The 72089-nt window shown below is 45.9% G+C and overlaps 1 protein-coding gene across 1 annotated transcript; it reads right to left on the reverse strand.

Moving 5' to 3' along the window:
* Positions 1–3223: 3223 nt before the first annotated feature.
* On the reverse strand, positions 3224–31653 carry ACSL1 (acyl-CoA synthetase long chain family member 1). Its single transcript, XM_066316882.1, has 20 exons — positions 31459–31653; positions 24681–24795; positions 24248–24312; positions 22997–23098; positions 19327–19426; positions 18985–19163; positions 16230–16262; positions 16009–16060; positions 15160–15233; positions 14348–14425; positions 11966–12100; positions 10282–10416; positions 9465–9560; positions 8396–8468; positions 7617–7705; positions 5728–5844; positions 5278–5421; positions 4678–4779; positions 4502–4573; positions 3224–4307 (listed from the first exon to the last, which is right to left on the reverse strand). Exons 1-20 carry the CDS (start codon positions 31651–31653, stop codon positions 4167–4169), a joined length of 2097 nt encoding a protein of 698 aa, XP_066172979.1. The 3' UTR covers positions 3224–4166.
* Positions 31654–72089: the final 40436 nt, after the last annotated feature.

Here is a 72089-nt window from a genome sequence, read left to right on the forward strand (position 1 = left end):
CCGCTCCCTCAGGTCCCTCAGATCCCTCAGGGGGCCCACCGCCGCTCCGCTCCCTCAGATCCCTCAGGGCGCCCACCGCCGCTCCGCTCCCTCAGGTCCCTCAGGGCGCCCACCGCCGCTCCGCTCCCTCAGATCCCTCAGGGCGCCCACCGCCGCTCCGCTCCCTCAGATCCCTCAGGGCGCTCACCGCCGCTCGGCCCCCTCAGATCCCTCAGGGCGCCCACCGCCGCTCCGCTCCCTCAGGGTTTTCCCGCCTCCCGCAGCGCGCGGCGGGCGGGGCGCAGGCGCAGGCGCGGCCGGAAGCGGAAGCGGCCTCACGCCGCCACAGCCCCGCCCCGGCCCGGCCGTTCCCGGGCTCGGTGACGCGCCTCATCGCCGCTCCCCTCAGAGTCCCCTCCGGGAACGTCCCGGTTCTTTCTCCCCTCCCCTTCCTGACCTGACATCTGGAAAAGCAAGCCAAAGAGAGCGCGGCTGCAAGGACAAAGGGAAAGCTACGGTCAGAAACAGTTAAGGAATTAATTTAAACAGCACAAAACCAGCACTTGTTTTTAAGAGCGTGCTGAACAAAAGAAAAGAGTAGGCTTTAGCCGGAAAACTTTAAATTCCATCTCTGGCAATTAAATCGTTAAGAGAAGATTTATCGGTTTGTCAAGTCCCGTCAGTTGAAGGGGTCCTTTTGATGCCACGCCCACCCCTCCGCTTTTGGCCACACCCTTCAGCCTTTAGCCACGCCCACCCCTCCGCCTTTGACCACGCCCACTCCTTAGGCTCCGGTCACGCCCCCTCGTCCTTTGGCCACGCCCCCTCCGGCTCCGGCCAGACGAACAATTAGAGACAGTGAAAAAATCACTTTAGGCATAAGATAAGAGGCGGTAAGTTCTTCTCTTTTGCTGGCTATAGCCCCCAGCCCCCTGAGGCACAAATAAAGACGGCACAAAGTCGTTTCTGTAGCGACAGATGGCTTTTCCAGAAAGGTTTCTTCAATAGAATGGTGTTAAGAATATAAACCTTAGAGCCAGTTCTCACCCATCTCAGCTATCTCCAGTGGGAGACACGTCCCTGCCTTTCCAAACAACATACACACAGAGTTCGGGCTGTTATTCAATAAGTGAAAAATTTGGTGTAGGTTTCCTTCAGTATGGAGAAAAACATATAAAGGAACATACAGAATTACTTAAGAGTTAAAACTCTACATAGAGCTTTAAATGTGGGTGGTGGTGCCTCCTCTAGACTGGTCTGGGGTACCTCTGCCCCTGAAACGTCCCAAACCATGCCTCTGATTTAAGGCAAAGGCATGGTGTGAGGGCAGGAATAAGGAAACCCTCTACAACCCAGGGAGAGTTTTACAAAACTCCACCTTTCATTTCCTTCACTGAGGTGATGGTAAGAACACAAGTGTCAGGAAAAAGACCAAAAAAACTTAAAGGTTTTCTTGTTTAGTAATGTACCGAAAGAGCAAGTTACATACAACATGCATCCTTCTTACAAATATTGGCCAACACCTTCAACATAGAAAAGTCACTTCCCAAAAGTAAAAATGTGAACAACTTTCTGTAGCAGTGGAGTTGTACAGCTTGTCAGTTAGAATATCACACCCGGGCTTGTTGCAGCATTTTTCCTTGATAAACAAACACAGCACAGCATTGAAATGCAGAAATATTTATTTTGGTTTCCTTCATTGGTTTTGAAAATTGTTTTGGTTTTATAAAACATAGAAATAGCCAACACTAAGCAAACATTTGAATTTCAATGTAACAAACTACTGCCCTAACAGTTGACTTGGATTTGTGTACCTGAATTGCATACACATATGAAATTATGCTACAGAGTAGTGCATTACAATCACACACAAATCTTAGTGCAAACCTTGTTGTGCTTGTATTTTACATATATCCATGTTTTCAAAAAACAGCAATGGATGTTAATGCAAAACCAACTCTGTTAAGGATAACAAAAGACTTAATGCTGTAATAAGGCTTATTTCTGCTGATTTTTCAAACGAAAGATAATAACTAGTTATTATTTTGCAATTTCTCTGGGAATTAGATTTTTATCCCTGAACAAATACCTATCCTGGGCCAACACACAGTTCTGTTGGCATGTATAAATAATTCCAATTGCTTCAAAGCATCAGGCAAAACCATTCTCCCTGACCTATTTTGCCATTCAGTGAAGAGTACTCAGTGGCTCATACATAAAGCACAGAAAAGAGAGGTTATGGCAGAAGCTCTTCCACATACAGAGGGCCTGGCACATTTTAGAGAATGCATCTGAGACACAAATTCATCGCAGGGAAACCAGTGTCTGGTCCAGGTGCAATGTTCACCCTGACTGCTAGCACAGCCCAGCCCCTGGTGTGGATTATTTGGGGTTTAGGGCTCTAGTGTTCTCACCAGTGATGGGATGTGCTCCTCTGCAGGGCTGGCAGCACCCCACAATCATGGTAACACAGCAGAGGGTACAGTGGCCAGCCCCTGGTGTGGATTATTTGGGGTTTAGTGTTCTCACCAGGGATGGGATGTGCCCATCTGCAGGGCTGGCAGCACCCCAGAACCATGGTAACACAGCAGAGGGTACACTGGCCAGCCCCTGGTGTGGATTATTTGGGGTTTAGGGCTCTGGTGTTCTCACCAGGGATGGGATGTGCCCCTCTGCAGGGCTGGCAGCACCCCAGAACCATGGTAACACAGCAGAGGGTACACTGGCCAGCCCCTGGTGTGGATTATTTGGGGTTTAGGGCTCTAGTGTTCTCACCAGTGATGGGATGTGCTCCTCTGCAGGGCTGGCAGCACCCCAGAACCATGGTAACACAGCAGAGGGTACACTGGCCAGCCCCTGGTGTGGATTATTTGGGGTTTAGGGCTCTGGTGTTCTCACCAGGGATGGGATGTGCTCCTCTGCAGGGCTGGCAGCACCCCACAATCATGGTAACACAGCAGAGGGTACACTGGCCAGCCCCTGGTGTGGATTATTTGGGGTTTAGGGGTCTAGTGTTGTGGCCAGGGATGGGATGTGCCCCTCTGCAGGGCTGGCAGCACCCCAGAACCATGGTAACACAGCAGAGGGTACACTGGCCAGCCCCTGGTTTGGATTATTTGGGGTTTAGGGCTCTAGTGTTCTCACCAGGGATGGGATGTGCCCCTCTGCAGGGCTGGCAGCACCCCAGAACCATGGTAACACTGCAGAGGGTACACAGCCCAGCCCCTGGTTTGGATTGTTTGGGGTTTAGTGTTCTCACCAGGGTTGGGATGTGCCCCTCTGCAGGGCTGGCACACAGCACAGAACCATGGTAACACAGCAGAGGGTACACTGGCCAGCCCCTGGTGTGGATTATTTGGGGTTTAGGGCTCTGGTGTTCTCACCAGGGATGGGATGTGCCCATCTGCAGGGCTGGCAGCACCCCAGAACCATGGTCACACAGCAGAGGGTACACTGGCCAGCCCCTGGTGTGGATTATTTGGGGTTTAGGGGTCTGGTGTTCTCACCAGGGATGGGATGTGCTCCTCTGCAGGGCTGGCACACAGCACAGAACCAGAACCACCCTGGACACACTCCCTCTGAGAACTTCCACCATCAGTCTCCTCGTGGGGAGTGCTGACTGCACCTGATCCCAGAGCTGGCTGCAGGTTAGGAAGGAGACAGCTCAGATGCCTTTCCCAGTTAATACTGGGACTAACTAAACATGTGATTCCAGCTATGCAAAATGGAAGGGGGTGGGGTTTTTGGTGGTGGGGTTCTTTGAACAGATTCAGTAATTTCTCTCAGGATGCAAGATACTTAGGAGGCATTTTCAAAGCTGCCAAATCCCTTGTGGAGCTGACAACTGCAAAACACACTGCAGACAGCAAACATGCTGGCAATAAAACCTTAGCTCCTTGGTGAAGGTGAGTCCCATTTTTGACCAAGGAAATATTAAATAACTTACATATAGTTACCATTTATAGTTAAGGCTCTTTTTGGAAATTGTAGGTCACCATAAAAACAGTATGCAACACGACTTGACAGTAAGGCAGTGTTCCATTTCTTCAATGTTCCTATGGCAAGTACCCATCTTTGTACAAGTTAATGATTGCACAGGTTCCTTCCCTATTTTTGCTGTAGTCAAAATACAGATATGAAGGCCAACAGTAGACAGACGTGTGCCACTCTCCTCATTCCATCTGCAGTTACATTTTGGCATTGGCATAGAGTTCATCTATCTGTGACTGGAAGTATTTTCGCAGTTCTGGTCTCTTGGCCTTCAGTGTTGGTGTCAAGAGGCCGTTTTCAATAGAAAACATTTCAGTGTGCAGCACAATGTCTTTCACCTGCAAAATAAAAAGTTACTAGCCAAGCTGTACTCCTTGAAAGAGACAATTAAAAGACTATTAAAAACTTGCCTCAACACCATTCATTTGAGAAGTTGTGCAGACACAAATTAAAAGCAGTTTCTGGAGAATCAGATCATACTGGTGTTGAGCAGTTTAAATTATTAGGTATTTGGTTCTCATAAGCATCATACCTGTTCAAATGACTTCAAACCAGATTCTTTCCCAACTCTCACCATGTCCTCCAGAATGTATTTTTTCACATCCTGTGGACACAGAAGTACATTGTATAGCTTCATGCTTGCAGAAGCAGCAACTGGAAAAAGCTGACACAGAAAGCTGACTGTTTGTTCAGTGAGTTATGCCTCACCTTGTTTCTGCAGAGCTCTTGATAGGAGCCCTCAAATCCCTTCTTCTTGGCCCAGTTGTGCAGAGTATCAGGATCAGGGACCACAACACCTACTAAGAAGGCCTAAAAAACAAAAAAAAAGCTTGACAAGATTTCCTAAGCCAACACTTTAGTTCCTACACATTTCTTTGGGAAGCATTTGTGATCCTGCTGTGAAGTCACTACCTTTCTGCTACCTGAACACAGGAAGTGCAGGGCAGAAGCTGAACTTTAAGACCCACATTTCTCTTTGCACTGGAAAACTGCCAAGATATGCAGGTTCTTTCTTGGGGTTTGTCCGTTTTGGTTTTTGTTGGTGTTTTGGGTTTTCCCCACTGCACACTGTCAGAAATTTAGATACAGTCATTAACATGCAAATTAGTTAACTCCACTACCTGAAACTGAAGCCAGCAACATGCTATGGAGCTGCTGGAACCCAACCAGAACCAAAATGCACAATGATAGAAGTTTACAATAAAGATTTAAATTTCAGCCTCGAAGTCTGGGGCAGGGGAAGGAACAAAAGACTTTTCTGCAGTCTCCTTTTGCATTCATTTTTAGAATTACCTGCAGAACGCTTACCTGCAAGCTCTCTCCATGGACAAACACCTGTGCAACAGCTTCACATCTCAGGTACACATTCTCTATTTTCTCTGGTGCTATGTACTCCCCCTGGGCCAGTTTAAAGATGTGCTTTTTCCGGTCAATGATCTTCAGTGTACCGTTCTGGTGACAGAAATAACTCACTCTGAGGAGGCACTTCAGCTGAAAAACCAATCTACACCCCTTAGACATCCACACTGGCACAGCAGGACTGTGCTGGAGCAGAGAACTCTGGCTCTATTAATTGGTCCAATTAAACTGGGGAGGACTGCCCCTGTCACTGCTTTTCTAGGCCCAGGCACACAGATTCAGCTACAACAGTGACTGTCCACACATTCTTGTCTTTCACCTAACTAATTCTGTTCAATACCAAATGTTATTAACATTTATTAAATTTCTGCCCCACTGCAGCCCTGTAAGATGACTTACTGGCAGCCATTTCCCAATATCTCCTGTGTGAAGCCAGCCATCCTTGTCCAGAGCCTCTGCTGTCTTCTCTGGATCCTTCAAATAGCCACGGAACACATTCACCCCTTTGATACACACCTGGAAAGAGCCACTTGTTAATGTTTGCTACAGTGAAGGAAAGTCAGCAATCACCACTGTCAACAAATGCTTTCTCCAATGGTTCTTAACACCATTGAAAAGGCAAGAGGAAGTTTGTGTTTGTACAGGAACTGCTCCTCATGGTTCCTGGAGTCCTGATGTTTCCCATTGGTATGAAATACAGTAAGGAGCAATTGGAAGGATCTATTCTCCTGCAGCCTGGCAGCAGTGTTCCTACCCACTGCTTGAATAATTGGAACCTATCAGAAGAAATCTGGTTTTGTTTATGTGAAAAGGTTCTGCTAGATCCAGAAAATCTCTCTCTTAGCCTGGCAAAATGTTCATTTCAGCTTTGGTGAACAGCAGGGGCATTGTGCTAAGACTAGTGGAGAAAAAAGGTGTGCATCAAGCCAATGGCACATTTGTTACCCAAAAATTAGGCTAGAAGGGATTACCAATGTGGTTCAGCAATGGACTCTTGAAAACCTTTCAGTGCCCACCCAGCAGGCTGGAGAAGCACAACAGTGAACAGGAGGGAGATCAGAGACCTGTGAGAGTTCTGATGACCTTGTGGAGACACTTGGGATCAAACCACAGGCATATTTTACAAATATTTTATGTATTTCACACTGAGCACTCATCTGCATATGCTCATATATAATTCTAGTCACCAATTTATTCTTCTTGACTGGCAAAAGTGAAAAAGCAAGGCTGACAGAGCAAAGAATATTGCAAGTTTATTTAGAATAGTACTACTGAGGAAGTTAGGCCTGAAAGACTAAGTGGCACCTGATATATTAAGGGGTTACCACTTTTACTCAAGGTGAAAGTAACTCCTAATGCAGCAAATTTTCACATTAAGTGCAAGCAAAACACTTTCAGGATTTTTTTAACTATTTAACTATTTCTCACTGTAAGAATTTATACTCAGTTCCTCCAGCAGATCAAGCTTTAGGAACATACTAAAAGTGAGGCAAAAATTTCTGATGAGGACTAAACATGGAAGAATTTTGACACTGTTCTTCACTTGCAAGCATTTTCCCACCACCAAGACCAACTAAATCCCTGAGTATTTCTTGGAGTTAAAGCCAATGATTTGTCTCTAGTCTCATACAAATCACAACCAAAAAAAAAATAATAAATCTTTTGTAGCCACAAATTAGTTACTTGCTTAAGCTACTTTTAATTTCTCACTTCCCCAGCTGCTCCCATAGCTTCTTGAAAGCACATGAAAGATGCCACAGGTAATCTGCTCTTGAGGCTTGGGGAAAACAAATTACTACATGAACATCTGCTCAGAGTATGTACAAAGTGAAATCTGTACATACTTCACTTCGAAAAAATATTTTAGGACAGCATATAGCATCACATCTAAAGCTGAGTCATCAAAATACAATTTGTAAAACATGTGGTCAATTTGTGCAAACTGCACACAAAGTTCAGAAAGATGTCCAGACAGGCATCACAAACCATCAGCAACCCTCATGGCACTTGGTCATTCCCGTGGGAGTAGGGGATGTCTTCTACTACCTGTGGCTCCTTTTTATCTGAGTGGAAATGATCTGGCTCCACCTTTCTGTGGGAGCTCTTCCTTCTGCCCTCCCAGACACCATTTCCTGATCTGTTCTGTGAATCATTAACTGGAATTGCTTGGATTTTAGGTAACAGGCCATGTTTAGCACTTTCACTAAACTCAGTTATTTCAGGAACAAAAAAAAAATCTTTTCCAGAATTTCCCAAGAGGCTCACAGTGACTTTCTGAAATAACTTACCTCACCCTCTCCTTTGGAAGCCAAGTAATTCATTTCTTGTACATCAACAAGCTTGATGACATTGCATGGCATTGGTGCTCCAACATGACCTGTTAGATAGAGTAACACTTCAATAGCCTGATGCTTTTTGCCTTTTTCTGAAAAAAAATCAGATGCTTACACACTGAGGAAAGATGGAAAACTGACTTCTGGTAGCTTAAGTTTGCCAGGACTGAAACATTAAATTATCAGATATTCATTCATTAAATTCTCATTCCCTAAGAATGTTTTAAGCTGAACCATGCACTCAGGTTTGCCCTTTCTTATAATCAGGATCCTCCCTTTATATTTAAGTAGCAGAAGTCCGACTATAATTTCCATCAGCAGTGTTATTTCAGTAAGGGAGCCAGAGATGTAACAGCTGAGGTAGGTGCAGACTCTCTGATTCCAACACCAAAAACTGTCATTGGCATTTCCAGCAGAATACCAGAATTCCTTTATACACAGAATTCATGTTTGACAGGAACTCAAGGGTTAAGGCTATGACCTCCCTTCTACTAAAGGTATTTCTACTTACAAAAACAAATCCTATTAGAAGTTTGAATTACTGAACACTCATAGCTCTTTAGAGGTAGAAACATCACAAGATCCCTTTAAAACTTTTTTCCTTTCACTGGTTTTCTTCAAGTCTTATCCTTCATGATCAGTGTTACTGAAGATTAAATAAAGTGATCAGGGACCTCTAAAAAATTCCAGCAATCCTCCAGCTCTCTACCTGTCTGTTAAATTGAACATCTCACCTGCTGTCCAGTCACCAGGTAACGACAGGGAGCATCCAGCAGTGCATTCAGTCTGTCCATAGCCTTCATAGAACTACAAGGTAAAATCAAAACACAATCTGGGATCACTACTTTTCAACACAAAGTTTCTTCATTAAAACACAATTAATATTTTCTTTTCTTCAAATTGTTTAAATTTGAGTGTTCCAAACCCCTCAGCACCTTCTAAAAATCCCTGAAATAGTTTTATCCCAAACCACAATTTTAAGTGCTAATATTCCACCTTCAGTTCCAGTATTTACTCCAAAGTTTCACACGGCGTGTGACACCTGTTTAGATTAAAACAGAAAACAGCAAAGGGAGCAAGAAAGAAATGAAGAACCACAGCACTAGCAGTGACTTCATTCACATAATTTAAAAACAGGTTTGTCTGAGACAGCCAGAAATGGGGTCCCTATGCCCCACCACAGCTCTGTGATTGCTGTAACAAGACAGGCTTCCCTTTGCTGTGCAAAATGCATTGTCACACCAGCACACCACTGAAAAACTTCAAGAAATTACAGAAACATCGTATTTTAGAGTATTTTTGTCTTCTATCCTTGGAATTTATTTAATTTCAACACATTTGTTCTATTCTATGCCACTGTTCAAACTTTTCCTCCAAAAGCATTTACTCTGAAGAGGCTCTGAAGATAAATGCAATGTGTGCAATTTGACCCCAGGCTCATCTTCAGAACAGCAACACTGCAATATTACCACATCGATTATCAGATTTTCTACAGTAGTTACAAATACTTCTGTAAGCAAGACAAACTCCAGAAACCTAAAGTAGGTAATTTATTGCTTACTGCAGCCCACAAATAAAACCTCTCCTCTAAAACAGTCAGCTGGTTACTTCAGCCTAAAGACTTTGGGATGAATCTGGAGATTTCAGGTGACTGAGAGAACTCAGGAGAAGAGCATGCACTTGTACAGTCTCCAAGAATACCAGGAGTTATCCATATCATCAGAGTGATGCCAGGAAAGCTCTAACAAAGCTAGAGACAGGTGTTAAAGCATGGAGGCTTTGGGCTAAGGCCAGGTAACTCACCTGACAGCCAAGGGCTGTTCTCAGGAAGGTCAGGACACTGGCAGACACTGGTGCTGCTCCTGTAACCATCAGTTTTACTCTTCCTCCCAAACTTGCCTACAACAGACACAAGACACTGCGGACACCAACAGCGTTTCAGAAACACTTCCAGAGTCATCTTCTATGACACCTTTAGCTGGTGTTCACCCACAGTGCCACCCAAAAACGGGAGAGCAGGAGTTCAGTCTGCTGCTGCAGGCTGTCCTTCTTGCAGTGTTTTCAGTCTCACTAGTGGCTGGCAGATGTGGAACCCCAAACATCTGTACATGGATCTGCACATGGTGTCACTGCAATGCAGTCTCTGCACAAAGGAGCTAAAGCCATGGCCTTACAGTGATGATGGCTTTATTTTTAACTGCCTTCTATCAGTTCCTTTTACACCCTGAACGCTATAAAAAGCAGCCACGTGGGCACGTTGTGGGGCCAAGGTTAAGGCACAGCAAGTGAGTGTCAGATATAACACTAGAATGACTTACTAGTGACCAGCAGGGAGAAGACACTGGGGGCTCTCAAATGTTTGTGCTCAGAGTGGTCAGGGACAAGCACCAGAGTGTTTCAGAGTGACTTCCTAAATACAGTCAGCTGATACTACACAAACTAGGTGAATTGAAAAAAATGAGGTTGGAAATTAAAAGATAAGCTCTGATTTTTACTCTGATTAGCCAGGTAGTCTTAACTCAGTGACAAAGCCATACCAGATTATAACCATTTGTATGGAATTTGACAATTGCAAAGTTCAGCTTTGTTCAAAGCTCAGCTCAGAGGCTCTCAAGCATACCTGTATCTTACGGAAGATGACTTTATCCCAGAAACTGTTATTTCTGACTATGCCACTTCGGAGTTCTGCTTCTTTCCTCTTGGAAGCAAAATCCAGCAGCCACCTCTTTAATGAAGTATCTGCCTGCCCAAAAATCTGTTAAGAAAAATGAACTATGGTTAGGATCCTCATAGACTACCATCCCCTTTTTTCACATATGCATGCATAGAGACTCTTAAAACAACTTTTACTGATGGGCATCTTAATTCCAGTAAGAAATACTTGTGCATTTTTATTTTGACCTCAGTTCAAGAGTTGAAATCAACACTTAACTAATTCCTGATATCCATCAAACTGTGTGATGATGTTTCAATGCATAATCTCTTCATTAAGATGTATGAATGAAAATGGATGGTTGTCTATTCTAGTACCATCAAAATTCAAATCGAGCACAATCCTCAGCATTTTCTGAAAAGAGCCTTATCATAATGTGACACAGGGTGCTGTGAGGAGCTGCAGGTCACTTCAGAACCACCAAAGGGAGCTCTGTCTTGCATGCACAAATTGGCACTTTAGATCCCTTTCCAAAGGCTCCTTCCAGTTGTCAGGAAGCCAAGAGCACTCAACAGCAGCCCACGGATTGGTACATTCCCGTGGAAAGAGGAAGACTCAGCACCATGACTGGAAGCATGCAGACTGCAGCATGATGTCCCCTGCCACACCAAGTCCCCAACCTGCTCCTTCAAAGCTTGGTTACTGCAAGGGGGGTGAGGCTGAGACAGCAGGAGCCTCAGGGCACCAACCAAACAAGCCAGAGAAAATCGTGACAATAAACTCCCAAGCTTTCACTTTGCTTCTCAAATTCAAGTAGAGAATATGTGAGCAGAATCAGGAGCTGCATTTTAAGTGCTAAAAGCTGGTCTCAGGCTTTCCTCCCCTCCAGATGGATTCCAGTTGCACTATTTGTTCCTGAACCAAAGAGAACTTTGTGTTACTTGGTGTTCTTTTAGCCTCCTGATCAGAGCAATGTCCTGGCTAAGACAGCACAGACAGCTCTGCCATTTCTTTGGCAGTCACAAGATTTATTTTATCCTTTAGCTCCCTTGGCTGTATCCTAAAAGGAGCCAGTCACTCATATGCAAAAGGCCAATTAAAATCTGAAGTTGAAGACAATCTAGTTTCAAATTCCCGTGTGAGGTGACCCTGAGCAGGCCAGCAGCACACACAGGACAGCGGGAGGCACACTGTCCCCAGCACTGCCAGTGCTTTCCAGCTGTCCCAGCCAGGGCACACTGCCTGCCAGGGAGGAAATCTGTGTGTCCAGGCAAACACCTGACCTTGCTGTGCAAATTCCACTCCATGAGTCAGATGCTAAAAGCGTGGCATGCAGATGCCAAGCCCCATTTTTGTGTTGTAGACCAGACTTAAATAACTTGCTCAGAGCAAAACACAAAGTCATTAATCAAGGTAGAGAGAACCAAGTCCCCTGGTCAGACTTTTCTATATCACTGTTTGCTGCCTGAAAGTGTTTTAACACAACCAGTACTGTTCCCTGCACACAAAACCTGTGGTTTTATGCACAAAGAGATGCACACATTTGTTAGCATGCCAATTTAATATCCCAGGGCACAGTAGTCACTCCTACTCTGGCAGCACAAACTTCATGGAGTCCCTTAAAAGGCTGCACCCATGTCTGCAGACTTACCTTGTCAAACATTCTGTTCAGCAGCCTCGGAACTACAGGAAACACAGTTGGCTGCAGTGTTTTTAGGTCATCCATGAGGAGCCTGATATCCCCTTGAAAGAATCCTATCCGGGCTCCGTGGCACAGAACCACACACTGTCAGAAAAACAAACACTCTGAAAACACAGCCAGTACAATATTCCCCAGCTCTGTGTGTATGACAGTCCTGTGCAGTGCAGATGGACCTTAAACCTCTCACTTCTGGACCAGTTCTGCAGCATTCCCACACTCTGCAATGGTAACAAAGACCAAGCAGCAAGACACATCTGGTGTACACAAACCACACATTCAAGCTTAGCACAAAAGCCTCTATCCAAAAAGCGCAGTTGGTCAACTAAGGCAATGCCAGTGACTCAAGAGGTTGCAGAAGACTGAAAACTTCTCCATTTGAAATATTTTGCAAGCTTATTTAAAAATATTAGACCTGTTTGTCCCCTGTTTTATACCTAGAAAATCCATGTTTATAGTCAGCACAGGCTATTTCTTAGGCTGGTGAGGATTTCTGCCTTATGCTACTTCATTTCCACTCCTTGCACTCTGGTTCTTCTCATTTCACAGGACTGATGTGAGCAGAGGACTTCTGAAGTGACCAAGATGCTCTTTAGAAGATTCTAGCAGAGCAGAGCTTATTTCTGCATCCCTTCAGACCTAAACAAAAGCAGGCACACCTAATCCTGTTGTGCTCTGTATTTTCTATCCAGAAGCCTAGAAGCTTCACCACCTACCTTATACCCCTACCTTTGTTTTCCTGGGTTTTTTTTTTTTTTTACTTTTTAACATTTCTCCTCTCCTTGTGTTTATACCCACCTGCTTTTATTTCTTCTGCTCTCTCTGTAACACCTATTCCTTCATTCCCTGCTCTCCATACTCTTATTTGCTCATGAGACTTGCTGAAGTGTCACTTCCCCCTGCACCTGTATTTTGCCACCATCTGCTAAAAGCAGGAGATTGATGAGTCCATGTGGACTGAGCAGAACCTGCCTTTACTAGATGGGAACAGATTTGTCAATTCATTGACCCTCCAACTTCCATGTGATGCCAAAACCAAGGAAACAAGTTCAAAACAGAACTGTAAAGCCTGGCTCTCACAGAGCCTGTGTTCATGTCAGCCCCACAAAAGGAATCTTTTCTCCTTTCTACCAGTCGTGTCTTGGTTCATTTCCTCATGCAGCTACACCACCTATTTCATACAGGCCTCAACCAATGGAGATACTGCAAACCAAACATTCATTTTCTCTTTTAAAATGCAAGTTCCTATCCTGTTTCTACTGCATAATTAAGAGCAGAGGTGTCAGCTACAGAGCTTTAATCTGGTGCAAGACCAGGGAGTCAGACACTGGAGTACAACTGCCATCAAGGTGACCAGGAAGAAAAAATGCCCAGAGGCACCTGCACACCTCAGGTGTGTACTACTCTGAATCTTTGTAATATACACACAAAGGAATGTACACATTTTTGTATGTGTATACACCCAGACTTTCAGCAGAGAACTCAGGATTCCTAACAGAAGTCATACAACAATTTCTGGCTTCACATGCCTTTTCATGCTTGGATGGATGCTCCCTCTAAAAACCTTCAACATATGTATTTGTCATCTCACCTGAGCAGGAGGTGTAAAATCAGCTTCATTAAGTGCAGTAATTAATTCATTAACTCCTTACACACCATAGAGGCACAAGGGAATTGCATCATTCAATAATGCACAGCACCCAAAACGGGCCCAGAGGACTCCAGGACTGAGACACTGTCCCAGCACTGAGACAACCACAGCCCTTCAGTCTCAAAAATCAGGCCTCAGATTTTGCTGTGTGGTAAAATAAGTCATCCAAGAGAACTTGAAAGTTTCTCACTGAAATGGCTTTAAAAGCCAATTCCATTCCCTGGCAAAAAATTCCACTCAAACAAAATCCCTTCCTCTGTGCTGCAGAAACTTCTTGGAAGCAATGGTAAGTTTAACTTAAAATTAGTTTTGTGTAAACAAACTGGATGATTCCTTATAAAATAAATTTTTGAAGTCTGCAGACTAAAGAATGGCATGGATTTTTCAATAATGCACTAATTATATTGAAGGGAATTTCTAGGCAGTGCTAAGGGATTGCCTGATGTTCCAGTAAACCAGTTTCTCATTAACCCTAGCTCTAAGGTTAATATCTGTATTTTGGCAGGAAAACCAATGGTCTAGTGCCCACTCTGTACTGTTTATGGGACACTGCTTTCCTGAGCCTTATTTCAAGCTTTCACACACATTTACCAGAGTCACAAAGGGAGAGCACATTCCACCTGGATACATTCTGTAAGAAAAGTAAAGTTCTCAGTGATTTTGTACAACAAACAGATGCTTACCTCAACAATTCTCTCAAACATATGAGCCAGGGGCAGGAATGATATCAGCACATCATCAGTGGAAGGTACAAATGATTTCTGGAAGTGTTAGCAAAAGTTTAATTCTCATTGAGTTTCCATTTTGCCTAAGTTAAACACAGTAAAATCTAGCATCTAAACTCTAGAGCACAGCTCCTGCTTTAGTTTTGTTTGTCATGAAGCTGCATTTTCTCTCTTTCATTAAAAAGATTACAACATTGACTTTCTAGCATGAATAAAGGCACACAGCAGAAACAATCTTTTAGGGTTGGGCAGAGTGACCAGATTATTACAATTTATCATTCACAGGATTCTGAAGAGACAAATCCTGACAGAAACCTCAGAGAGTTCCATTACACAGATTGGGAAGGCAGGGGGGCAATGGAGGTTAAAATACTATTGGTTTGGAAAAAATACAATTTCGTCTTAGATTAGGAAGTTTGTTTATCCAATTCACCCTAAGGCTAATACCAAAAATACCTGACATGAGCTAATTGTGAGACCAGCTGCTTAAAAACAGCCTTCCTTGCATTAATGAGAAACACTATAGCAGAATGCACATCCCCATCAGGATCACTGTCTCACCTTGCTTACATCAGAACAACTGGAAATCTCTTGGGGTCCTGACCCTGACAGAACAACCACTAAACTCTCACAAGTGGCCACAGAAGGCTGTCAAGTTACATTTCCACTTGGATTTTATTAATATGGCCAAAGTTAGAGATTTCCATGTCTGTTGTACTCATGAGATTACTTCCCTTCCAGCAAATCCAGTGTTTCTCTTTTCAGTTTACCTCTGTAGTTTTCACAAAAGCTGAAGCATTGCTGACTATGTTTTGATGAGTGATCATAGCTCCTTTAGGGTTTCCTAAGGAAGAAGGACATCAGGATTCAACAGTGAAATTCAGATCCTTAAGCTAGCAGTGGCAAAAACTAATGTGACAGAAATTTATTAGTATCAAAGAATGCTTTGTGTCTCAATTAAACAAAACACTGCCAAGAACAGCTGGCACCAGTTAAGTAAACCAGTTTGTGGAGCCCAAAGCCTTGAGTAATTGCCATGGTTTTGGATATATTTCTCATTCAAAATTCAACCCTTCCATGAAGATGCAGCTGCCAAATCCAGATTAATTTCTGTTCTCACATCTATTTTTAAAATGCAGCTAGCTGCTGTATTCTCTGCTCATGCTCCATGCCAGTGGGGATGAACGTCACAAATGTCAAGTGAATGCCATCTAGACAGTCTGTTTTGGTCTTACAGCAAGGTTGCTTAGACCCATGGAACCATTTTGGATCATAAAGTAAAAAAAAAAAAACAACAAAACAAAAAGAACTCTGGAAGAACTGATAGCCTGAAGTCTGATGCAGAGCCTTTATTCTTATGTAAACACAAATTCATTATTTGTTTCCAAGCCCAAAAACATAACATCTCCACCCCCCAATACTGCAACATAGTATTAATAAATGGGGAAAAAAATTAAAAATCCAAGGGAACTTTACCAGAACACTGCCCCAGCTACTACTTGCCAAAAAAGTGCAGCAGCAGGGGGAAATCTTGGGGAAAAAAGAAAAAAAGTAGGAGGGTTTCTGATTTATTTTGCACATACAGAACAATAAATTCTACATAATATAATGAGGTGTACCTGTTGTTCCACTGGTGAAACAGATGACTGCTAGATCTTCTGGCTTTGGAGGCTATGAGAGTTAAGAAAGTATTAGTATGGTTAAGATAGCAAGGAAAAATATTTTCCTGGACAAAACATCAGGATCCTAGTGTTATTTCTGAGCTATGGGAGATAGGGAGATTTGCTAGTTTGATCTAAAGAATGCTAACCATTGGTTCAAGTGACAATTTCACACTTACCATGGGTTTTTGCCTGTGTGCTCTTCCCAGCTCCTACAGGAAGGAGAAGAAAGAAAGTGTAGACATAAGCATGGAGCTTTCTTGCTTTAAATTTATCAAACATTACTAAACACCATAATACTTCATTATTTAGACTCTGTTAAGGCATTTTAACTTCTTTAGTAACTCAGTGCAGCAATCCCTGCCCATGGCTGGACAGGAACTAGATGATCTTTAAGGCTCCTTCCAACCCAAATCATTCTGTTATTGTAGGTTAATGTAAGAGTAACAAAAGCTTTAAAGTACATTTCAAAAATACACGGAATAACTGCCATGTTCTACAAATACAGAAGTGATAACTTATCTAAAACTCCCAGGGCTTCTCTCCAGGCAGTAAACTAGAAGTCACTCACTAGGGAAACTCGATGTTATGATAAGACAACAGTCTCATTGGTGCAGAAGATGTGCCACCAACAATTACTGAAGGAAGTGAAGGAAGATTCACCTGAGCAAGCACCTCCAAGGAGGACTGAGTTTTACACTCAAAGGCTGGTTTGAACTCCTTTTACACAGGAGAACCTCTCATCCAGAACCCTTTTTCCTCAGTTTTCAGACCTGCCCACTAATGGCAGGGTTCCTTTGGGCAGGAGGGAGAGGACACCACAGAGATCCTTCCACCACCAAGGACAGAGTGAGTAAGAGGAAATATCTGCAAACCATTGTTCAGTATCTGTAAGCTTTGAAGCTTCAAACCAAGACTTTCTACTGTCATGCCTATTTAAAACTAGAACCAATTAGCTTAAGGGCTTATTCAGGTTAAAGAAGACCTGTTAAGTGTGGCTTTGGAAGCACCCTTTGAGGACAGACCTCAGCCTCACCACTGACTTTATATTCCCAGTACACAATAACAACAAAAGCATTCCTTGGAGCCCTAGACTTCTCTGATATCATGTACCTCTCAGATACACCCAAGGAGGTTTAAGGCAAAGGGAATGTCTGGAAACACAGTTAACATCCCATACCTGCAGGGCTGCCTTTTAGAAAGGGTGCATTATGCAAAGATTTACCACCGTGGCACCAGAGCTGTCTGCTCACAACAGCACCTCCAGTTCAAACAGCACCACAAGCTCAGTACCTCCCACAGCCTGCTCTGAGTAAAGTCTGGGATTGAGAAGAGACAGCCAAGACCTCCAGACACTTGTGTGGATGTCTTACAACAAAACTCCACCATCTCTGTGTATTAAAAGCCATTTAGTCACAGTTACTCAGCTACAAGTGAGCACAGGATAAATACAGATATTGGGCCTCAGGAACTAAGCAGTGTAACACAGAGGAAGGGTTCAGTAACCCATGCAGAGCTGAGCAACAGCTCAAGCCAGAAACCCAGAAAACAACTACTCAAAGCTAGAAATAGTCATTCTACTCTAATCTAAGCTCCTCAACAGCTCATAGTTACCTTTTAGGAGACACTGTATGTCTCTACCCCCTTAAAAACACAAGGGACAAAAACCTTCCTGTTCACTGAAGGACTGTTAGAATTATTTCAGTCTGCCTCTTTCTTCAGAGATTTAAACAAAAGGCTCTTGGAACACCTATTACTTGACACTTGATGTTTGCATTAATGAAATAAGAGCTAGAGAGTACTACTGAATGTCATTACTTAAGCATACAAACATCTTTATGTAAAGACATATACCACATATACCCTCAGTTTGGTTTTTCCATAACTAGAAGATCCAGTGGAAAGCATCCTCCTGTGTCAAAAACTGCAGCTCAACTCAAAGGAAGTTCATTTTAGTCTAACAATTTAAAGTTGGGCCACTTTTCCTAAGTTTAACCCAACCCTTTGGCCAGTGAACTATACAAGTCACTTAACTCCAGCCCTATTTCATGTTTTAGCCCCATTTTTGACCTTACTGAGGCCAGTTTGTCAGCCAGTCCTCCTTTCAAAAGAAGGTGTGCTGACATTTTTGTGTCTTTACCAGGAGGTGGCCCTATTAACATATTGTCTTAACTGCTGTGAGAACGAGTTCAGCCAAATGAGGCATTTCACACCAGTTGCTGACACCTGCACAGGGCAAGCACATTTATCCGGAGATACTCAGTCTAGTGGGCCAAGCCTTCATCAGAACTACAGCTGAAACCAGGCTAAATCCGGTTTCCTAATCTCACAGTAAAGGTGGACTTCATGCAATTTGATCCTGGGAGAGGTTCTCCAAATGGGTGAAGTTATGAAATAAACTTGCATAAGAGATCTGTGCAGACAAAAACCACAAGCTAAACCAAGACTTGACATCAGATGGTTAATTCAAATGATTTCTACTTCCAAAACCTGGAAGCTCATTCCCCTGTATCACCAAAACCTTATCCAGTAAGAAGCTGACTGACATTTTCCTTCTCCCCAAAAAACATCTTGTAGATTCAATGTACAGAAGAAAGTGCCATTTTTCGCAAGACTAAAACCTACCCAGGTCTTATTGAAATAAGAATTTCTGAAATATTAGTCACAGTGTATAATTATCCCATTACACTTCACATGGGCAAGCTGCAACACTCAGATCTAGTGCTCAGTCTGGGACTATGGTAATTAATAAGCTTTCATTCTGTCATCTTGGCATATCCACTTACACTTGAAATACCATTAGCAAGTTGTTTTCCTCCTATTATTTTTCATGTTTTTGTGTAAACTTCAATCCAAGAGATAGCTAAGTACTTTGAAACTAATCCACGGCCAGTAAACGGGATGAAAGCAGTTCAGCAGGTTAAGCATTCTTACCTCTATTTCTCTCAGGCTGAAGACTTCCACCCCACATTTTTTGCCACGTTCCACAAGATCCACACCGAAAGAATCCATGATAACAATGGTGTTGAGTATTGGGGTCTCTCCCTTCTCCACACTGGCCAGCAGAAGCTTGGCCTTGTCGGGTTTGTCACAGAAAACCAACGACAAGTCAGCTGATGGGAAAGAAGGAAACGATCAACGCGACGAGTTCGGTTTGGACTAAACCCACACGCAGCTGATTGTGCCACAGAGCAAAGCCTCTGTGAGGAAGGCTGCAGCTGTGCCCTGGGGTGCCAGCTGTGCCCCGGGGTGCCAGCTGTGGCCCCGGGTGCCTACCTTTGTTGACGATGTAGGTGATGGCCTCGGCGCCCAGCGTGTCGTAGAGCGGCACCACCACCATGGAGAACGCGTAACACGCCTGCTCAATGATCACCCACTGCACAGACAGGAGACAGCACAGCTCTGGGTCTGCTCACCAACACACCCCCAGGAAAGTCACGATAAAACCCAGCAGGGAAAATAAAGGACACGGCTCCTGGGGACAAGTCTTTCTGAAAAGTAAGTGGCGGTTTGGGCTGTTTTATTCACTTTGAAGACCTACTCAAGTTTTATCTGTGGGAGGAGGAGAAAAATCCCCAAATAATGAGCTACAGAAAAGAATCCAATCCAATAAAATTCAGCCCTATACCCAGAAGTAATATTTAATACTTTTGAATATAGCAGTTAACATTAACTTCTCCTTAGCTTACCTACTAACAGAATGACTTTGAGCAAGAGCACAGTATTTTTTATTGGGTTTATGTTATTGAGGTAGGCAAAGCTTTCAATGTGCCATATTATCATGAATCAGTGAGGGACTCCTGTCTTGACCACACATTAAATTTATATACACACAATATTCCTACATTGTGTGCATCTCATTTGATGGTCAGACATGCAACACATGTAATTAAAGTAAAAGTCCTTTGGAAAGTCAGCCCCAGACAGTTCCTCAGCATTTCTCAACACTAACCATTCTTCTTTACATGAATCCAATATGAAGACTTCTATTAAAAAAAACACAATCCATCCCTGCAAGCTGCAGTAAGAATTCACCTGCTAGCAAGTATAGCAGTCAATAAACATAATGAATATTGCAGCCTTATGAAGGGTTTTGGGAGGGGTGTTTTACAGCCAGCCTGTTGTCATCCAAAGTACATCAAGGTAAGACAGTAATACAGTTTTTTTCTGAGAGTAACTCTTGGGGGCAGTTTGTAACCAACCAGCTGGACCCAAATACAGAACAGCAATGCAATCCTCAAACAGGAGCCTCCAGACACACCAAGAGGCCACTGGAGCTAGAACCTTTCTGGCTTTCCCACCCAAGACTGACAAAAACTCTCAGTACCTTCAGTTCCAGTAACAGGAACAAAGCAGCATGCATTTTAAAACTTACCAGAAGTGACAACTCAACAAGACCTGCACTAAGAGGGCTGTTTCCTTTGCCCTCCCCCAAACTGTAACACTTCCCAGTGTTTTTGCAGGACTGGCCAGCTGCCTCACCCCCACATGATGACAGGGTTACTCCATTAAAATTAAACACGATTATAAAACTGAACATGATTCAGCGGATTATTCCATAAAATATCCAATAGAGACTGCAGTAAACTTGCCAAATCTCACTTTTACAAACTGCTTATTAGTGGCCAGTTTCCCAAAGTACTCTATTCACAGATTCAGACAGCCTTAAACACACAGGATTCTTCTGACAGCATTCATGCCATGGGCAAGTTGTATGCCTCTTGTGCAAGAAGACTTCTTATAAAACTAGGACAAGGCCAGCTAAGAGGTAACTAGACTTCCATGAAGACATTACAGATACATCCAAGCAGGCACTTTTATACTGGCCACGACTTGCTCCTGCCTCCTCCAGGACATGGAACAAGGGGGCAGCTGTGCTGCTGTTCAGCTATCAGAAGTTTAGAAGTCATTTTGATAAGGTGGGGGTCTCCTACAAAAACGCTTCAGCCCTAAAAGCTTCCTGCTGCAGCCTCCAACAACTCCTGCACATCATTCTCAATGCTGTAACCAGCATCTTTATCTTCTGGGCTGCCAAGACACTTTTCTCCATTTTGCTTCTAAAATTGTAAGTAAATATAAATGTCAAACCCTGACACTTGAATTCCCTCAAAGCCCAAGCAAGAAACTAGAACTAAATATAGACAACAGTCAGACTTCCAGTTTCTTCAATGGGTCTGGTCTTCTGGTAGGGGAAGTCATACTTCATTGTGTGTTTCTCAATCTAAAACAAAAGCTCCCCACTTCCAGAAGAGGTGGCTGTTTTCCAGGAACCCAAAGAGAAAGTAATACTTCTAGTTAGAAATCCAAGTTTTGGTTTTGCCAGGATTTTCCCCATCAGGGGATTTCCCCAGCAGTTTCTCCCTGAAATAACCAATGTGGATGATTTCACACACACACACACAAAAACCCCTTCACACATTCTCCTGTCTGGATTAGTGATTATGACTGGGATGTCACAACACCCATCCCGCACTTTTGAGCAGGGAAAACCCCAGATTTAAAATTGCTGGTTTAAACAAATCTTTTCAGCTCATTCCTGGCCCAACTCAAAGCAATGCAATTTAACCATTTTATCTCTGTGATCCAAGAGAAAAATTCCATGCTCTCCTCCAGAAATTCACTAACCAGCAGAGACCTATAGAGAAACAATTCAAATTGGCACAACAAAAACATCTGTCTCCCTTTTCTACTTCTGGTTCATCATGTCACATGCACAGGAAACTGAACTGTAGAGTCTGTAGCTCCATGTTATGTAACAGCTCCCTAACTGAATATATTCCAGCCTTCTTTATTACAGAAAATCTACGGCTGTTAGAAACAGAATTCCATCAGGAAAATCCTAAGAAACTCCTGAGCTCTTGGGTGTAGGTGGAGAGGGAAAGAAGGAAGCCAAAGTCACTTGTCACAGTTTGCATTTCAGTGGCAGAGACCAAGACAGACAGAACTCCTAACCCTAGAACTGTGCAAGTTCTTTGATAATGGCAAACACAAACAGCAGCATTTCATTAAGAGGGACAGAATCCTTTTGATAAAGGGTAAGAAGCAGTCCCCTGCCTTAATAAAAATAATTACACTGAATTAGCTTAATGCAGCAAGTGCTAGTTCAAACTACTAAACACAAACATAGGTTAGAGAAATTCAGTTAAACAGATCTAATAAACAAGTCCAGAGAATATACACTTACTGAATATTTCATAATGCTTTTAGAAAGGGCAATCTAGAACCACTTCTAGGTTAAAATGGATAGGCACCATCAACCTGAATACCCCCACAGTTGTCTCAGGTGGTCTTTAATTGTGCCACTATCAGTCTTTCTATCCACTTTTATTAAATTCATCTCCAATTTTTGCCTTCAGCAATAGTTTTCTCCTCCCAGAATATTTGGGCTCATGGCCTCTGGCAGAAACAGAATTATTGAACACATTTTTGTCCAAATATTTAATCACTAAGTGATCCTTTGTGTTTTAAAAGTTTAAACGCCTCCTTGTGACTTCTCATCACTTCCACTATGTAGGTTCTCCAATGTTACTTTTTAAGAGAAACCAAGCAGTGTTTGCTTTCACTAAGAACTACATTCACTTCCTATTAAACGGGCTACCTCTATAACTAATTATTTTCTGTTTCCAGGTTAAGTTCTTCTGGATTCCCTGGTTTTTGGGTTTTTTTTTCCCTGATCTCCAGCCTTCTGCATTTAGCTCTGGGGACAAAAAACAAACCCCAAAAAACCCAACCAAAAGACAACAGCATAAGACATTAACTCTTGTGTGGACTACCAGCTCTGGTTCTTAGCTGAAAGGTGCCATGCCTATGGCTCACAGTGTCCATCTTCAGGCTTTTCCTGACACCACATGGGCTCTCAGTAAGGAAGAGCACTGCCAAGAGACAAAGGGGTGGGCCATTTCAGGAATGGCCAGACCACAAATGCAGCAAATGTTCGCTGAATTACCTCAGGCCTGTTCTGGGAGAAGATTCCTATGTACTGCACGTGAGATGGTTTGAAGCCTCGGTGGAGTAACGCAGAGCCCACATACTCAGCTCTGTCTGCAGCCTGGAGGGGCACAAAAAGAGGCAGGACAAAAAGATTAACAGCAGGCTCGTAACTGCAAACCCTCCTCAACAATTATTAACTGGTATGAATGAGAGAGAAGCTTTTCAGGCTGTTCTGGATGCCCTCTGTGATAACCCAAACACTGCAGTGCCATCACACTGACTGTAATTATTACACTTGCACTCAGTGTGCAGCAGCAGAAACACTTGAACACTTGGTCAGACTTCAAGTGTTAAGTGTAAGTTGAGAAGTCCAGCACACAGACACAGAAAAGGCTGTTTGCTGTATCTGTGTTAAACCACAGAATTGACCCTGGAATGCTTAAACGTAGTATTTCTGTTTAATTACATACACCATCCTTTTACTTCATTCAGCGCCTGTGGGAATAGCATTTCTCCCTTCAAAAAGCAGGAGAACAAGGAGACAAAACCCACTTAGTTCTGTTAACAGAGCTCAGGAAGGCAATTTTCTAAATGCTTTCTATACAGCACATGACTTGAAACCCTTGACTCCAAAAACAAAGCTTTAATAGAAGAGGCTGCACCTACCAAACTCCCAGCAAAGTCACCTTGGGGAAAAGTGAGCTCTATGACACACAGAAGGTGTTTAATGGCCTTAGCAGAGTGCAATAGGCAAGGCTGATGCAGATTTGAAGACCAGCTGATGAAATCAGGAGCAGCCTGATGTGCACACAGGTTTTCTCAGGGGTCGAGCAGCAGCAAGCTGAAGCAGAACCAGATCTGCTAGCAGCCTGCACAACCAGCATTCAGCACTGCAGACAAGGTGGGCCCAAACAGCTCCTCTGCATAGAGCTGCTCCTGGTGTAAAGTGAGCTTCTCTGAGGCAAGCACAGTCTGAGCCCCTGAACACCACTTCAGAGCTGCTGTGCCCAACTTCTGAACAATTCAGCACTGAGATGCCAAGGTAACAGTTTTATTTCTGATAAAGCACACCAGATGCCCTTTTTTCTCTACCTTGCACGTATTTATGGCTGTTCCTTTAAGACACTAATAGAAACTAGAACTTTTCTGCAATATTCTGCTACTACTTCAAAACATACAATTCAAATTTGTTATATCACATTACTGGATGTTGTATATCAATGTTCTCAGCAAGCAAAAGCAAGTCTAGCACTAAGAGACTACTTACCTCTTTATAGGAGATCCATTCATATGGCTGGTTTGGTTTTCTAGAGCCTAGACATGGGCCATTATCTAAAAAAAGATAAAAGTTACTCAGAATTTACCCACAACTCCTCTGTTCTGACATCATTCTTGGTGTTAGGCCCTGGATTCTCAGGGGATACTTTCACACAACAAATGGGGTTTTTTCAGGGGTACAGGGGAGGAAGCTGAGACAGGACAGAGGCAAAAAGCTGGCTTAGGCCAAGGAATATAGCACTGACTTTATTTTCAGAATTGTTTCACAGACTATCAGTTTAATCTGTCCTCAAGAAAATTCACATGCAATACATCGATCATATTCCTAGCCAGAGATCCCCTAGGTCCAGCTGCGTTTCAAAAAGAGTTCAAATACCTAATTCTTGATCTATTTCAAGTATTGTTCTTAATTTTGGACTTACTTGACACTTGCAGGCCCCTCTGGAAGATGTCATAGACTGTTCTGACATCATCATAGTAGTAGAGCAGCAGCTCGTCGCTGCTGAGCAGAGAGGATCTCCTCGCGTGCTCTCCACCCTGGGGACAGCAATGGGCAAGGTGAGACACCTGGGTGGGGGCCAGGGAACAGAACAGCCTTCTGCAGGACCTGAGAGCCAGGCCAGCTTCTCCTGGACACTGCTTCAACAGCCAAACTGCTCCAAAAGGCTGAAAAACCAAAACGTTACCGAAAACCTGCCAGGCAAAATCTTATTCCTCAGCTACCTGTGACAGAACAAGTGACAACAGTAAAGGCCAACCAAGGGCATTTGGTCAAAAACACTTTTTCTTAAGAAGTATTTTACTCCATTAGTGCAGTACAGACCATCATTAATTTCATCAAGCTTTCTAAATCCAGACTCAGAGCTGTCTAGACACAATATTAATGGTGCAATCCTGATCTATTTTTCTAGTTAAGATTACAGAACATAATCACGCTTCAATATGTGGTTTCAAACCCTAAAGGATTTTAAGCATGGTCACCAACACCCCAAACAAGTGCTCTCCTAAGCAAAATATTCTGTTCCAGATAGAGTCCTTTAATCCACTTAAAAGTTACATCTTACAAAAAAGGCTTTCCTCAATTTCATTAAATGCAGTCAAGATAGCATTATCTTGAAAATTGAAATCATCATCTTTCAGCTGTTGAGCACTTAGGTAAGCTACAACTGGAAGTCAATACAAGAATTCAACAGTTCAGTTTTAACACTGCCTTTTTTAGAGCGACTGATTATTTAATCTCATGTTACAGAGAGCAATCAAGTTTCACAAACTGCAGTTATGCAATTACTATTAGGCCACAGTTGTTAATTAGTCCTGTGATGACAGACACTTACAAGCAAGGTCTTATCAGGAACAGCCCAGCTGCTTAAACAGAGGGTCTTGAGCAAACCCTGCATAAGATTTTCTCTATCAGCACAGTCAACTTCTGGCTCTTTCAGAAAGTCAAACCCTAGACAATTCAGACACAGATTTAGTCAGTCTATCATCCACAACTAAAACCTGTTCACATGTAGTCACAGGTTCTTCTGTTCTCAAAGTCTCCTGAAGGAGCAGACATCACCTCTTCCATGTATAAGCTACAGAAATTCAAGTTTATGACATAAAGACATGTTTATGTACAGAAGATGCCATATTACCTACATCTGTAGAAATCAGCTAGCACATTAAAGGCACAGAGAAGAAAAATATTTTTACACTACAACAAGCCTGACTTGTTTTAGCAGAACAGTCTGAGTAATGCAGTGCCTGCCACTCCTTTGACAGCAAGCAGAAAGGTACCCTGGGAACATGACCCAGAACAAGTTAATGAGTGCCTTACCTCTGAAAATTCATAACATTACAAATTCAAGAGTATACTTGCTCTCCAGCCAACAGCTACTGTAAGGAAATGAGGAGCTCACTAGCACATGTCTCTGCCTGGAAAGAAAAGCAAGGCTCCTTGTTTTATTTCACTGGTTTCTCAGCTCTTGGATAGCCAAGGTCATCTCACATTTCCCCAGTGCTGCCACTCTGGAGCTCATGTGAGGAAGACCACAGAATGCAGTGTGTTACCGTGGCCACAGGAACACCAACCAGTGCAGTTGTGGTGTGCTGTAATTCCTGCACCAGCTGAAATACAGCAGCCTAAGCCATTTCCCAGCAAGAGCCAAGAAGTGTTTGTTCCCCCTCACGTGGGCCACTACTGCTTTGTTACCTGCCCTATTACACAGCCCCACAAAAGCAATTCTTTCAGGGCCTGAGGCACTAACCAAACCTGAAGATGAGTTATCAGACAGTACACTGCTGATACAAGACTGATAGCAAAAGAGAAACCCTGTAACAGACTACTGTTGAAAAGTTCCCATCAGTTCCTAGGAGTTTTTGGTCAGGGGAAACAAAGCTTTCAGTTTTGCTTACTCTCTTCTTTTTCCCATAGTAAGGTAGAATTAACTGGATTTTCCAGAGTCTTAGAATAAAAGATTTCCTGGAAAACACCCACCTCCCTGTGTGAAGGCCATAAGGAGTTCAGTGTTGCTGATGCACTGAAATACTCCTAGGGATGCTGAAGGCCAAAACAGAATCATAATGCAAGCTCTAAGCTGTCTCATCTGCTAAGCAACAGAACTCACCTACATTTTGCTTGAAGGCAGCAAGAACTGCTATTTTAAGACCTAGTCCAAACGGGCCTTATCCAAAACGTTTGTGCACAACCAGGAAAAGTTCTGTTTGCAGCAGACTCGTTTTAAAAATCACTGGTCATTACCACCAGGTATCTGAATCCCAGGACTGGGATGTTTGGCTGACTTCACACTGTTAGTTGAACAGCATCTAATAGATAAGCAGTCAAAAGGGGAGTCAGTTTTAATAAGTGCTGTTAAAGTAGCCAGGCAATAAAATCTGATCAACTTGAGAACAGATTCTAGTTGTGTAAAGCAGCCCTTGCAGGAAAAGTTAACCTACTGCACATCAAGAGCTAGTCATTAAGGAAAACCTTGGCACTGCACAAAGAGCAGCATCTGAAGGAACCAGATTTGTATGTTACTCTGTCAAGGTCTATTCAGGTCACACAAAATAACTGCTTTTGTTCAAGCCGTGGGTCTGCTCCTGTTGACAGAGGCTCCTCAGGACAGCAGTGATGTCTACACACACTGTGGGCTCTGCCATCCTCAGAGACAACAAACTGCCCTTGGCTGAGAGGGAAAGGACACCAGCAAGTGCTGCTCAGGTCACCAACACTTGTTCTCAGCAGCAAGTGGTATAAATCTAAGTCTTCAAACCAGCCATAGGGTTTTAAGCATGCAGCATAAAAAATAAGTAAGTATACAGCACCTAAAAGTGATCATTCACAGGGAGATAAGCACATGTGTAAGCAAGTGATTCTGGAAAGGCAAGGCATGCTAGAATTCTGGTGATGTATCAAAAGAATGTAAAAAGACTTTAAAAGCTTTTGTGAGTTGAATACTCCTCTCCATATTTGAGTATTTTTTCTTATGAGAACAAAAAGGCAGTTAAATCTACTCTTACTCCTAGAAAATACTGACTTCCTAGTATTTATTTCTATCCTATTTTCCTACATAGCGTAAGTTGGGACAAATGGAAGTTTTTAAAGGAAGATTTAATCTATTTGACAGCCATACACCTGCAGACAACATCACCAGCAGAAGTTATTCACCAGTGGAAAGAAAGAGCAATCTTTAGGCAGACAGATGCAGATGACACATCCCTGGAGGTGTCCAAGGCCAGGCTTTGGGCAGCCTGGTCTGGTGCAGTGTACATCCCTGCCACCTCAGCAAATCTCTGCACTCATTTTCAATGACACGTGCAATCTTTATGGCCATCCAAGGATGGTGAAAATGGTCACTGGGTGCTGGCCTACCAAATCAAAACTCTGGAGAGAGAGAAGGGGAGTGACCTGGAGCAAGAGCAAACAGGATCTTCTTTCTCCCATAGGAAGTTATGAAGATACATTATCAGAACATGGAGAAACCCTGCTCCAGTCAGTGGCCTCACTTCTCTCCTTGATGTCTGACAAAGTTAACTCACAAGTAAGAATTATGTGGAAGCTTACTGCCAGATCAAATTTCCTACTGTAAATAAACAGGTAGATTAGACAGTAAAATGAGTAAAATGATAAAAGTAAAATGATAGTAAAATTAGATAGTAAAATAGAAAAGAGGCACTGCCTTCTGCAATGCTTTTTTTGGAGCAACTGCTCAGGCCTTTTAATATCATATTGTTTAGGCAGAAAAAATAATCTTAAGACAATTTCAGAGGATTATTTGATTTTTTCTTCCATGTAGAAGTGGCAACCTATCTTAACATACACATAAGAAAATGGAGTATCTGGAGTTAAATTTTAAGCAAAATGCAGTGAGAACCTGAATCCTGAGCACTGTATTAAAGTCCTGTCACCATTAGAGGAGTAGCAATTCCAACAAACTCTTCAAAGTTCATTCAAAACACTCAGTCTCATTTTAAACATGATTAACAGTTCAGATGCAGCCCTCAATGAAAACAAAATTGGACAGATATTACTCATTTCAAGACATTCCCTACATTTGAGCTCTTACCACTGCAACACGCTCAAGTGTTTTTCATTTAAGTCTTCCCATTAAAACGTATTTTCTAAAGAGGCATTGAAAAATAATGCTGTTATACCTATCTTGCTCTGATCAGAAAGCCAATTAGTGTAATTGGATCAATGATGCATTAAGTTGCTTAGTGACATCTCATACTACCAAACAATGATTTCAATCTCAGAATCCAGCAGTGACAAGCAATTTAACTTGAAGAAGCAAAGGCAGTGAACTGAGACTGCTGTCAAGAGTCTCAAGCAAATATTCATCATGGGATTTATGGACAGCTAAAAGCTACTGTCTTACCATCTTACAGTGCAAAGCCCCCCAAAAATCTGCTGAAGTCTACACTGCCTAAAGGGGTACTCCACAGCCAGAAAACCTGCACTGCAGCAACCAAGATGTGCTGCTTTACAGGACTGTTCTGTCCACTGTCTGCATGTCTGCTGCCAGAATTACTGCTGTCAGCTCACCAGCAGCAGTGAGATCTGTCCTCTAGATCCTTACCTTACACATGGTGCTTAAACACAGGTGTTTTTTTGGCCAGTGCCTATTTTTGTTTCCCTTTTGTGCACCTCTAGCAGCAGACCACGATTTGCTGCAGTAGCATCAAGTGTCAGTAAACTTGCTGTATGCCCTACTGAGGAGATTAGGAAATAGTCTGTGAATGGAGGGGCCAACTCACGTGCCATTCTTCAATCTCAACAGAATAAACACTGGAAAAAGTGCCCAATCTGAAGTAACGACAGCAGTTTGCTAAAGTTCATGGCATTGACCTACTGCAGATTTCAAACTCTGCCACGTTTGTTGACATCAGTTTGTAATAACATCTGCACTTCAGCACAAGAGTCATGTTCACTCATTTCATTCAGGACAACTAGATGCAGTCTCTGCATGCAGAAGAATGCAGTGTAAAGGAAGACTTCAGTTCCAAGTATTTATATATTAAAATAAAAATATCTAGAGTGGCAGTTTCTGACTATCACAAGGAGAGAAGCTGTCAGCTTTCAAATTCTACATTTTCTAAGTAAAGTCTTCCAAAAGTCTCCTTCCTTCAGAAGGAGCAAACAGCTTGTCTATCCTGAAGAAAGAGAACAGTCTTGAAAGAATAAGTATTTGGCTCTGTAGTGAGCAGGAGACTCAATACAATCACAACTCCCAAAAACACCAGCCTTGCCATCAGTTGTCTGTATTTGCTCACAAAGCAACAGCTTCCTCCAGTCAGACTCTTTCTGTATTTGATTTCACTTTTTAAAAGCCACCACCTAAAAGTAACTCTGCTTCTAAAAAGTGTAAGACAAAAGCTAAGCTAACATATGCAGAATTTAGCAGGTGGCTGGTTTAATTTCAACTTACTTTGTGGCTGGGCTCTCTTGGCAGACTAGAAGTTCTTTCCACAGATCATCTGAGGACAATTAGTACCCCCTTCATGCTTGTAACACAATATAAAGTCTCATGTGTCAGCTATTATACACTAAAAATAACAGAAGAGTATTAGCCTAATCAGTACACACCAGCACTCACACTCTGACCCCAAGACCCAATTTAATAGGTCATCACGTGGCCAGGAATTGAAAACTTCCCTGCGCCAATTCTGACAAAAACGAGTTTTGTCACTAGTGAGAGCAGGAGCTCATTTGTCTCAGCACAATCTTTTACTCTTTTAAGTAAAGTGCAGTTTTTTAAAGTTTTTTTAAGTACTCTTTTTTAAAGTACAGTTATTTCCTCAAGCCTCAAGTTGGTTTTAAAATTCAGAAACCTGAATTAATGAGTTCAAATTCCAGAAGTGTACTCTCCCCTGTATCCTGCAGGTTTAGAAACAGCCCAATGTACATCAAGTGTTTGTCTCTCTCAATGCTGATTTAGAGCTCAGATTTCAGTAACTACAGCATCCACAGAGTGGCACTTACATGTGGGGGAAGATGAATCAGGGAAACCTTATCAATATGATTGCTTAGCAAAAGATTCTGAAAATATGAAACCTATAATGGAAATAGAAATGAAAGCTGACTTTGAGTTGTAGGATACTGAGTCTTAGTTCCTATAGAACCTGAAAACAATAGTCTAGCAGCTGAAGGAGAATCCCTTTGGATTGAACAATCTCTTTCTGCTGGCTGGGGGATCCAAAGGTCAGTGTAGCAAAACAGAAGTCTAAAGAGTAGTTTGTAGAGTTTAAAATATAACACAGTATGGTGATGTAGTAGTTCTTATAGGCTGGGTGTAGATTCTATAGGATTTTGTGTCTTGTGTTGGTTGGTCACTGAAAATTAGAATATTCATCACAAAAGGAGATAGAATGGATTGTAACAAGGACCTGGCTCTCTTAACTCTTACTTCTTAACTCTCTTACCTCTTCCTCCTCTCCTTCCCGCTACTCTTAGCTCTCTTACCTCTCCCCCTTCCCCTTCCCCCTGCTCTCGCTCTCTCCTGCTCTCTCCCCTGCCCTTTGCTCTCTCTCTCCCTTCTCTCTCAGCTCTCCCCCTGCTGTTCTCTCTCCCTCTCTCTTTGGGACTCCCCTCCAGCCCAGGCTGGTGGCTGAAGGCAGGACCCTTTTACCCACGGCCCTGCAATAAACCCACACGTTCTAGAGTATCCGGTTGGCAGAATTCCGTGTCCCAGCCGCCCCTGGATTCCCCAGACTCACCTCCACCTCCACGGACTGCATGGCCAGGTCACAGGGTGGTTTCAGGGCCCTGGGTCTGGTGGCATACCAGTACGTGGTGAGGGCGGCGAAGGCGCCGAAGCCCATGAGCGTGTTGGTGGGCAGCGAGCGCACGTACTGCCGCACATCGCCCAGCTCCGGCAGCCGCAGCGACCGCAGCAGCTCGTGGGCCTGCATGGCTCCTGCGGGGAGAGGACACAGTGAGAGATGAGAGCTGTGTGCTGCGGGGAGAGAGTCACCAAAACAACACCTGAGATCTGTGTGCTGCGGGGAGAGAAATCACACACTGAGAGCTGAGACCTGTGCTGTGATGGGAGAGAAATCACACACTGAGAGCTGAGAGCTGTGTGCTGCGGGGAGAGAAATCACAGTGAGAGCTGAGAGCTGTGCTCTGATGGGAGAGAAATCACACAGTGAGAGATGAGAGCTGTCTGTGTGCTGCGGGGAGAGAAATCACACACACAGTGAGAGCTGAGAGCTGTGCTTATGGGAGAGAAATCACACACACACTGAGAGCTGGGAGCTGTGTGCTGCGGGGAGAGAAATCACACACTGAGAGATGAGAGCTGTGTGCTGATGGGAGAGAAATCACAGTGAGAGCTGAGAGCTGTGCTCTGATGGGAGAGAAATCACACACTGAGAGCTGTGTGCTGATGGGAGAGAAATCACACACTGAGAGATGATCTGTGTACTGATGGGAGAGAAATCACACACTGAGAGATGAGATCTGTGCTCTGATGGGAGAGAAGTCACACAGTGAGAGCTGTGCTCTGATGGGGGGAGAGAGTCACCAAAACAACACCTAAGATCTGTGCGCTGCTGGGGAGAGAAGAGACAGTGAGAGCTGAGAGCTGTGCTCTGATGGGAGAGAAATCACACACAGAGAGATGAGACTTGTGTGCTGACGGGGGGAAAGAGTCACCAAAATGAGACCCGAGACCCGCGCTCTGCTGGCTGAAAAGAGTCACCAAAACAACACCTGAGACCCACTTCTGATTCGCTCTTGCTTAGGGCAGTGATGTGTGCTCTGTCCTACTGCCTTCCCACCATCCCAATAACTTGATCTGTCACTAGGCAGGCAATGTCTTTAGATATCTGTGCCACAATTAAGCCAGCAATTAATAGCTCATGCTCTAGAAAAATAGGTGGGGCTGAGAAGAGGGAATTTCTTCAGGCTTTTAGCATTGCTTTCAACAGAGACTGCACTCAAATTTTAGAAGAAAGGAAGACCCTTTGTTAAAGGAGAGAATTTCACAGATGTAAAATAGTTATTTGTAGAGTAGATGCACCGTGAGATCGTTTAAACAGTTAACCATCAGGCAGGGAAGCCTGGTTAATGACGGGCAGGGACATACATATCCTGTCTGCATGTCTCCCAACCCCACAGGAGCACAGCAGGAGCGTCCAGAACAATAAACTCCTCTCCACTCTCCCTTCAGACACGCACAGCACACTGCTCTCAGAGCTCAGATGCTCCTCGGTGGCACTTCCCGAGTCTCCCATCGCTGCCAGCACCGTGGCAGTGTGTCCCTGGCCGTGGGGACACAATCCAGCACAGGACACACACTGGGTTTGTCACGTTCACAGGGCAGGAAGAGGCTGCTCACTGCCGGCACTCACTGACACGGACAGTGCGCAGCAAGAACCAGCTGCGGAACAAACACAGGGGGCTGCAGGGAGCTCAGCTGGCGCTGTCCCCTCAGCCAAGGTCTCCGGGACGTCTGTCACATGCCACAGGGCCCGGCTGTGCCCACTGGGTGAGAGGTGAGCGGGGACAGCGGGGACAGCAGGGACAGCGGGGCCAATGGCAGCGGGCAGCGCTCACCCCACCGCGGCCAGGGACACGGGACACTGGGGACAGCGGGGACACGGGACACTGACCCCACGGGACACCGGAGACACGGGACACCGGGGACAGCAGGGACAGCGGGGCCAATGGCTGCGGGCAGCGCTCACCCCACCGCGGCCGGGGACACGGGACACTGGGGACAGCAGGGACACGGGACAGCGGGACACCGGGGACAGCGCTCACCCCACCGCGGCCAGGGACACCGGGACACCGACACGGGACACAGGGGACACTGACACGGGACAGCGGGGACACGGGACACTGACCCCACGGGACACTGGGGACAGCAGGGACAGCGGGGCCAATGGCAGCGGGCAGCGCTCACCCCACCGCGGCCGGGGACACGGGACACTGGGGACAGCAGGGACACGGGACAGCGGGACACCGGGGACAGCGCTCACCCCACCGCGGCCAGGGACACGGGACACTGGGGACAGCGGGGACACGGGACACTGACCCCACGGGACACCGGAGACACGGGACACCGGGGCCAATGGCTGCGGGCAGCGCTCACCCCACCGCGGCCGGGGACACCGGGGACAGCAGGACACTGGGGACACGGGACACTGACCCCACAGGACAGCAGGACACTGGGGACAGGGGACACTGACCCCACGGGACAGCAGGGACACTGGGGACACCGACACGGGACAGCAGGGCCAATGGCAGCGGGCAGCGCTCACCCCACCGCGGCCGGGGACACGGGACACTGGGGACAGCGGCCCCACGGGACACTGACCCCACGGGACACGGGACAGCGGGACACCGGGGACAGCGCTCACCCCACCGCGGCCGGGGACACGGGACACGGGGGACACTGACACGGGACAGCGGGGACACGGGCCACCGACCCCACGGGACAGCAGGGACAGCGGGGCCAATGGCAGCGGGCAGCGCTCACCCCACTGCGGCCAGGGACACGGGACACTGGCGCTCAGGACACTGGGACACTGCCCACGGGACAGTGGGGACACCAACCCCACGGGACCCCGGCCATGGCCCCCAGCACACAGGACACCGGGACCCCGACACCGGACCCTGGCCGACACCGCTGTCCCACCTCCCTGAAGAACAAAGACTGGTTGACTCGGGTGGTTTAGGTCCCAGCCATCTCCTCTGGACAAGAGAATTGAGCAAAGGTCCTGGGGAGTGTCCAAAAGGCAGCCCACAGCTAAACCAGTGTGAGGAGCCCCCCGCAGGCGGTGCCAGAGGAGACTCAAACGGGCAGAAAGAACTACGTTTATAAGTCTTAGGACGACCTCTACCCGGTTAACAGCTCATGTTTCCCCAGGCAAGTCTGCAGTCTGCAGGCTGACCTTGAACTCCTCACTGCTGCAGTGTTGCTCGGGCAGGCAGCAGCACCGCGCTGTGGGTCACCAAACGCCTGCCCAGTATGAGGACACGCTCTGCTAGGAACAGCACGGAGCAATAAAGGAGTCCAAAGGGCTGTCACTGCGTTAGGACAGGCTGGGGCAGCACCGGAGGGGAGGAATCCACTGGGAACAGCCCCGGGCAGCAATCAAAGTCCAACACACCCCGCTGTATCAACAGAGGGGACACATGAACTGAATAGAGACACGCTCTTTATCTTCCTTTTTCTTAAAAGGAAGCAGTTATTGACTTCATAGTTAGGATCACCGTGTTTTTATGCACCTAATCATAGTCATTAGCATTACAGGTGTGAAAACTACTGAAGTTTTACTATACACAGTTAATTTAAAACGTAAAAGTTAATTTCACACTGATCATAGACACCATGTTATGAAAGTAGACAAGGGGGTCTGTGATGTGTGTACTGGCAAAGAGCAAGCTTAGCTCTTTCCTCAGGCTCCACAATGAGCACCTTTGACTTTCAGAACTGCTTTCCTGTGTGAGTTAGTCCTGAAGTGTCCTGCACACACACACACACACACACACGATGATTTAGGAATGCAGTGTAATTTGAATTTCTCCAAGGGCTGTGATACCATTACAGGTAACAAGAACTGAAGTAAACACCATCATTTAATTCACACAACATCCCATTATAGTCAAGGATTGGCCATGATTCCAGCCTGGGTGAAGAGATGCACACTTCTGCTTCTCATTTCCTTGACCAGCTGTTCCTAGGGAAGCCTGCAGTGTAAAACTTTTCTTGGGCAGTTATACCACAAGTTATCAGGTATACAGTGATACATTTTGCTGCTTTTGTTTATCTTGAGATAGTATCTCATTATGCCTTCTGCCTCATGCACACAAAAAACAAGGTGAGGACGCAGTTTTGTGCAAGACTAAGCAATTCCAAGCTTTAAGGCTCCCTCTTTAGGGCTCTTGTCTTCTGCATTTCAGGGCAAAGCCAGGTGTAAGCAAGACAATAAATTCACATTCTTAACACATGCATCCAAATATACCCCAGCAAGAAAAGAGGCTTCAGTGCCTTCCAGCCTTCAAATCATCTCAGTATTTACCTGGCTCCTGCTCCAACATTGGACATACTGGGTTTTCTCATGGCCAAGGAGAATGGTTTAGAGCCTGAGGTACAAAGACCTTCACAGTGGAGCCTGCACCTGGCTTTCAGTGGTTTTCCTCAGGGAAGGGCCCAGCTAAGACTGCTCACCCAAGACAAGTAAAAAAACCCCTCTCTTCACAAATTGTAGTCCTGCAATTCCCCCTCACCAGGCAGGATCTGGGACACAAGAACAGAGTCAAACTGAGCCCTAGTGTCAGACAGCTGAAGACGGGAAGGAAGGAGATGCCAAGTGAAAAGCACCAGTCTGTAATGCTCAGATTGCCACATGCAGGGGAAAGAGCAGAATTGCCAGTTGAGGTCAAAAGCACTTTTTTTCTCAATGCAATCAGCAGACCTTGGTCTTTTAGAAAGGACCAGAGGGAAAGCAGTTTGGGTGAGAGACAGCTGTCTGTCTTGGGCACCTCCAGAGGAACAGCCCAAAGAGGCTCCCCTCGGGACACACCACACCAAACTGGAGCTCTGCTGGTGTCACACAAAGGCAGCTCTCTGCTCACACCCCTGCAGCACCCAGGGCTCATTCTTTCCAGCACAGCCAGTATCTCAAGGCAGAGGCCCGAGTTGGCAGGGCTCTGCTGCTCCTACTCTGGGCGTACAATGCTCCATTTACAGCGGGCAGCAGCCTGCCCATTGTCCACCCGTGGCCAGACATCGGCCGAGAGCAACGGGACAGGACAGGAGAGAGCCCTCAGCCTCTGTGCTGCAAAGAAAACACCCCCAGGGCCAGTGGCCTCTCTTTCCCTCGGCTCTGACATTGAGATAAACAACACTAGCACTGCCATAAAGGCAGGTCTGTCACAGAACAGGCTGCGTTATTTCTACAGCCTCTTGCAGGGAGGAGAATTCTACAAGACAAGTTGCCTCCTATTAAAAGCAACATTCCACTAAGATGTTTTCATTATGATCTGCTGAGACAGGGAGCCAGCCACCCACATGGCTCTGAGCAGTCCTGACAGCTACCTGCCATGCAGTCTGTGTTTTTGTCACTCTTACAGGTGACACTGCACAGCTCCATGGATCTCATGTTTTCCTTAAGCCTTTCCCCACTCAGCCTTTGAAAGAACGAGTGCAGAATCATGTTCTAGCCCCTTTATTATGTATAAAAACCAGGTGGAACAAATAGCTTTGGCTATTAACCTCAGAAATCCTTTTGTCTGAATAGAACACATAAGCCTAATCTGTGTGCATTTATCATCACCTTAAATCTGAGTCAGTCCAACCTGATACCTGCTCCCACGGCCCTCTCCACAAGGCAGGTGATCTGGCAAACACCTTCTTTCTATATTATTTCTGATGCTAGTTCTCAACCAGATCAGCTCCTGTCTCAGTGACCAGATAGCCTATTAGCTACCAGAAGGAAACAACAGCACAGCTGGGGAAGAGGGTGGGCTACTACAATATTACACACAAAACTGAACCCTGCACGCAAGTCCTCCCAGGATTTCCTGCCTGTCCTGCAGTCAGGGGGGAATCTGAGGCCTGGCAAACACTTGAGACACAGCCAAACTCATCAGCAGGCAAACCACAACCACCTTCAAGACACAGCAAAGGAGCTTTGGTGTGTGGGACCTGAAGGAGAAATCCCAGTTCAAGCCTTTTATAACAACCAGGACAGCAAGATGCCTGCTGTGGTGGCAGCCTGTCGTGTCATATGTGACTCCTCAGCCAGAGGAGATCTGGCTGAACAAACGAAATACAGGGAGCTGTGGAGTCCACCACTATGACCTCCTCCTCCACCTCATCCCCACCTTTAAAACAGAGTTACCCAGAAATACAGGGAGCTGTGGAGTCCACCACTATGACCCCCTCCTCCACCTCATCCCCACCTTTAAAACAAAGTTGCCCAGAAATCACCTAGTTTCACCCAGCCAAGTAGGAGAGCTACAGCCCTCCTTTGAAAGCAGTAACTGACACAGCCACCTTCCTGCAAGGGCCAAGTGGAAAGAACTAGAGACCTGTTAGTAAGGAACACGTCCCGGGCAGCGAGAAGCACCAGGTCTGGAATATCCACACCTCACATGTGTCCATCACTTCAGCTCCCTCAGTCAGGCACTCAGTGAGCACGGGGCAGCGTGCACTGGGGTCTAGGTTGCCTCTGCTGGTTCAGTTTGTGTTCCTGCATTTGGGACAAGGCAGAACAGCAGGGAAACAACCTGCAGGCTGGACTCAGACCCACCACTTAGGCCACAGGGACTTACTTCATAAAGTGCAATCCAAGTTAAGGCTTCTGCTGCAACCTTTAAGGAGCACTAAATCTGAAACTGGCGTCTCAAGGTTCTGTTCACATCAACAAGGAAAGTCACAGGCTTGTCCTCAGACACTTGGCCTCAGTCCCCTTGCAATCAAGTGCAACTCCACCTGGATTCCTGCCTCTCAGTGATGGCCAATAAGTAATTTGAGTGCACACCGGTGAGGTCACTGAGTTTATTCAAGTTCAGGAGTTGAAACACGTGACAACAGTCTGCTCAATGCCCTTTGTGCAATTACAGTCCTCCAACAACGTTTGGTTACCCTGTACAAAGGAAAACCAACAGCTACCACTAAAGCCTTTGAGAATGAAGGATTTCAGCTGCCTTTAATCCATGCCCATACATATACAACCTGTCACCGAGCAGTCTTACCGGTTTCTCATCTCTGAAAACCAGATAAGATGCCTGCAAATATTTATTTTTCAGCCTACACTGCTATCCTTTAGAATTGCACCCCTGAAACTCCTGATGTGCAAGTACATCATGGCACTACTCTGTCAATCTAGTGTCACTCCAAACACCATTTAGATGAAAACCACCCTACAGAACCCAACAGCTTTCTTGTGATGTGATCTCCTCAGCTTGAGCAGAGCATACCAACTTATTCATCCTACTTGTCCCAGGACAAGGCTGCTCCTCCCAAAGCCCAGTGTGCAACACCAAGCTCACACGCTGTTTAAGCGCTCACTTGAGGCTCTGTGAGAAGGACTAACCCAGACTTGTGACACCTGGAGTCTCTCAGAAGAGAATCTGGGTCAGTGCACGGCACTGGGCAGTGTTCACACCCAGCAGGTTGTCACAAAAACCATGACCCTCAGCCCCCTGAGACTGGAAGATCAGTGAGTGGCTATGAGAAGCAATTGGCTCACTGAGTGACCAGCAGCCCAAAACAGCAGCGTGACAAACAAATCAACTCCTTGACCTCACGTGTTACAGTCTACCTGCATCTGCTCTGAGTCAGTGATAGTAAGCATTTTCTTCTTGTTTTCCTAGGAAACCAAGTCAACCTTACCAGGCTGTCACTGCAGTCCAACTGCAGGAGCCAAATTCCCAAAACATGGCACATGCAGTTATCAAACTAACCGGCTTAAGAGTTCTGGGTTCAAGAACTGTAATTCATAAAAAAGGGAGAAAGCCTCTTCAGGAAACAGGACTTCTGCTATAGCACTTAAATGGTCCAACTGCAAAAGCAAAATCCGTTTCTCCTCTGCACCTCTATAAAATCATGCAAACAGTTTTAAATCAGTTTTGGACAATTTACCAGTACTACTCAGATTCAAGTCCTAATCAAAAAATAAGTATTTTGCTATCATAGAACGGTTTGGGTTGAACAAGACCTTAAAGATTATTTATCCCAAACTCCCTGCCAGGGGCAGAGAAGCGTATTTTGCCCTGTGTAAATGAATAACTCTCCACGTGAAAGGCAGCAAGAGAACAGAAGCCTTATGCTATATCAAGTGTCCTTGTTTCAGGTGGGGTCTGCAGAAATGCAAGCCCCACATCTGCAGACAGGGTTCAGCTACAGCCTGTCAAAGGTCAACGCTGCACAGCAGAGCTTGTCCTGAGCCACACAGCATTGCAAACTCCCCCAGAAAACCATTCACCAACCAATAAACCATCACCCCTCTTACCTGGGAGGATTTCTAGGGAGTTACCACTGGTTATAGTTACCACAGTGCAATATTTAACATATCTGAACTTGTAATTCAGCACAGCAGGGAAGCAGGATACGGCAGGCAGACTGTTTGTAAGACCACCAGAAGCCAAATTTATCAAGTATTTATTATCCCTTGGGCCTCTCTCGTCTCTGCTGCACGTTCAAAAAGCTTCGTGTCACTAGTTTTCTTCAGTCTACCCAGTTCCACCAACCGTATGACCAAGAAAATCAAAACACAAAAACCTATTACCTTCTGTTGATCACATCAGTAAAAAGTGTTGTTTTCTCGGAGGGATAAGAAAGAGAAAAACCTTTTACTCTGCCCCACTGGAGAGCAACAGACACAAAACAGGGAAGGTACAACCCATCTGCCTCCTCCCAAAAGGCCATGAAGTATTCCTCTCTGGGGAAGCAATGAGATAGGAGAACCAGCTACAAAGACTTTGCTCAAGAAATCTTTGTCTTAAGTCACCCACAAAACTAATTCAAAGTTGTCTTGCCTTCTATTTTAAATTGCTGGCTTTGTTTTTCAGCCTTGTATTTGCCCCTGCAAGCAAAAGGTGACTTGGGGGTTTCCTTCTCAAAAACTGAAGACTTCTTTGCGGCCTCATGTTGGCCAAGTTGTAGCTGTAAACCAACATCAACCAGGTTTAGAAGCTGCCTTTGTAAGTGGATTGTGATCACGCAGTCCTTACACCAGGCTAAGGCTGTTTGCTCAGGACCTTGAACTGATAACACTACACACGGCAGTTACTCGTAATGACAAGCTTAGATTTTTCCATTAGCCGCCTTTCAAACATTTCCCCATCCCAACACAAGCAAGCCACATACCTTTAAACTTTAAAAAGGCAGTAAGAGCGAGGGTCCATGAGAAACTCTATGTATCAGTCTTTGCATTATTAATACTGTTATTGTTGCAAGAGGAAGAGAAAGGTATTTTTCAGTAAACCCAACGCCCTCTTACACTTAATTTCTTGGTCCAAGAAATCTGATCCAAACCCCGGGGCGGAGAAATCTCGGCTCGTGAGTTTGAGAGCACGTTCCAAAGCAAAAAGGTAATAATAAACCCTCCCGATCAGGCTCAGGAGAGGGCACGATCCGCCGTAAAGGAACAGGGATAAAGAAGGGTATCTATTAAGAGCACCGGCCTGGCCGGGGTCTGCTCTCTCCCAGCACAGAAGCCCACCAGCACAGCTCAGAGGCCAACCCAAGCGGGGCAGATGTTAGGATTACACAGCCCAGGAAGGTGGCCGCAATGCTCCAGACAGCTCACAGACGTGCCCTTTAGAAACGCAGGAGGCTTCCAGTGCTGCAATTCCTGTTCGACAGGAACAAGAAATGTATGCATCCTGGAACAAAAGCGCCGGGTAACCCGGCTGAAGCTCCGTGCTGTGGCACTGAAGTCCTACCAGCAGCAGAGGAGGCCCGCGAAGCCAAAGCCACCCAGCCTTCCATTTTAGGCCACTCGGGCATTTCCACACGCACCCTAAAGCGCTTCAGAAGGAGACCGAAATAAAGGCTGCATAAGCACACGCCGCATTCGCGCCCGAGACAGCCCGCGGAAAGGCAAACCCCGGCGGCGAGGGGACGGAGGGCGGGCAGCGGGGAGCGGGGACAGCACGGCGCTGCCCGGCCCGCTGCCTGCTGCCCCGAGCCGGGCCGGGCCGGGCCGGGCCGGGCTGGGCTGGGCTACAGGACACACAGTAACAGTGCGGAACCGGGCCGGGCTACAGGACACCCAACAATGCCCGGCCCCCGAGCCGAGCCGGGCTGGGCTACAGGACACCCACAATGCCGAGCCGGGCTGGGCCGGGCTACAGGACACACACCAACAGTGCCGGGCCGGGCCGGGCCGGGCCGCAGGACACCCAACAATGCCGAGCCGAGCCGGGCTACAGGACACACACCAACAGTGCCGGGCCGGGCCGGGCCGGGCCGCAGGACAGCCACAGTGCCGGGCCGGGCCGGGCCGCAGGACAGCCAACAATGCCGAGCCGGGCCGGGCCGCAGGACAGCCACAGTGCCGGGCCGGCTGCCGCAGCGGCGGGCGCAGGCCGCAGGCACAGCCCCGCTCCCCTCACGGCCCCCGGGCACGGACAGGCAGGCGGAGCGGGGACGGGCACGGCGGGCGGCAACGGGAGCGCCGGGCCGCGCTCACGGCTCACGGGGACCGGCGGAGAGACGGCACGGCACGGCCCAGCCCGGCATGGCCCAGCCTAGCCCAGCACAGCCCAGCCCAGCCCAGCCCAGCCCAGCCCAGCACAGCACAGCACGGCCTCCCCCGGCCCCAGTCCCAATCCCGGTCCCGGCCCCAGCCCCGCTCACCTCCGGCAGCAGCGGTGCCCGCGGCTGGAGGCGCCTCCCCGGCGCCGCCCTATTTAAGCCGGGCACGGCGGGAGCGGCGTGTGCGTGTGCGGGGACCGCCCCCGGCCGCGGGTAACGGGGCCCGGCCTCCTTCCCGCCGGTAACGGGGCCCGGCCTGAGTCCCGCCGGTAACGGGGCCCGGCCTCCCTCCCGCGGGTAACGGGGCCCGGCCTCCTTCCCGCCGGTAACGGGGCCCGGCCTGAGTCCCGCCGGTAACGGGGCCCGGCCTCCCTCCCGCGGGTAACGGGGCCCGGCCTCCTTCCCGCCGGTAACGGGGCCCGGCTTCCCGCGGGGTAACGGGGCTTGGCCTCCCTCCCGCCGGTAACGGGGCCCGGCCTGAGTCCCGCCGGTAACGGGGCCCGGCCTCCCTCCCGCGGGTAACGGGGCCCGGCCTCCCGCCGGTGCCTCCCGGCCCTGCCGCTGCCCGGCCCGTGTCCTGTGTCCCTGTCTCTGTCTGTCCCGGTCCGTGTCCTTGTCCCTGTCCCTCTCCCTGCCCGTGGCCCGTGGCCGTGTCCCGGTCCGTGTCCAGTGTCCCGTGTCCCTGCCCATGGCCCATGGCCGTGTCCCGTGTCCCTGTCCGTGTCCCTGTCCTTGTCCGTGGCCCGTGTCCCCTGCCCGTGCCCCGTGTCCCTGTCCCGTGTCCCTGTCCCTGTCCCCTGCCCCTGCCGCTCCCCTGCCCGTGGCCCTGGCCCTTGTCCCCTGTCTGTGTCCCCTGTCCCTGCCCGTGTCCCTGTCCATGCCCCTGTCCCTGTCCGTGTCCCTGTCCCTGGGCACAGACACACGGGGCCGCGGGCAGGGCACAAGGGACACCAATGCCCCGGGAGCTGCGGCAGCGCTGGCGGTACCAACACCCAACACCTCACGGTCTGAGTGACAGGGCTCCCGAAAGGACACCCGCACCCGGTATAGACACGCTAAAAGGACGTGTGCTGACAATGGAAGTGCTGGAAAAGGACATCGACCTTGCTGCAATTTGTTGCTTACCTCTGCCAAACCTTGTTTTGTGAGATGCTGTGAATTTGAGGGCCGTGTTGAGGCGGCTGGGGCTCTGTCAGGACCCTGATAGTTATAGAATCATAGAATGGTTTGAGTCAGAAAGAACCTTAATGATCATCTACTTCTAATGCCTCTGCCATGGGCATGGACACCTTTGAATACATCAGATTGCTCAAAGCCTCATCCAACCTGGCCTTCAACATCTCCAGGGACATGGAATCCACAGCTTTGCCAGGCAACCTCTTCTGGTGTCTCACAACTCCCACAGCAAAGAGTTTCTCGTTCACATCTAACCTAAGCCCACCTTCTTTCACTCTAAAAGCCATAACCTCTTCTCCTATCCCTAAATGCCCCTGTAAAAGGTCCCTGTCCAGCTGTCCTCCCTTCAGATACTGGAAGGCTGCTGTGCTGTTCCTCCAGAGCCTTCTCTGAGCTATGTAACCCCAGCTCCTCCAGCCTGTCTTCAGAGGAGACGTGCTCCTGACCATCTCCATGGCCCTCTCTGGAGCTGCTGCCTGAGGAGCTCCGTGTCCTCCTTGTGCTGGGCAGCCCACAGCTGGATGTGGTGTTCCAGAGGGTGTCTCAGGGTCCTGCCCCACACCCTGCAGCCACGCTCCTTTGGGTGCAGCCCAAGGACACCTTTGGCTTTCTGGGCTGCCAGTACACCTCTGCAGGCTCCTGTCCAGCCTCTCATCCACCAATTCACCCGAGTCCTTCTCCTCTTGCACTTGGTCTCGTTGAGCTCTGGGAGGTTCATGGCTCCACCTCTCAAGTCTCTCCAGGCCCCTCCGGATGGCAGTTAAGTTCCCTCGGCTGGTTTTGGAATGGCTGTGTGTTGCATCAGTCCATTACACCTGTAAATCATCAACTCACATGTCAAAGTCCCGCTATGTTGCACATTCTGCATTGCCATAACTTCCCTATGGTTCCTGGGGATGATTTATTTTAAGTGTGTGTAGGGGTGTTAAGGCTGTACACTTTCATATATATATACATATATAGAGAGAGTATTCTGTAAATTACTGGAGGTATTTTTATTTTATATAAAGGCAACTAGTGTCTCCTGATGTTTCAGTTTATACTGGAGTATACCAGGCAAAGGACTTCCTGCAGAACAGTGTTTTAAGAAAGGAAGGAGCCTACAGACACTTTTTAGCTCAAAGGAGGAGGGCAGTTGTGAAGCTGCTGATAGTCCCCACGTAACTGCACTGGGGTTCACACTGTGGAGTGGCTCAGAAATGCAAAACCCTTTCTCAGGAAAGGATGTGGAAGCACATAATCCAGGAGTGCATGTCACTGACTGCTGCTGGGCACAGAGTCTGCAGCACTACACTGAAGCTTCTCAGACAGGAGCAGCATGGCCATCAGCTGCTCTGCCATGGCTGGGCTGTCCTGCTCTGCTCCTGTTGCACACACTTCATGCAGACACAGCCAGACTCTGCCAAAGGGTTTCTGCTTTTTGTCCAGGATTTTGGAAGAAAGAAACAAGTGAGGTGGAATTGCTGTTTGCCAGCTGATCAGAAAAATAGGGACCCAGTCTCAACCAAACTGTGTAGGGAAACAGAGGTAGGAGCATAAACAAAATCAACAGTGACAATGTTGGACTGTCTTACACAGGGGAACAAGGGAACCTGGTGTTCCTTTGGATCAGGATGGGTCTAGGACCCTTTTCCAACTACATCCACATTTTAACTCTATTTGAGGTGTCACCAACTCTTTTTATTGGTGTGCAGGGCATACAGGCTCTAAACCTGTTTCATTAAGGAAATCTGCTCATTAAGTGCATAGATAAACCCAATAAGGAAGTAAAGACATCCAAAAGGAGATTCTGGCTTTCTCGTTTAAAGGGAGTTCCCTATACTCCAGTCTGTGTGCACAGCCACTTGTTCTTTATTCAAGGAGGGTCTGCCTCCATCTCTCCCTGCAAAACAGGTATTTACACACCAGCCAGATCTTCCCCTAGGCCCAAGTTTTCCCTTCTTGAGGCTTAGCCTGATCTGACAAACCTCCAGTCCCTTTACCCTTGGCCCTTCAGTGGACCCTTTCCAGTGTGTCCTTGTCTCTTTTGCATGGAGGAGACCACAGCAGAAACAGTGCTCCAGCTGTGGCCTCCCCGTGCTGAGCAGATGGGGCTGATCCTCTCTGCTTCACTGCATGTGGGCATGGGCCACTCTTGAGCTTGGAGAAGTGATCCTTAAAGAATCCATCCTTTTTCTTCTCTCCTCTCTCCAGCACCATAATGTCAATAACCCAATTATCCCGTAAAGAGATTACCCAGAACAAAGGATTTCCATTTCAGCACATGAACATTATAGAATTTTCAGCTTGGTATTTTCTTTTCTTGCTATTTTCTTGGTAATATTGATATCAGAGTACTGTTCTTATATATATGTACTGGTTGTCATTGCTGTTTTCTTTTTTATTTAATTGTGCTTTTAAAATTTTTCTTTACCAGATATGTCCATCATTCTACTGACTCAGGTAATCCTAAATGTATCATCTCAGAACCATCTCAAGTGTATCATTTTTACACAAAACAGACTCTTTAGCCTTCTACCATCCTGTATCTGCATCTGCTAACACTTGTGTGCAGTCTCAAGAAAAGAAAAGGAAAGAAATGTTATGTAAATAAGCACTTCAAAACGTCTAACATATAGCAATCAAAAGCCATGAGCTGCTGGGTCCATGGAGCAGGAGCAGTTATTTGTCTTGACAGCCCTCTCCCTAGAGAGAAGTGGAATATTGTTCATTTTGCCTGGGTGAATTTGCTGCACTTGGGAAATGGACTGTCAGCACTGGCAGGAGACAGCAGGAGCAGTGACACCAGGAGGACACAGGAGACACCAGGAGCAGGAAGGAGCTGGGGTCCTTCTGCACTGGGGAGAGCAGGACCTGAGCACAGCTCCAGCTTTCCCCAGGAGCTCTGCTGGCCCCCAGGGCACCAGACAGGGGATTCCAAGTGGTTTATCCAACAGCCTTGGGCAACTGGAGGTGTGGAGTCAGGTCTGGGGTCCACGTGGAGGCCCAGCAATAGGACTGGGGACACACATCACCTCCCCTGACCTGCCACACACTCTTCTTTGGGTGCAGCCCAGGATGGGCTCACCTTTCTGGGCTGCAATGCACATATTCCTGCCACATATCAAAAGGCAGTGGTGACATGGGACCGAAGTTTGAGGGGACAGTTACATAATGGTGGGATTGAACCTCAGAGCTCTTTTCCAAACGAAATGATTCCATGATTCTATGACAACTAGAGCGGGGATAAAAAAGTAGTGTTTGAAGAAGATACTAGAATAAGATACTGTAGGCTTGCAACAGATGATCTGGTTTGATGAGGACAGCTGAATTTGGTTATCTCTCTGCCTTTTTTCCCCTGATCTATGTCATCACCATACAAGTCCATTTCCATCTAAGAAATGACACATCATATTGGGCACTGCAGCAAACGTCCCAAAGGTAAGAGAGGCCCAGAAGTAAGGAACTCTGTCCTAGGTCAGAGGTAAAAAATATATGTCAGGGAATTCCTGCAAACCAGTCATCTGCCTTCCCTTCACATGGAGGAAAACAGAATCAGACAATCTCAGTTAATGAACTTGCTGTACTGCAGGGCTCTAGATAAAGGTCTGTGCAGAGCCAGCCTAAAGCTGCCTCAGTCACCCTCAGTATGTTGTATTGGACAGTTCTTCAGCTGAGAAAGACAGAAGTCAGGCAGTCATGAGTGTACTGAGTTCCATGAAATACAGGTCTTCTGAACATTGAGATACCTAACCACGAAAATAAAACGTTTACAAAATCCTCTGTATAAAGGCACAGATTGAAAAATTGTGATGTTTCTATGGCACATCAGAAAGGAGACATGATATATATGTATATACACACACAGATACACACATACAAAAGAGTATCTAGAGAGATTTTTCAGAAAAAAAGAAGGGAAAAAACCTAGAAAGCAAATTTAAATAGCAATTCCATGTTTTTAAGCATGTGATGGCTTTGTTGGGTTTTGAGGATTTTGTGGGTTTTTTAAATACAGGAAAGATTTTTCAGCTATGTTTACTACTCCTTCTACTTTCTATTACTGTGTCTGTTTATAAAATACTTCTCCTTCTCTTGCTCCTTACCCCCTATGAGATAAATGTGCATCTTATGGTTTGGGATCTTCTGAGGAACTTCTGCATTAACTGGCAGACATCTCTGTGGAGTTCACACTCAGCACACAGGAGCTGCCCTTCACACAGCATTCAGGGGTCCTTTTGAATCCCAGAAGACATGCAGGAGACAGAGGACTCCTGTGGAAACAGTATTCTGTCCAGTGGAAACAAGACAATCTGGTCATAGCTGATTCAGGCTAACAAAAATGGTTATTTCCTCAAATGACAAGGTGCCTCTTAATGACACAGGACTGGAAAAGTCAGCCTAAAACAGCAACAGACTAAATGGTGTCAGTCCATTTACCAGTCCTTCTTTCTCTGAATTTTGGCTCACAGGTTACATTTACAGCCCTTTCCTCCTCTTAGCTCTTCACATGTGCAAGTTGACTCCAAGTTTACTACTTACTTCATCAAAATGATCAACAAAAAGCCTTTCAAATTTTAAAGTCACTTAAGTGACACGACAAACACACCAAGAACGTTCTGCTGGTGGTTTATGCCAATGCAGTGTGAACAAGCCAATTTGTTCACTTCTTCTGCTGTAAAAATTTTCCCCAATCACTGTATATCAATCTGTCTGAGGGCTAAAAGCATCACAAAAAAGAGATTAAGTTTATGTTCTTGAGAACAGACACTGAAATGTATAAAGCTAGACTCATGAAATATATGAACCAACAATAATATTCGATTTGCTTAACTGAACGTCAAGTAAAATATTACACAGAAATAATCAGAGCAAGAAAGCTCAGAAGTTAAATATTTATTATGTTTCGACTACAACTAAGAAACAAAGTGTATGAGAAAAATAATCCCATCTCTTCTGCTGAAACACATCCTGACCATAGTCTTTTCCGGCTGACAAAAGGAGTAAGTCGTTGTACTCAGGACCATTTACAGTTCACTGGCACATGTTTAACACAAAACCAATCAGGAGAGGCCCAGATAGTGCCAGACTACAGTACACTGAACATCCTTCAGCAGCAGTGACCCCCGAGTGCACAGCATGTTCTCACATCCTTCACATGCCCACACCTCCTTGCAACTATTCCTGATGAGAATTGATGCACGAGCCGAGTTCAGCCCCAGGAGCAGATGTCATGGCAAGGAACAGCTCCTGTTCAAGGATATCTCAGTCTGAGTGTGCTCACCTTCCCAAAGCTGTCAGCTAAAAAGCCAGTGCAAGGACTCATTTGGGCACCTCCAACTCAATGCTGGTGCCTACAGGAGTCAGAAAGGGAAAACAGGAAGAATTCACGAGCACCAAGCTTTCTCCCAAAGCCAAAGAGCTTGTACATATTTGAGGCTCTGGTTCTAAATGTGTGCCTAGCATTCAAAAAAGCCTTTGATTTCTTACAAAACACATCTGCAGACTGGAACACGTACACTAATCCCGTCACTTGCGTTTTCATGTAACACTTATGTCCCAACACCTGAACCCTGTGTGTAAACAGAGCTTGGCTTTTGAAAGGTTGGCCCCACATCTCACCTGCCCCGGGCCACCAAATGCCAAACAAATCGCGTTTGCAGATGCCAGACCAAAACAATGGACAAGCAGGCACTGGCAGTTATCAGCTGCCTGCCTTAAACACATGGGGAGGATCCACGGGAGCCACCCCTGGAAGCACAGACAGGTACCAAAGCACAGGCTTCTGGAAAAAAGTTAAAATTCCCCTGTTCCAGTGCTGAGCTCCTGTGGGAACAAGGGGCTAAGGGCAGGGAGCTCAGGAGTAGCTCAGCTGTTACTTAATGCTCCTCCTCACCTACAAAACTGAGGTTGCAAACTTCCTTCCTGCTCCAGAGCAAAGCCGTGCTCAGACAGGGACAGAGACAGAGCCAACTCACAAGTTAATGTTGTGTGAAGAAGAGTCCTGGGAATAAATACTTTTAATAAAAGGCTTGAAGGATATGGATAAGATCATCACAGAGCCCATGAAAGTATTCCACAGCAGGGTACATCAGTAAACCACATCTTCATTTGGGACAAAAGCCAGTCCAGGGATTAACTGAATAACCTGCCAGGGCCTTTCATCATCAATCACCTGCACTGTCTCTGCAAAGGTGTGGAAACAATTCCCCCTCCTTCCTGCACTGCCGTGGGGTGATTCACAGAGTTGCTACACAGGAAAAAAGAGGTCTGCCTTGTGCACAGCAAACCTGCCCATGCCAGCTGGGGGAAGACATGAGAACCAGGTTCGATGTGCCTCTCCTTGGTAAAACATTGAGTGTGAGAGGAAATAAGCTCTGTTTTGCCGTGTCTGTGTTATAAGGAACCAGCACTAACGCAGTTCTCTGTGGTGCATGTATCCAGCTGTTGACACAGAACAGGCACCAGGAATTGGCACTGTTTCCCTGCAGATGAAATGATGCCTAGCATGAGCCCGAGAAGGTTTCACAGCTGGGATAACAAGAAACTTTTAGGGTGATGCTAAAGCTGAGACACCAAGCAGTTCCTGGGAATCCAGATTCCCTGTCCCATTCCTGAGCTCCAGCACACCCCACTCACACCACCCGTCCCTCCAACTGCAGAGATCCCACTTTATCCCAGCCCTGAGCTCCCCTTGATCCATGGCCTGCCAGCCATCTGCCCTCCACTGCCTCCTGGAGCACCACTGCCCACGGGAGCACACTTTGGTCCCTCTTTAGTGTTCTTACGGTTTAAGATGCAAAACTCCTGCAGTGGTGAGAAGGCAATTATTTCTCTTTGGAAATATATCTTTTATTATCATCCTGGTAAAGAAATTCCCATTTCTCGATATAGAGATGGGCCTGTAGGAATATTTGACTACTGCTTCTTACAATAAACCACCTAATGGTACTAAAAATCATCATTTGAAGTGTTTAGCTTAATTTTTATGTAACATTAAAGGACACCTACATATTGGTATTTCAGAAAACTGATTTTTCAAAATCTCCCTCTGGAAATATCTAGCAGCAACAAAAATTTAGTAGACAGAAAATCTGCAAACCTAATCTGTCTAAAAAAAGTAATACATCAAGTTTCTTCCTTATATTATCTTCTATGAAACAGTGACAGATCCTACTGCAAGGTTGTTTAACCTCTGTGTGAGAATTCAAATTTTATCTGACTAGGTCTCATATGTATTTCTGGGCCTTGAATGCTGATGTATAGGCAGAAACCCCAGCAGCTGGGTCACTATTTAGACAATGACTCTTTTTCCACAAGGCAAAGACAGCATATAAATGTGCAGAAGAGCTGTAAATAGAGTTAGAAGCTACAAAATTAAAAGGTGAATGTGATGGCTGAAGACAGCAAAGATTCTAAGTTCAGACTTCAAGTTTAATTTTAAATAAAAATTATTTTAGTTGGTCTAGCCAAACTTTAGATTGGCTAAACTAAACAAAATTATTGTACTTCAAGATACATGAACATTTTACGGTTTCTTTTCCTCTTTGATGTTCCATTCACTATTTGTTTTTTTGAAGTTAATTAATATGACAAAGATGCTTAAAGAGAAATCATACACTCAATCATTTTGAAAGAGCAGTTTTAAGCCAGGCTCCTGCAGCAGCACAATGCCTGGTGTATCCAGCAAGGCAGTGGCAGTGCCAGGAGCAGTGCTGGCAGTGCCAGGAGCAGTGCTGGCAGTGCCCAGGAGCAGTGGCAGGAGCAGTGCTGGCAGTGCCAGGAGCAGTGCCACAGGCAGGAGCAGTGCTGGCAGTGCCCAGGAGCAGTGCTGGCAGTGCCCAGGAGCAGTGCCCAGGAGCAGTGCTGGCAGTGCCCAGGAGCAGTGCCAGGAGCAGTGCTGGCAGTGGCAGTGCCAGGAGCAGTCTGGCAGTGCCAGGAGCAGTGCTGGCAGTGCCCAGGAGCAGTGCCAGGAGCAGTGCTGGCAGTGGCAGTGCCAGGAGCAGTCTGGCAGTGCCAGGAGCAGTGCTGGCAGTGGCAGTCCCAAGGAGCAGTCTGGCAGTGCCAGGAGCAGTCCTTGGAGCAGTGCCAGGAGCAGTGCTGGCAGTGGCAGTGCCCAGGAGCAGTCTGGCAGTGCCCAGGAGCAGTGCTGGCAGTGCCACAGGCAGGAGCAATCCCAGGAGCAGTCCCAGGAGCAGTCTGGCAGTGCCCAGGAACAGTCTGGCAGTGGCAGTGCCAGGAGCAGTGCCAGGAGCAGTCCCAGGAGCAGTGCTGGCAGTGCCCAGGAGCAGTGCTGGCAGTGCCAGGAGCAGTGCTGGCAGTGGCAGTCCCAGGAGCAGTCTGGCAGTGCCAGGAGCAGTGCTGGCAGTGGCAGTCCCAGGAGCAGTCTGGCAGTGCCAGGAGCAGCGCTGGCAGTGGCAGTGCCAGGAGCAGTCTGGCAGTGCCACAGGCAGGAGCAATCCCAGGAGCAGTCCCAGGAGCAGTGTGGCAGTGCCAGGGCTGGGCTCTGCTCCCACTCACACACATTTCTCGTGCCCCAAAGCAGACTGTTGTGCCAGCTCCCTCTCTGCCCTCCTGAGCTCTGCTGCCTCTTCCCCCAGAGGTCAGCCTGCTCTCCCTGCCTGCCACAGCTGCTCGGGGATAAAAAGGGCAGCAGGTGGCAAGGCTCAGCCCAAGGTCATGGGGAAGCCTGTGCCTTCCAAGTGCCCTGGAAGGAAAGTGCCTTCCCAGTGCCAGTTCACCTGCATGCAGCAGCTTCTGCTCTATTACACGTGCAGTCTCCATTACATAAACATTTCCTGACAGGACTTTAAAAACCCCACACATTTGGGGCACTTCTTTTTTTTTAAATTTTAATTTCCTGATGTGACTATAGAGAATGATGACCCAGGGATATTAGTTTCAAGCACTGAGTACATTAAAAAAAAACCCAAAGTAAGATTAAAACACACTCCTAGATTAAATTACTAAGGGTTGAAGCATATGGTTTGGCACAAATGATTGAAGATTGCAACAGATATCAGTTTGGCTTGACAGAATTAATGACAGGCTGAAAATTATTTCATAACCCCTCATGAGAAAGCCTTTGCTTGTTTTTGTTCTTAGGTTGTTAACTGCATGCCTACAAGGTAAGATACAGCCCAGGGTGTCCTAGAGTGAATTCCTTATCAAACCTCAAATGTGGTAAAAAGTTCCATATCCCATAACTCCGTTACAAGTTTTGACATTAAAGAATTGCAGATGTGCAATTTGCAGAGGCTCTTCCCTATTCCAAGAGGGCAAAGGCAAACTGCTCTCTTTGGCTGACACACCTGAACCAGCAACACAAAGCAGAGGTAACTTTTCAATAACAATTTTCAGATTAGCTGGTAACAAATTAGAGGAAACAGAGATTTAAAATTAACTTAACAAAAAAAACCCCAAAACAAATAAAAAATATTCCCATTAGCTAAGAACCTTTGCGGAAAGTGGGGTAATATTTGCACCTCCATGGGAAGGGCTGTGCCATCCCCCATGGCACTGCTGTGCCTGCAGCTGCCCTCTGGCCTCCTCACACGAGGTGCAGGGTGCCCATATGCTGTACCCCCTTCCAAAAAAGGCAAAGAAAGCACATTTCAGCGGGTGTGTGCCACAGCATGTCCTTCTCGCTAAGCACAGACTGACTGTGGATCGTTGATGGGAAGTGGTGAAGCTGAAAACAGCTTTTAGCTTTGTAAAATACAGGCTCATTCAGTTTCCTCCAATACACTCAATATTCTCTTTTTGCCTTCAAACCCACGTCAAATGCAACTTCCTCTACCCCACTAAGTGCAGAGAACAAAATTCCAAAGCTCCCACTGTAAACCCTGGAGCAGCCCAGTCCCAAACTGTGCAGAGATGTCAGAGATGTGGCTTTCCCAGGGCTGGAAGGACCTTCACCATATTCTCAGAAAGCAGTGCAGGGTTTGGCTGTGCCCGTGCAGAAGGAGTTATCCCTCCCAGGAGAGCGTGGTCTGAGCTTGCCTGGAACGCCTGGAGAGTGTCAGCGTCCTCCAGGACACAGAGGGAAAGGTAGAACCCTGACCTTGAGGAAAACTGCCCAGCTGAAGCACAGCCACAGGTGTCGGGGGGGTTTCCTCACCCGAGCTTTAGGTGGTTTAAAGTCCTTGGCCCTCTAAAAAGCCCCGAGTCGCGTCCGTGTAAAAAAGCAGAGTCCTCAAGGTTTGTTTTCAGGTTTCTCATGTTGTTTATTATTTGGTATCTCAGAATTTTCTCTGCTCCCAGCCGAGGTCTGGACAGCAGCTGGGACACGAGGTGACTGCCCCACAGATGGGATGTCCCCTAACATTTATACAGATAACTACGTACTAGGTATTTACTATTTTGTGCCAATGCCCAGTGCCCACACCAGAAGTGACATTTTACTTCGGCCCAATCCACTCTGACTTTGTGCCATCACCGCCCCAGAAAATGGAGGATGAGGAAGAAGGAGAAGTACATAAGGTACCACCCAAATTCCACCATCTTGTCCCCATTTACTCCTATTCTAAAAATTCTAAGACTATTAAATTCTACATCATCTACTGTGCTAGACTACAATTTTCACATCCTGGAAGTTTGTAATTACTTCTGCAATGCTGAAAGCTTTTCCCATGGATCAAAATCAAACCCGGTGTCTCCCTGGGCTCTGTGCCAAGGTCCCCGAGCCCCCTGGACCGGCTCCACACCCCCTGTCCAGGGCTCAAACTCCTTTCCTCAGGTCCCAGGCCATCCAAGGGGATGTCCTGGACTCCAACACACAGGTATCTCCTGACGTGTGTTAGCACCTGATGTAGCACGGGGTGACCAACCACAGGGACACTTCTGACAGAGTGGTTCAGTGAGAACTGGGAAACAGAAATACAAATGGAGCAGGTGGAATGCAGAGAGCATCTTCAGCCTTTGGTCAACAGTCCAAACGGGCCACAGACAGTCATGGTCTCTTCCTTCTCACTACAGTAACTTGTGAGGCAGCACTGAAGTTTGTAAATCCTTTCACATGATTACATGAACACTGTGGTAGCTAATAAGCTTATTTAACTTCTTCTGGAGCTGATGAAAAACCTTTCCTCTAGCTTCAGCAGACTTTAGATTAGGATATTAATTAATATTAATTAATATTGTGCTGCCTAGAAGATCTATTGCTGCTTAGTGAGCTTTTATCTGTAGTAAAATGGCACTGGTTTTCAACAGTTTTCTTTACCCTTGGTATAGTCAGATTCTAAATGCACATATCATTTAAGAATTTGTATGTCTTGCACTGCAAGTTCTCCAGCAAGGAGAAAATTCCCTCAAGGATTCCCAAAGAAAATTCCCTCAATCCACAAAGGATTCCCAAAGAGTATTACAGCCCCCATGCAAATGGCTTTGACCAAAGTGTCTCTGAAAATTTAAAAACTTTGGGTATCTAAACTCCTCATGGTATCAAAAGTATTTCTGAAGAAAGAACCTTTAGAGAGTTTTTCCACTGATAGGACACGTGGCAGCAGCAGCTCTAGCCAAGAAGAGCCTTTTCTGCAGGACATGAAAATATGGATGGGTCTCCTCACCAAGCTGCAGCTGTGCAGATGCACAGACTCTGGTTGGAAAAAGAGCAGTCTAAATTTGCAGAAGCAGAACTCAAGGTATCTTTCTTTAGAGGCAATGTCTCTTCTTTTAGTCTTTTGAGACAACCGTAAAAGTAATTAATTCATTATCCTTAAGAAATAAAAAAACGAAACAAATTCAAAGGGGAAGGTCAAAAATACTATTTTCATTAATAAGAAGCTACTAGTGCCTTTCAGGTAATACTCCAGTTTATGTAATTATTTTTGTGCATCAAAATTCTTGCTAATTTCTCCCAGTCCAACAGAAACAAGTTGCCATTGATGCTGAGGGACTCTCTCAGCCCTATTTCCACTGAAATCTAGGACAAGATTCCCCTGGCTTTTCACACGGTATGGTCTGGTAAAAACAGGGTCATCATCAATTTGCCTAATGCCTCCTTTTTAAATCAGCAACTCCAAATTCAGACCTAAATCCCTAATAAAAGAAATGTAAGAAGAGTTTGTTTTTCCTCAGCCATTCTCACTCAGCTCAATGTACACTTGATTTTTAAGTAACCTTCTAGCATAAAAGTGTTTCAGCTTCTCAGTCAGGAAAAGTGTTAAGGTTCTTTTAAAAAACCTGTATTAGGACTCGGGGTGGTTTTTCTTGCTAAGCAGGAAGAGGACCAAGAGTGAGAATACTGATCAGTGGGAAGAACCAAAGGGATTTCACCTCTGATAAATCCCCCTTTCTTCCCCAGGAGCCCCATTTCTGTCCTGCTTCCTTCCATGTAAAGAAATTGAGTCTTTTCCAAAGCAAAAAGGATTTTATTTCAGTCCTTTAGATCATAGAAAAGCACTTGCCTGGAGACATTCATCAGGATTACTTATTTTCTTTCCTGTTTGCAAGTATCAGAAAAAGGCCAGAACTCCTATGTTTTATTTCAGGATGGTTATGAACCATTCATTTTCAACACGATGTGATCTTGTAGACTTTCAGCCTCCTTTATCTGTTTTATTCATACACAGTTTGTGTGCCTACAGTTGAAGTAGACTTATTCAGAAAACTACCTGTACATAGTGATATTAGACTTGCTAAAATTTCACAAGCTACAAGAATACTTGGGTCAAGTGGAAGAAAAAGAATTGTTCAGGGAATATTTACATTTGTCAAGGGAGCAACAGGGAGGAAAATATTCTCATTTACACACAGCATCTGAAAACACACAGTGCCAGTGAAGTTCCCAGAGATTATGGAGAGATGACTGATCAGAGGATCTCTGCCTGACAGAGAGGCGTGCAGTGGGTGTCTCACCCTGAGTGAAAGGGCTTGTAAATAACACAGGATGTAGAAAGTATTCACTAACTAAAGCACCAGGCAGAAAATGGTGTGTGCATGTTCATTCTCAGGAGGCTAATTGTGCTGGGAATACTGACAGTGCTTCCCAGGTAAAATCAGCAGCCACAGCAGAATCTTTGGATCATGGTTAGAAAGAAGAAACCATCAGGGTAAGCCTTTACTTGATGAAAATTTGTTTTAATACCTTAATGATTAGTTCCATTTTTGTCTAGTTGCAGATCTCTGGATTGACAGTCTGCATGCTGTTGTCACACCATGATCTCAGTTTTCCTTTCCTCCACTGCAGCTGCACAGTTATTCCACAGGTCCCACAGCAGCACCAGCTCACTCCAGGCACCAAAAGTTATTTTAAAGGAGGAGAAATGAACAGTTTGACACGGGCTGTGTATCACATTGGTACATTGTGGACCAGGCTGAGAGATGCAGCGTTTAAAAGACCATTTATCTGAGGTTCCTGTTGGGGACCCTGATGTGTAACCAGGAACAGGGTTGAGCTGACACGTACTCTAAGATTAATTCAAGTAATCCAGCTCCCAGGCTGTGCACAAAGAGAAGCCAGCAAGGGCTTCTGAAAGCAGCATCACTGGGGTACTTAAACCATCCCTCCACTCTGCTTCCCTCTGCAGAGAGCTGCCATCACATCTGGGCTGGGAATCAGCCCCAGTTTGGCTTTCAGGAGCATGGCTGTGAGACAGAGAAAGCAGGAATCAAACCCTGATTTATTAGGCTAAGCATGGTTACAAGGAAAGAAAACCAAGAGGCTTTTCTCAGGCAGTGGAAAATGATCATTCTCGTGATGAAACTTCCACCACACGCCTTGGTGCAAAGCCCCAGTGCAATGAAGGCTTCCAGAACCTTCCCATTCAGTTCACCCAGGCCCTGCAGGCAGCTCCTGTGCACCTTCACACAGAACAGCAAAATAATGAAAGCACGGGTAGAAACTGAGTAAACGCCACCCAAATGATTAAGAGACATCTCCACACTTGTTCTCTCAGGGCTGTAAGATGATTAAATAATTCAGAGGATTAGCCTGGAGCTGACACACTACTTACTTAGACAAATGAGTCCAAGTGGCTTTGAATAGCTCATTATCTGTCCTGGCTGCATGGAGCAAGCAGAACCTGAGAAAGGCAACACCTGCAGCTCCTCTCTGCAGCCACTGGGAGTTGGAGAGGCTCAGCCTCCAGGGGACATTCATCTCGTGGTTACAGCAGAAAACAGCACAGTGCAGCTCTTCACAGTGTCCCTGTGCCCCAGACTGTGCTTTAGCTTTGTTCCCTTCCATTACAGAAGATCCAGGACTCCTCAGGCTGCACAAAACTCAGCGTGGACCATCTTCAGGGGAACAACGGTACCAACAAAAGGAACACTTCGAGTTTCAAGCCAGTGCCACTGCCCAGCTCTAAGAGGGCTGTTCATTATCTTTCCTTAGAAGGTGAGAAGTTGGTTACCCTGCTGCCCTGCAGGAAGGGAAAAGCAGAAGTGTCTCTAATTCCAGGGAATCCTTCCAATTCTGTCTGCCCTCTGCAGCATCCCACACTGTGCAGTGACTTCAGGAGCAGTCAAATGCCAGGTACTGTGTCAATGCATCAGACTCCTCCACAACTCCTTCAAGAGCACACACATTTGTTTTCTCCTTTAGAACAGCTTTAAAAGGCTCCTTAAAAAGCCTGCAAGCTTCGTTTATGTGAAAGCAGACTACACTTCTCCTTTAACCTTTAAGTTCGAGAAGAAATTAAGATCAATAATTGTTTTCTAGCAATCCTCTCTTCTGTGTAAGGAGCTGAGCCCAAAGCACAGCTTCATCAGCTCCAGGCTTCTAAAGACATGAAATCACTGAGCCTTTGCTGTAACAGGCAAAGAGGGGACTCTTCTCCAGTCCCCTGCCCAGCTTCACTTCCAGCAACTCCATTCTGAAACCTCACACATGCACAAGTGCACTGCTGCTTGACCCAGCACCTCTTGGAAGACTGAGCATCTGGGTGTTATTTCGGTGGAGGTGCTGTAATAGTAGCTTACCTATTTTTATTTTTACTTTTATTTTTATTTTTATTTTGCTACCTTGTGTTCCTCACACCTCCAGTGAAACATCATGTTCATTGGCACATCCAAAAGCAGCATCAACTTCTATTACACAGTGCAAGGCTCAACGACCCTGGACTCCTGAGGATTGCTGGCAAGCTTCCTTCCAAATTTCTTTTCAAGTGCCCTACCATTTCCCAGGAGCTGCACTTCTGTTCTCCTTAGCAGATAACTAGTACAAAGCATGTACAGATAGGTTGATTGATGAATTCTGAGTCCGGTGTTGATATCCATGTCTCTAACAGCTCTTTTACCATCAGAGCTGTTTACAAGCACCAGGAACAAGCCCTCAGCTAGGCAGGAGTGGGCAATACAGCTGGATCTGGACACAGATGGTCCCAGAAACTTCTGACTGATAAGAAGGGCTGATCTGGTGGTGTTATATTTAAGCAAACCATTCACAACCTTAACAGTTATTTAGGACCTCCTTTCCATGGTGGGTCAAAATGCAAGCCTGGATTTAGTTATGAAGGCTTTATCCCTTTAAACAAAACAAAAAAATCTCCAGTGCACAGGAAGAAAGGCCCTTGGGGCTTGGGTGAGATGCATGAAATAAAAAGCAAGGCTGATTTTTCAGCTGGTTGTGGCACTTCAGCAGTAGCAGAGTGTTTGATCATCACCCCTTGAGGGCCACAGCACTGCAAACACATAAAAACAGAGAGAAGACCCACAAAGAACTGGCAGGAAATGTTTTAAGGTCTGTGCCATAGCCCACCACACACAATTGGTGAAGCCATAACCAGAGCAGCACAACAGTGAGGACAGTTGTACCTGCATCTCTCAGGCAGCCCCTGGTCTCCACAGGTAGTCAGCAGAGCTCTGAGAGACCTTCTCACTTAGTCCATGGTGGTCTGTCTCTTCTCACTCACTCAGCTGGGAGCAAAACCTCCCTGACTACCAAAACAAAACAGTAATATCTTGAAGGAGTGTATTCCAATAGCTCCTGCCCCCCTGGATTAACTCTATCCTCTTATTCAGTGAGGATTGCTAATTCTTCATTAGTGTGATTACCCACTCACTGCACAGGTACAGTGTCTGCAGACAGCACAGTGAGAAGTTGTGAAGCTTGCAAAGTAATTTAAAGATGATGGATGGGCTGGAAATGACTTTCTAACTGCAAACTCTCAGCTAAGTTCACACCTCCTGCTTCCTTTCTCCTGAACACAGGTGCACATGGAACACCACCAGCCCAGACTCCACACCATTATACCCAAAGCTCTCTCCCCTTTCTGCACTACACATCACTGCCATCAAACCTGATCATTTAACACATTAATGCAACAAAAATGGTAAAAGTCCACGAATCCCTTGGTACCTTCCCTCACTTCTAGGTTAAAGTCTGCCCTCGGGTCAGTTCAAGGATTTTCTATGTTAATAGCTTGGGAAGGGAAAAGTTAATTTGTTCCCAGGTGGGCTATTGCCTGTTCCTCCTGTGTGGAGAGAGGAATTTAACACCGGGAGGTGCAGTTATAACACTGGCACTCCTCCAGAAAGGCTGGAGCAGCTGAGTTCTGAAGTCACACCTCTCGCTGCAGCGATGTTTTGTAGCTCTGCTGCTTTACAGCCGTGTAAAGCTGCTGGGAAGCACTTTACACCAGAACATCTGATACAGCAATGCTTGAGGCAGAGGTTCATCCATGCTCCCTGTGAAAGCCCAGGGAAAACAGGGTTTGTTCAGGTTTATGCATATTGGTTCAAGGATGTGTTAGAGAAACAAGAAGTCCTCTGTTAGCACCAAGATATTCTGATACTGCAGCTGCCTTTCAGGAGGAACTGCTTTTGCTTCAGAGAGCTCTTGTGGTGCAAGGTGAGGGGAATCAGAGGTCTGGCTGGATTAAGTGGTGCTACTGCAATCCTGAGCCCAGCCCACCCTGCCCCTGCTTCGAGCACTGCGATAAGCACAGCTCATTTACATCAGTGGGGGAGGAAGGGGAAAAGCCTCCAATATCATCAGGGAAGGACAAACAGAGGAAGAAGCAAAAGACACCTATTCACTACAGTGAGGTCAGAAAGTTTGGACACATCTGAAAAATGATTGCACAGACTCCTGAAGTATTGATCATTGTATTGAAACAGGAACAGAAATAACACTCCAAGCTGAAATCAGGAATCTGAGAGATAGGGTAGTACTTGACCCTTGCATAAATCTAGGCTATAAAACTTGGTTCTGACTTCAAAACTACTTGTTCTAAATACACAGTTTGGCCAATGGTCATATAGCAGCAGAGAAACAGCCTGGCTCTCCCCTGAGCCCCACCACTCCTGGGAGCACAAAGTACCTGACTGTGGAGCCTGCACACATCTTTCCAATCCAGCTTTTTGTCCATAGAAAGCTCTTTGCTCCCCGACTCCAAGGTGCTATGATTGATCAGTGAGCACAAATGCTGTTTCCACACCAAGGGCTCCCTGTTCCAGTCTCCTCTCTTGGTAGGTATTCCCTGTGTTGTCATTTATCCCCAGGCACACAATTCCTCTCTCCTGGCAGTAGTCTTCTTGCTGGCTCTCCCTAAGAAATGGTCAGCTGAGCCCAGCAGACCCCAGCCTTCCTCCCACACCCAGCTCTTCTTACAGGCACAGCATCAGCATGCTCCACACTCCCCAGCTCCAAAAGACAACCCACAGCCCTGGCATCACACTTTATTCCCCTGCTCTTAGCAGAAGGCCAAACACAGAGAGGGGAGTAGTAACAAAAAGACCCCTAGCTCCCTTCCCACTCCAGATCAGCACAGAGGTGCAACACAGGAGTATCTCTGGGACTAAACTCAGAGGCAGATCTGCAACAGCCACTTCAGGAAAGGCACCTGCACATGGTGCAATGGATCATCAGCCTCTGACACATGTGATGCAGCCAGAGAGAAGAGGAAGTCCTGACCCATTTTGTGTCAGCACAAGCTTCTGCTGTGTTAACAAACTTCCTGGGGGATGAGCAGCCAGACAACTGTGATTGATGGGATCCTGCAAATCCTAATGGCATTAAACTGAAAGGTGACCATTTTGCACTCTGACTTTACTCTTTGTATGCATCAGTTCTCTGATGACTCCTTCCTGCCCCAAACAGCACCCGGAGAGAAATAAGAGTATATTTTCCTACATCAGCCAGCAGCAATGCAGCAAAAGCTCTGCAGAGAGTCACTGCAGGGCCTGCATGGGGAATGGAGAGGCAGAAACAAGGACTGGTGAGGACACCACTCTTCTGTCACTCCAGTCAGTGTCCTCTGGGAGTTTACTTCTCAGGTAACGTGTCAAATTAGACAAGAGCCCTACAGTACATTAAATCTCCCCTGCAGAGATTTTGGGTGATCTCTTTTTGCTGCTAGGATAGTTTTGAAAAACACCCAACCAAAGAACAAAATTATAACCTGGAGTCGTTCAGTTCCCTTTAGAGCAGACAGGAACCAGAACAGTGGTACAAGGGCTTAAGAGCCTCCAGTGTGGCAGAGACAATTCCCCAAACACACGTAGTGCCTGCTGTTTTCCCCTGAGCATATCCTCCAAGCCAGAAGGAGGTGGTGAGACTGTGAACAAACCATGGACACTTTGCAGGGCTGCCAGAGGGCAAGCTGGAGTGTGACTGAGGAGAAGCTGCTGTAACTAACAGAGCCAGCCTTTCACGAAGTCTTTTGGAATAGAATATATTCTAGTCATAAAGGAAATACTCATGAAAGAAAACAGTCAATTCCTGTTATCCTATAGGAGAGAGGGCAATTGTCTCCTAGTGCTCTGGTCAACATATTGTTTTCTTTCACAACCCCATTTCCTAATTTCCTTCCAGACTTACAATTACCACAGAAGCAACCGCAAGACACGTACATCTCTGGTCACACTAAAAGCACGTCTCCTTCAGCAGTGCAGGTCCTTCCTTGCATTTCACAGCACTGTCATCACTAGCAGAGAAGTCACAGCCTCAGCCTCAGCCTCCCCAGGTCAGTTTTTCTGCTGACACACACCCAGAGCAAAGCAGCACTGTTCCCAGCTGAGGCCCAGTGATGCTGGTTCCTTCACGTTTCTGACCCTGCTCTGGGGTTTAGGCCACCACGGCACTGCCCAGCCTCAGAGCAGATCTCAAATCTCAGGGCACAAGTATCTCCGTCTCACAGATTGAGAAAGAAGGGCAAAGAGAAGCACACTGATTTGCCCACACAGCAAAATGAATATCAAGAATAAGAGCTAAGCCCCCAAATGTTTCTTACTGTATGCCTACTAATAAAACTTCAGTGAAAATTGGCAAGATAAAAGTAGGTGTTTGTTCACTGTTACTCTACTGGGTACTTATTAGAGAATAAGCCTGAAAAAACAAAGGTCTTTATTTCTATTTTGAATTAAACAGGTCAGATATTACTTGCAAAACTTCTCTGATGTAATTCAGGGAAAGGTGACAGAAGATAAAATCCCATATCAACACAGATTGGTAAGGGCCCTTGGTGATAACACCATGACTCAAGAGAACTGCCATGGTTTTTTTTATCCAGAAAAATAGGGAGTCTTGCCATGTCTGCCCTGGTTATTCAGTGCCCTGGCAACACACTCCTTCACCAGATTTGGCTCTGCTGCTCCACTCAGGATGGAACTGCTGCAGCTGAAGGTTTTGTAACTCTCTTTAGTGCTAAAGTCACTTCTTGAGCAGTAGCTAAAAAAAAAAAGAGAAAACCCTCACCCATTCTATGTATGTTCTCTTTTGCACATTTCTCAATATCAAGTACTTTTCTTAGAGAACGTGAGAAATGATAAAACATTTTTCAAAGCAGAATGTCAATACTCCAGTTTACTTTGTAATTGTCAGTTTTGGGGCTTTTGAATTGTACAGAATGCTTCTGGTATCTAAGATGATTGCAATAGGAGTCAATAAAAACTAGTTCTTCCCGTTCCAACCACAGCACTCACTTTTTTTAGGCTCTCCTTACTCACAGCTTGGCAAATTCCTGAATTTCCCTTCTTTCAGGCATCCTTAGAAATTATGCAGAAACACCAAGTTGACTCACACTGTTGACAGCATCAAAGATCTCACATTCAAGTGCACAGCAACATCATGAATTTAACCCCTGAGTTTTCCCTGCTTTAGTAAGTAGGGAAATAAATCAGCCTTGAGAATGAAATATTTCCATCTTAAACTGATTCTTGGTGCTTTGTGCCCTCTGTCACCTCCCAGGATTCCCACTGTCTGTCTGGAGTCAGAACACAAAACATGCTCATTCACCTCTGTATGATAATCATAACAAAAGAAACAAAGAGAGATCCATTCTTCTGTCAAGGAAAAGGTCTACAATATCCCTGCTCAGATAAAAGCCATGGTAGGACAGAAATTTATGCTCGGGGTATTTTTGGTTACTTTAAGCATAATTATGTGTTGAAGGTGATGTTTTATCATCTCTTTCTCCATTAAAAAGCCTTCCATAACAATAAGAATTCTGAAGAAATGAGGCTGAGGGTGAATGCAGAGTGGCTGGTGTCATCAGTGAGCTGGTAGGTGACTAAGTTTTGACTTCCATTGCACTGTCACACAAAGCTCCTTCTGTGTCCTCTGCCTCTTGAAGCTCCCCAGCAGCTTTTGGCAGCACTCGCCCTTCCCAAGATCAGCCCAAATACCAAATTGGGTCAGAGTTCATCTGAGCAGGGGGGAAACTTTTTTCTGCTTTCTGCATGCACATTTCTGGGGAAGAGAAGATCAGGGACTCCTTCAAGTTGTAAAAATAAGAGCCAGTGTTAGGATCTGTCAGGCACACTGGCATTCTGCACATAAGTACAGAAAAACTCTCCCAAAGTAATGAAAATTGAGTTGTAAAGTTGTAAAAATAAGAGCCAGTGTTAGGATCTGTCAGGCACACTGGCATTCTGTACAGAAAAACTCTCCCAAAGTAATGAAAATTGAGTGATGAGATGCATTTTGAAGTTCATACTCAGATTACCCCTTGTTACAACAAACCTCCTGGATAATAGCACTAAACTCCAAAAACTTACTTCTTTAAGCTGCTGAACAGAAATCTGGACTTTCAGAATTGGCAGGTATTTTTGTCCTTCCATAAATTACTTCTAGGGTAAATGCAGGGATGTCACTTGTGCTGGTTTGTTTTTTAAGGAATTTAGGGTCATATACCTTGAGATATATTGGGAACTTGCTCAAATTGGTCTCTTTCCAGTGTAAAGCCTCCATCCTACACTGATCACCACGGACAAACCTCTTGGTCAGCATGAAGACTTTCTGCAGGTTGAGGGGGAGTAACTGATAGAGGGAGTCAGAGTTAAATAAGCAGTGGGATTTCCCTGTAGTGATCCACTTAAAGCCACTTTGTTCAACCACTCTGTTGAGGGTTCCTCAGCAGCAGGACCTGGCCTGAGGCTCTTTTGGGCTGCACAGGGCAGGAACAGCAGAGCTCATCAGTGGAACAACAGGATCCTGGAAAACGCCTCAGATTTGAGATTTTACCTGAAACGCACGGCGGGAGGATGGGCAAGAAAATGGGAAGGAAGCCAAACACAGCCCACAGGATGTGAAACAAAAGTAAACTTAGTTTATACACACAGTGATCCTCCCCGAGGCAGTTTTCTCTCGAGCAGAATAGGAGTCATGGTCAGTTTGGACAGAAGTATTAGTTTTCTAAAAACATAGAAACTTTCTAAGGAATAAAAAGAAGATCATCTACTCTTTGGAGTTGGTAAAATTCCCCCAAGTTACTACAATGCCACCGTTGGCATTTCCTTACATATTTGATATTCAGTTTATATTCAGAAATCTTCAAAGTAATGACACTGCTAAAAAGTAAGTGCTGAAATGTCCCCTGTTAAGTATGCACAGTGGGAACCTTGCTGGTATTGGAAAGCCAGCACTCCTCTTTTGAATGTGACACAGTTACAGCCAGATGAGGGGTAAAAAAAAAAAAAAAAGGCAAAAAATAAAGAAAAAAAGAAAAAAAAAGGAAAAAAAAAAAGGAAGAAAGAAAGAAAGAAAAAAAAAAGCTGTACCTTCCAAATGTCCAAATGCCAATTATCAATTATAAGGCATTTTGGTCCAGTCCATCAGGAAACATTAGTGCAAGGACACAATCTTCCTAGGACTGTAAAAAAGATAACCCAAAGGAATTCTGGACATGAACATAATTCAATTTTACTGCTTTGCAAAAACTACAGGCAGCTATTGAAGGCAGTGTGATCTCCCCACAGCCAGCCCTTGAGCAGGAAAGAAACTATGTAGGGACTTACAGTCAAGTAGCTGTCAAAATGTAGATGCCTGGAATAAAGATCACTGCAGTTGCTCAATTGTTGTTGCTTTCTGCAACACTCATTGACAACCAAAGCCCAAAGGCTTGCAAAACCCCCAGTGAGCAAAGCAGAGCCAAGAGCTGGCTGAGGTCCTGAGCAGGTAGAGGCAGTGCAGGTAGAGGAGGGGCTCAAATCCACACCCAGAATAAGGCATGCACCAAGGGATTGCAAATCCTTTTATATTAGTGTTTGTTTTAGTGACACAGCTCCCCTCCTGCCATCACCCACCCAAAAAACCCAAAGGAAAAGACTGGAAGTGTTGTGTTTTCTCTGCAAGCAGCTCACATCTGCCCAGCTGTCAGGGTGGTCCAGCTCACAGCCCCCACAGCCCACCCTGCCAGGCTGGGCTCCCCACACTGTCCCCTCCCTGGCCTGGGAGGATGGGGAACGAGGGAACTGAGCTGGATGAATCCAAAAACAAGGAAAGGAGAACAGCATCACTTCAGAATTTACCCTCCAACACTTTCCCAGCTGATCTGCTGGGATTTCAGGATATGGGCATCATGCTCTGGCAGGGAATACAGCTCATGAGGAGCAATGCTGTGGCCTGAGATCAGGTGACTTTTTATGAATAAAGGCTTCAGGATCCTGCCCTTAAACAGAAAGCAATTCAAGACTCATGCAGTCTGAAATAAAAAATAAAGTAGTGACAGTACGGTTTGCAACTTCATTTCACATAGTTTGTCATTAAATGACTTTTCTTTCCACAAACCCACATTAGCATTGCCTACAATGAAGGCATATGATAATCTATGATTTAATAAACAAGACCTTTTAAAAATACAAGGAAGAGTCTCCCAACTGCCCACAGAAATGTATGTAAATATCCTTCACCCACTATTTTTAGGCAGATCTTATTATCAATTTTTTAAACTCCTATTAAGAGCCATACATAAATATAGTTGAAATATATAAAAAAATCAGAGTTGTGTTTCTGTAATATCTCAGATTCACCAAGGCCAAACACTACTTTTCTTACAACACTGCTTCCTAATTAGTAAGTAATTTCAGATGGTAAAGCTGAACTGGGGATTATCTTTATATAGCAAGATCTTGGCAGCATGACAGAAAAAATTAAAGGAGCCTGCTGATCAGTTAAAATACTACAGCTCCAAGTATGTCTGGATGCCAGCCAAGGTCTTGGAATTGTTTTGCCATGAAATCTGCTTTGAGACAGGAAGAACAGGAAAGTCTTCAGTCTGGAAGAGGCTTCGTGATGAAAAGCCTGGAAATGCAGGGCATTATTCACACGCAGTGCAGCCCACCCTCCCCTGCTCCTTGCTGTCCTCCCCAGCACAGCAATGGCCATACAAGTGCACTCCACACACCACATACTCTCCACACCTCTTACCTGCTCTTGGACTTAGTTTCTTATAAAACTGATCAGTATTTAATTCAAAATTATACTTTGCCCTTTGAGTGAGCGATGCTTGTTTCGCATTCTACAGGTCACAGAGATGGCTGCCATTTACAATAAGTTATTTGCCAGTATTAGATGTAATTTAAACCTCCTGCCTCCAAAAGAGAGAATAAGTTCAGGTGTAACCAAGAGGCTCTACCTGCTTTTTCCTCTGCCTGCCTGCACTGCAGTCTTTAAATCATCACATGCTCTTATCTGACAGACAGGTTTCTATACAGTCAGTGCAGCACAGACACTTATGTAAATTTAAATTTGGTGACATGTAGAACTCTCCTGCTGCTGTGGCTGTAGCACTGGGAGCCCTCCAGGGCCGTGGCTCTGGGTGAATTGCTGGGGCCCTGCTCTCACTGAAGTCAGCAAGAACACAATCCAGGGTTTAATCCTAGAAGCCACAAAAGCAGAGCCTGCACAGCTGTAAAGCACTCCCTGAAGAGTATTTAGCCCCTTGGTTCCTGGCTCACCCAAGGAGAGCCTTCCACACTCTTCCTGCATGTGCCCCTGTGCCCAGCAAGGCTGCAGAAGCAGCCCCAGCAGTTGCAAAAACACTTGCACTGATCCCACATTTGTTTCCATGCAGAGCACTCCAAAGGTTTTGTAAGACCAGCTTGTCACCACCCCAGATATTAGACTATACAGATATTGGAGTGCTTTCACAACAATAAACTGAGTTTCACAACTCCTGCTGTTCAATTAAAAATTATATCAGATGGCAGAAGCCTCAAGTTTGCTAACTCAAACAGCTTGGAGAAATGGTGAGAAGTTAGCACTGTGCTGGCAGGTCTGGGGCTAGCTCAGGTCACCTCTGTCCCACTGGCATCAGAGCTCAGGGACTCCGTGTCAGCTCTCCAGAGCACTGGATGAACACGCGGCTGCTCTGTGCCCTGCTGCTCCTGGCACAGCAGCTTTGTGTGCCTCAGCCCCCAGAGCCAGTGTGCTGCCTTCCCCACAGCCCGGGGAGAGCCTTGCCCACTGCCCCCGGGGCTCTGAGCTGCCCTGAATACAAATCTCATCAAGGCTGTCTCACACACACCCTTCCCCTCTCTCCCTCCCACAGAAACACCAGCCACTGGAACTCAATCCTAAGCCTGAATTTCAAGTAAGCCACTCTCCCCCCACCTCCTCACAAGTCTTCTGATACCCATTTGCTCTAGAAAATTGACTTAATTGAAAGGTTTCTTAGTGTAATTTACACGACCAAAATACAGCTTTTGGACCAGCAGGTGTAAAGCAAATAATTTCACATTAACACAGAGAGACTGTTTGCTTTTAAGTTATTCTTGTTCCAAGCTTGGAGGCTTTAAAATTGGTAGAAAACAAGGCAGTTTTACTCACCAAAGCTCAAACATGACTGAGGGTTATCTATGCATTGCATTGAAGCCTTCTGTCTGTGCAGTCTGTACTCACCAACTCATGGGCAGCTTCATGATTACAGTTTTATCCAGCTGTCTCTTGGGTCACCTGCAGCTACTACAGGAATCTGGAAGGTATCACACAGGCCCTCATGGCTTTTGAGTCCTGAAGAGAGTCCACTACAACCCCCAATGGAGCCCCTCCCCAGCGACTGAGCATCTTCCTGTCAGGCCATGGCAGTCAGAGCTGATCCAGCCAGCTCCTGGATCTCACCTCGGCCAGCAGGAACAAGAGAGGCTGCAGGAAAGACAAGACACTTCTCAAAGAACTGCATGAGGAGCAAGTCGTGCCCCCAAGACGTGAAGCCCCTCAGTGATTCTCCTCCTGCTGCCCAGGCAGGGTACTCTTACCTGCTCTCTGACCCCAGAGAACCAGGATCTTACAGGCTGTGAGCAGACTTCTTGATGGAACCCTCCAGCACACTTCTTATTTGGCTTCATGTTTTATCTACAGACCATTTTCTCTTGTTGCAGAATCATCAGAATCCATGGATTTTATGGATATATGTCCTATACTCCATCCAGCTCATGAAATCTATAGTATGTAGTTTTCAATTTCTTCTGCCTTCAGCTCCAGGAAAGGAGTGAAAAGAGTGGGGTGGCCACAGCACTGTAGAGCAGAGCTCAGCTGCCATGGAAGCCCTGGCTCTCCTGGGCCACTCTGCATGAGGGTGCCACAAGTGCTTCAATGGATGGCAGGGATCAACTAATGGAGATAAAATGAGGCATGGACCACTTCCAAAGGCATGAACTTTCTCATCCTGGGCACAGATGAAGATGAAATTGCCCCTATTCCTGACCTATTGCTGTCATGAAGTTTGTTCACATTGTCCTGAAATCTGTTTGTATTGAGAGGGATCCTTTCTGTTGCAAAAAGAATGCTAAATTTCTGAAGATGGTCAGCTACTGAAAACTTAACATGTTACACAGGTGATAGGGTTTTTATATTGTGTTGCATACCTCCTAGGAATATTTTGTTTATGAAGATATTTTACTGCTTCATGAATTCTTTTTGATCCTGAATATCATCAGAAAACAAATATTTCATTTAAATGCTTTGACTGTCTTTTGAAACTATCAGAATCAGGTATTGCAATCATTCTCAAATGCAATGGTTTCATCTCTGGAAGCATGGTTTGTTTCCTCTAAGCTCTGCTAACGAAGGTGGGAATGGATTTTCTGGCAGCTTAGGTCTGTAACCTATTACAGCAAAGCAATGGTGCTGAAGTCCAGTGGGGCAAGTCCAAAGGTTTCTGTTTCCTTGTTCCCTGCAGCCAGGGATGTGGCTGTGCTCTGGCAGCCCCCTGTGACAATCACACAGGTGGGATCTGCATGCCCAGCACTCGCCAGCAGTCTGGGCAGAGCTGAACCCTGCTTGCTCTGAGGATGAGGCAGAATGGCACACTTCACTCCTGCCTCTGGAGAAGCCCAAACTCAGCTGAGCAGTGGTGCCAAAAGGGCTCTGACAGATTTGGCTGCCCCAGAGGAGTTTGTGGTGATGGGGCTGAGTGCTCCCTGCTCACAGGGCAGGAGGCCACACTCAGTTCAGCTCTTTGCTTCTACGCCTGCAGTGCTCAGCCCATTTTTGCTCCACTCCCCATCACCTCCAAAACATTTCTAGATGGTTCTGCTGGCCTGGGGAGCAGAGGGAAGTGGAAAACCACCTGGTGTGTTATCTCCACCCCAACTCCTTTGTCAGGACATCATTGTCCCACTCGTGTCTGTCTACTCCTGGGCAGCTGTCAGCTCTGCTTGCGTCTAATGCCAGATTTAGGTGCTACCAAGAGTCTAACTCACTGTGAAGACAGAGAAATTTGGGTATGGCCTTGAGACCCAGGGTTATCTCAGAACTCCTGGCCAAACAGCCAGGCTTCCCCTACTCTAAATGCAAGCAACAAGCAGGTTTTCCTTTGCAGGCTCATCCTACCTGACAGTAGTCCCTTCAGCTGGTTCAGAGTCCACAGAAGCACCCCGTGTTTGATCTGACCTTCAGAAGGGATCACGTTACCTGGTTCATTGATTGACCTTGCAGTTGGTTGGGTGGGACATTGATTTTGTGCTTAGATATATTTATACTCACAACTCTTGGAGCATTTTGAGAGTGTGGTGCAGACAAGTCGCTGCATGAAAACTGGGAGTTTGTCTGCACTAAGAGTTCTAATTAATTAGACTAACAATAGTTCTCAAATTCATGTGACAAATCTGTACAACCTTCCTGTGAGGATATTACTGAAAGTTTAAGAACACTTTAATAGGCTGGCATCACATACACCAACAGCAGAGTATTTGCTCAGAGGAAGAGCTGTTGTTGAGCTGTTATGTATTTGCAGGTACTATTTTATTAAATCAGATTTAATCTCAAGAGAAATTGGGTAAGAGAAGGAGAAGGGAGCTCTGGCTATTATCATTCTCTGCATCTTTTTTGCATTGTTAAGTTTGTGTATGGAATGTTTATATGGGTATTCTTGCAAAACTAATTCTAATTCACTGCATAATCTTATTTGTTGACTTCAGTTCCAAAGGAAGCTGAGTGTAAGATACCAGTGTATGTGTTCTCAACACTCTCTTACATGTCACCACAGATAGGCTTTATCTCACAGCTAGCATCTAGATTCTTATTTTATTCCCCAAACAACCACAAGAGAATGGTTTCAGAGACACAAAGAGAAAATATCTGTCCTGTTTATGATTCAAAAGTGCACAGGAAAAACTTAAGAGTAAGTACAACTATGCTGTGAATTGTGAGGTCAGTGGAAACCAGACACTGTTTTGTTTGCAGTTGAAGTTCAAAGTGAGCCCAAATTATGCCAAAACCCCACCCACTTTGGAAAGACTATCACTGTATTTGAAAATGAGTCAAGAAAGGGATGCTTAATCAAACTCAAGCCTTCTGCCTTCAAGCCCTGCAGATAGACCTACAAAGGCAAATATACCCTGGCAATCTCATTTTTCTCATCCTTCTCATCTTTGATCAAACCCAGGAAAGGGAGGAGAAGACTTAAGGAGGTGGGTAGTTCCTGCTGTATTGCTGCTGCTTGCAGTTTCCACTGATTTATCATTCTCATGCCACCCTGCACAGTCCCTTTTCTGTCATGTTATCACCTGAATTTCACCTAGCTATCTCCTGATTCAAGACTTTCCTTCCTCTGTTTTCTCAGTTAGTCACATTCATCCTCAGTAATCCCATTTTCTGCTCAAGGAACCACTCCATCCCTCAGAGGTATGTTTTACCATCATCACAACTCCATGCAATGAATACAGCCCTTTCTACTTCCATTCAAAAGAAGGGTCTGGAATAAGGATGTTTTTTGCAAACAGTTCACCTCCAGTTCCTTGTTTAATGTAAAGCTGTTCTTTAGTCACCAGCCCCCTGAGCTCTTCCCAAGACACTGTTCTGTGAGATGAGGTTTGCAAGGATTTGTTATACTTTGGCCCTTCCTTCTTGGCTTCACCTTCTTTTATCTATTAGCACAGTACTATTTCTCACCATTCCATATCCTCTTCTATGTTTTATTCCTCTTTCTATCCATTACAGCTTCTCCTGCTAGTTCATCAACACCTGGATTGATGCTGTAGCTCATCTCTGAGGGAAATCCTGTAGGACAGCAGTGTTCTGTCCTCCTGCAGAAACACCAGCCCCTCATCACAGTTTGGCTTCTAGCATCGCACCCTTCCACCAGTTCTCTTTGCACACATTGTTGCTGATTTAATCCACAGAAAGAGGACCTTATTAATTTTCCCACAACTCCTTTTATCCTTCCATATCACCAGATTAGAATGTTTTCATGTTCACAGGAGCTGATCTTGCTTCCAGCCTGGGACAACAAATGTCATTGCTACTACAACAGAACAAAACAAAAACCCCCAACATTCCCACCACCACCACCTCCCAAACCCCCCCAAAGA

The sequence above is a fragment of the Sylvia atricapilla genome, chromosome 4, assembly GCF_009819655.1.
Source record: "Sylvia atricapilla isolate bSylAtr1 chromosome 4, bSylAtr1.pri, whole genome shotgun sequence".
Lineage (NCBI taxonomy): Eukaryota > Metazoa > Chordata > Aves > Passeriformes > Sylviidae > Sylvia > Sylvia atricapilla.

Excerpts from the sequence above, each read along its gene's own strand:
- ACSL1 (XM_066316882.1), bottom strand. The coding sequence starts at position 31,653 with ATGCAGGCCCACGAGCTGCTGCGGTCGCTGCGGCTGCCGGAGCTGGGC. Across the intron at positions 15,234-16,008 it reads TTTCACCAGTGGAACAACAG|GAAACCCTAAAGGAGCTATG; the intron begins GTACACCTCATT and ends CTTCTTCCTTAG. Across the intron at positions 4,574-4,677 it reads AAGAGCTCTGCAGAAACAAG|GATGTGAAAAAATACATTCT; the intron begins GTGAGGCATAAC and ends CTGTGTCCACAG.